The following is a 72,089-nucleotide window of genomic DNA, read 5'->3' as shown; positions in this document are numbered from 1 at the left end:
ATTTGAGAGGCAGCAACATAGGGAGTTGTTTTTTTTTAATCTTTCATCTGGAAATCCATTTGGGGCAGAATTACAAAGTTGAGTGAGGGGCAGGTTGCTCTTCACCAACCAGAATCATTTATTCTTGGCATCTGAATTATGGAGGACCCTAGGACCACATGGTTCTTGTTCCTTAGGAAGAGTTTTCCTCAAAGTCTGACACTTTTTTTTTCTTTTTTGCCATCTTTTCTCTGCTAGGGGTCTCTTAAGCTCTTCTTAAGTGGATTCTTCTCCACTCTCACATCCCTTTGTCTTTGTGAGCCAGGCACTAGAGTTAATATTTAGCAAGGCCAAAAAAAAAAAAATTGCTCTTTAGCAGTCTCACATAAATAATACCCTAGAGGGAATACCTGGATCCATGAATAGTTGTTTATAAACTATGATTCACAGGGTCTCAAGGGGTTATGTAGCAATTTGGGAGACTGGTTGGATGGGGCATGTTTTGACTCTTCCATCACCTACGGGCCTTGAGCATTTCTGGAGTCTTTTCATGCTACTAGACCACATGTAACACATAAACACTCAAATTATGTCTACAAGACATCAAAACAGCTATCTAATTTGAACAAATCGATTATTTTTAAAACATATCCATCTGGGATGGAAGAACCAGTTGTTTTGTCTCATGTAAAAGGTAAAAACAAGCATATATTTAAATACATACTTTAAATTTTCCACCTGATTGTATTCGAGTTAAACAGACACTGTCATTATATGATTCAAATCATTACTTCTCTGAACCTGTGAGATTACTATGTCAGAAGAGAGGGAATGGGTATTTTTCAAGAATCTTCCAAAGGCTTTATAATTGCATTTAATCCTCAGCTCCACTATGAGGTAGGTATTGCACCGCCCCATTTTACAGATGATGAAATCGTGGTTCAGAGAGGTTAGGTAACTTTTCCGAGCTCACATGAATAGCATATGATTGAGCTGGAGTTTGACCTCAGGTCTGTGTGTCTACAAAGCCAGTGCTCTGTCCTTTACACCACACCTTTGCCAGAGGCCCACAGAATTATAAAGAACCCAGGAGATGAGCCAGGGCAATGTACTGGGGCCTTAATCCATGACTGCATATAAGCCAAGCCATACCAGGCTGGTGAGTGTGGCCTGTTAGTGCCACACAGCTCCAGGAAAGGAAATGCCTCATCTGTTTAGAAACTCCTATAGAACAGCCCTTACCAGAACACAGCATTAAGCAAAATCTTGACTTCACAAATACAACAAGCAGTTATCTTGAAAAGACAAATTTCTCCATGTTTGGATATTATTTAGGTCACCTCTTAAATACATTTTTAGGTAGTTAAATAATTTGCACACAGTTTAAAGAACGCATATTAGGGATGGCTGGGTGGCTCAGTCAGTTGAGCATCCAGCTCTTTGATTTTGGCTCAGGTCATGATCTCGTGGCCCTGGGTCTTGAGATCTAGCTCTACCTCAGGCTCCTTGCTCAGTGGGGACTCTGCTTGAGGACTCTCTCCCACTCCCTCCCCCTTTTGCCCCTTCCCCGGCTCGTGTTTTCCTTCTCTCTCTCAAATAGATAAAATAAATCTTAAAAAAAAAAGAATGCAATTAAATGGTCTATTGTGAAAAATAGCACTCCTTCATACCTCCCCTAGCACCTTTCTCCCCACTCCAAAAGCAACCATTTCCAACATTTGTAGCTATGTGCTTTGTTTGATTAATTGGTTGATTGATGTTTTTGGTGCTAACTCCCACAATTCTAAGTATACTATATTAGTTTTTATTGTTAATTGGATTGACAGGACTCCTCGCTGTGGATGATAAGGACACAGCATCCTTTCGGCTCCTGCTCCCTCCCCATCAGGCCCAGATCCCCTTCTCACCTCTTCATGTGCTCAATATCATTAGATCACAATTTTGGTTCAATTAATACTTAGTGTTCATATTATAGTAAGTATATAAATGTTATTTATAGCTAAGCTCTGCCATATAAACTATATTTCTCCTATTCTTTTTGGCTCAGACTTTTGTCTCCCTGAGGTTACTTTCTGTTTGGTCAAGTATTCTATGTATTATCACTAATCTAACTCCAAACTCTCCAACAATTATTTAACCTTTTTCTTAAAATGTTCAAACACATCAAGATTCTTTTTAATTTCATCTTCTTAAAGAAGTCTCTCCTTGAGCCTTGTAATGTGCACTGACCAGATGGATGGCCCTGGACACCAGGGACACACTTGCCACCCAGGCTTCCGCTTCCCTGTCTCCTGGGGCCTCATTGGCCTGTATCCTGTCTCCATTGCCTTCCTCTGTCTTGTTTCATTCCCTCATTTTGGTGCAGCACGTCCTAAAGTAGTTTCTGAGCATGGGTGTATGAGAGGTAAAAATTTTTGAGGCCTTACATGACTGAAATTCGACTTATTTTCTATGTTTTCCCGTTCCCAAATCCCCAACCTTCAACTATTTTCTATATCCTCTGAATCTCATACGATTTGTTACAAATCTCTTAAACAGGTAGACCCACAACTGGCCAGAGTATTCTAGTAACAGACTAAAGAATGCAATACAGGAATTACTTTGTGATTACCGAACTTGGAACTCTAAATTCCTTTCTGCCACAGTCGCATATTACAGTTACTGTACATTTGTCTTTCCTGCCTACATGTGTTCCTATTTAGGATTAACAACCCTCAGTTTTGCCAAGGTCATTTTGAATTCCATTCTTATATTCTAAAGTGCTAATAGCCCTGTATCTTAGTATCCACCATAAGCTGAGCTTCATAAATATCAGCCAAATTACTAATACAGCACACAAGTTCTTCTAGACTCTCAAACTTGCTGCCATCTCTTTTAATGGCTAATTCAAAATTATTTCAAGCCATTAAACAATTGGAAATCTTGATCCATATGACATAATTGTTTCTTTATGAAGGAAAGAGTACTTTGATGGTTGAGTTTCAAAGTCCGAGTTCTGGGGGATTTATCGTGGTGCTTTGCAAGGGTGTTTAGCTTCTGCTTTTCAAAGGCAATCTCTTTCCTCATTTATAAAATTAGGTAGTACATAATTCTTTTTCCAGACCTCAAGCATCCATTCTGTTAATACTAACCAGATATAATTAAAGAGTCAGCAAGGCAGAGTGAAGGAATGCTTGCTTGCAGAGGGAGAAGACTAATGCTACTAATGCCATTCTGTGATCTCATATTTGCTGGATGTACTAATAATCTAATATTTACTAATGTATTGAGCACCTATTAGGTTCCAGGTACTGTGCTGGGCACTGGGGCGACAGAGTGAAAAGGATAGACACGGTCCCAGGCCTTGTGAAAGAGGACAACAGATAATGAGCAAGTAATAACAAGTTGACCATTACAGTAACTTAACCTTTATGAGACTCAGTTTCCCTGTGAGTAAAATAAAGAAAATAATAATAGCCCCTCATGAGTTCCAACGGGGTAATATAGTAGAAAAACTTTATAAGCTCTTTTTTTCTGTGCAAACTACAAGCACCTTTCCTAGCCTTGATTTTCCAGGGGCAGGGAGCATATCTTACTCATCTGTGTAACCTCAACAAGTAGTCAGTGCTTGTCTAGTAAGCAGGAAGTCAACATATGTGTGCCGAGCAAGCAACAACTCCGAAAGAAGATGAGTCTATATTTTCACATATGTAAAAGTCTTTTCATTTTCTCGCCAAGATCATCTACCCATTCATGAACAAATGAACCTCATGCAGTAGAAAAGCACAAAGTCATATTATAGTAAGATGGCTCCACTTAGCATGCACTCATTGCTAAGGTGTGGATGTTGGAATAACTGAAATATTATAACATTTAGGTTTTCATCTATCCATCCCATTTCATATAATAAGCAATTGTCCTTAAAACAATTTCTGAGGACAGAGTATAATTTTTGGAGTGTTTGACAAAATTATTTGAGATTTAGAAAGCACCTAAATAGGGCACCCAAAACAAGTCAATTACTTTGAATTTCAAAATGAGATGTCAAAAAAAAAAAAAATGGAATTAACTCCCAGCAAAGTTTCAGCCTACAGAAAAATCCTCTAACAATGCTAAAATACATTCATATGTGTATGAAAATATCAACTGACCTGCTTCCTGGCAAATCTCTAGGATAAATGGACTTTAAATCTTTGGATGCTAAAATTTATATAGCAGACAGAAGGTTTTACCATGTTTTGGTTTTATTCCCTCCAAGAGGGCCTAAGGAATAGCTGTGATTTCTGTTCTCATGAAACCACAGAGCAGAAGGGCTGGAAGGGGGTCTAGGAATTGTCCACTTCAGCTTCCTTATTTTTCAGGGGAGGGAAAACAGAGGCCCAGAGAGGTGAGATGATTTGCCAGTTCCAGAGCTGGGATGAGAACCAACGTCTCCTCTTCTCTGGGACAGGAAGCAGCAGCAGTCTGCTGAAAACATTGCCTGGTATCCCGGGAATTTGCTCGTCTGCTGTGTGGAGATAGTCTGACCTTGGAGAGTCTAATTCCAAGACAGTTACACATACATTCCAGCTAAAGATGCATCTTCATTTCAATAGAATGGCAGACCAACACCTCCAGTTGTTTTGTTTTGTTTTTTTTAAGAATAGAAAAATAAAATTCTTTATCTCATATTATAAAGACTCTACTCCTTAATATAAGTAAATAGAAAGTCCCCCAGAGAGCCTTCCCCAACCATAGCAGTGTTCCCAACCCACCAGTCTAATTAACTGCACTGGTCCATCGCTTCTCTCACATCACAAGCAACCACCTCCCGCCCACTTCCTTCCCACTCAAGAACCTCACTGGCAGCTCTTCTCCTCAAATTCATCCACAACAGGTTCAACCTTTCTCTTGGCCTCTCCTTCCACCATCATGAGATCACAAAACAAGACAAAAACCCAGAAAGTAGTTTGTCCTCACAAGTTTGGAAACATCTAATCTGCTGGCTCATAAATTGAGAGAACATGGACCTGAAGAGCATGCAGACCCAGTTCATATACAGTTCTGATTCTAAACTCTTGAGGAAGTCCTCAATCTCTCTGAGGCTTACTTTCTTCATCTCTTAAATGGAGATGCTAATGTTTATCCCATAGAGTTGCTATAGAGATTAAATGAAGACACATTTAAATAGCTACCACACTGCTTGGCACACACTAAGAACTAATTCTTTTCCATTCTCTCTCTGCTGCTCACTTTTTTCTCCATTTTCTAGGAACCCTGTTGGATATGCATGTATTGTCATTTGTTATATAGTTCTACTTTTCTATATATTTGGAATTTTCCATTATAAAAATTTCAAAATAAAATAATTAAAAATGATCCTTTCCTAATGTTAGCAATGTTTAATGAATACAAATAATCTTTTAAGCATGCAGATTTGGGTGATAATATATTTTTAACAAACAATACTTTAGAAGCTAGAGAATATCATTTTATGCATATTGAGACATCTCATAGAATAGCCAATGTTCCTAAGGAGGTTTTATTCTAATATGTAAGCTATATGACAAAGCTATAGCAGCTGACCACCTTAACTATTGCTTATGAAATACTATTTTGATTATATATATATATATATATATATACACATGTATGTATTTGGAAAACATTTTTACCAAAAATATTACCTATTTCTCCTTTCAGTTCATATAATTCATAATAACTATGGGATTAATAACTGCCAAATTGGGTATCTTTTCAAAAAATTGTGTTTTATCATCAGCTAGCTTATGTAGCCTGAATGCTGATCAACAACTGATGAAATTATATTCAGCTTAAAGCATTTAAGTAAAATTAGTGAGTTCATGGTTCAGAATGAATATTTCTTTGTACTTTTTAGAAAGTACTATTCTCTACTTGAGACAATATTTTGCTCTCTGTGATAAAATCTCATGCCATTTTTATTCTAAGCTATAAACATTTTAATCCATGTGTTTCTTGGGACTAATATGGTTAAATACTTAGGACCAACTCACTTGGTCTCTCTAAATTTCAGTTTCCCAAGTTAGATGGATATAACATATTTATAATAATACCTTTCTTTTAAAGGGTTCATAATGTGTTGAACTATTTTGTTATTAATTCTGAAGCATTCCTTAGGCTTAGTAGAAGGCATCTGTTAAACTCAGCTGACCTAATGGGAACCACAGCCATGGCTGAATGACTTGCCCAAGGTCACACAGACATAGGGTTATAACGATCAAATGATATGACACATGGTAAAAGTTTGACAACCATAAAGTACGATGCAAATTCAAGGTATGATCAGAAATATGAATAGATCTGTGGTGAGTTCTTACATTTATTGACTACTATTATCAATGCTCTTTTTTCTTGACTTTCTGGCCAAAACTAAAATAAAACCTGCCACCAAAAAAATCTCATAGAGCGTAGTGAAGAGTAAGAAGAAGCTGGGAAGTATACAGAACTCCTTGAAAATATGATGCCATGTTATTTTATGGATATTAATAGTAACCCTGCTATTGAAATAGCCTCCAAGATTCATTTATTTATTTTGTAAAGAGTAAAACAATTAAGTTTGGAATTCTGACCAAACTCTAACTTGGATTGACTTTCAATACTTCAAATCTCTCTTGCTGCATCTACTCAATTTCCTACTTGGCTGGAGAATTATTGAGAAATCTCGTAATGCATTCTAAGTACTTGCTACACGATGCCCTCTACACAGCTACAGAATACCAGCAAAACTTGTGTATTAGTTTTCCTTATTCTCAGAACTGTTTCAGAGTATAATGAGCTGCTTCAAAGGGGTCTGAAGGCTTCTAATGAAAGGTGTTTGGGACGTGCCAAATACCATGGTTGCTATGAAAATTATCAACCAACTAGAAACATTAGCTTTTTTATGCCCCCAAAACAGTATTTTAACAATGATTCATTTTTGGTCATTAGCTGATTATTCTAAGTTCTCATTATCTTGAAACTATATTGGTACCAAGAAAAAAATATGTTTTCAAATTTGGCTTCTTTTATGTGATGGTTCCATCTCTCATGTACCAACCATAAATTCTTTGCCTCTGGGACTGCAAATAATTCAGGATGTAATGGAAAGTTAGTATCACATGGCAAGACATTTGTTCCCATTGCAGAGTGAGGCCAGCTCTGAAATTCAAACCCTAATGAGAACAAGTATGTAAATGAGAGCAGCCAAACTAAACAGATGAAGAAAACAAAGCCTAAGGAGTCTATAAAAGACATTTTTTTTAGCCTAGGTATTCATTAACACATAGCATTTAGATGCTCTAAATTAAAAATAGAGCCTTCTTTCCAATAGTTTGTTACTATCGTGACCTATCTATAGACCTACATTTAAAAAACTATGAGGGATGCCTGGGTGGCTCAGTCAGTTAAGTGGCTGCCTTTGGCTCAGGTCATGATCCCAGGGTCCTGGGATTGAGTCCTGCATGAGGCTCCTTGCTCAGGAGGAGCCTGCTTCTCCCTCTTCCTGCAGCTCCCCCTGCTTGTGTGCTCGCTCTCTCTCTCACAAATAAATAAATAAAATCTTTTAAAAAAATAAAAATAAAATAACTATATGGGAAGAACTTTTTACCCATAGAGTAGATCTATTTATTAAATCTTCCTAGAAAAAGGAAATGTTATTTAGACTATTATACCAAATATTGAAAACATTTCAATGTGCCTTAAATTAATATGATTAAGAATGGCTAGTGTCAAAGGAATGTGTATGCGTGATCAAAATTTCAATCTGTGCTTTCTATGAAATCCTAAAGATGCTGTATTCTCAAGGACTTCTGCATATGATCTGATGTATAGTTTGCATATTTTCTCAACTTTCTGCAAATAACAAAATTGATTCAATAAAGATTAAAAAATTTGTCTAATAATTAAAATGAGTTCTTTTTTATTTCCTCTTAAAGATAGATGATTATAGAAGTACCTATTTTTTGCAGGGAATTTCCCACTGTGCCAATCTTCCATGATTTTCAACATATTTATTGCTTTACTTTCATAATGTTGAATGAAAATGTAGGATGTTGTAAAAATGGAAAATTCATTTATACAATATTTATTAAGAATCGAATATGTGCCAGGCTCTATTACAGATCTTAAGAACGCAAGAACGAACAAGAGAGGTGCTTGGTTGGCTCAGTCGGTTAGGCACCTGACTCTTGGTTTCCACTGGGGTCATGATCTCAGGGTCCTGGGATTGAGCCCCACCTCAGGCTCCACTTTAGGTGGGAAGTCTGCTTAAGATTCTCTCCCTCTGCCCCTTCCCCTACCAAAATAAATAAATCTTAAAAAAAAAAAAAGAATGAACAAGACAGATGAAAGCCCTTGCCCTCCTAGGAGCAAGCCATTTTAGTGTGGGAAGATAGACAACAAACAAAATAAGGAAATGACAATGTATTAAAAGGTAATAAGTGCTACAGTGAAAAATAAAAGAGGAAAGAGGATGGGAATGGGAGAGGCTTACAGTTTTAAATAGTGTAGTCAGGGTAGGCCTCACTGAGAAGGTAACATCTGAGCAAAGACTTGAAGGAGGTGAGGGAAATAAACATGCAAATCTCTCAGGGAATAAGCAGAAGGTACAGGAAATGCAAAGGTCCTGAGGTAGACAGTGACCTTGGGGAATCAGGCAATAATTAGCATATTTGAGTGTTACCAACACTGAAGCAAAAACATTTTGTTGGCTGTTGCATGCAACACCAAGACTCCAAACTTGTCCTTGGGGAGTCTAGATTCATGAAATATTAGAACCAAAAATAGTCATCCTTTCAGTCAACCTCCTTATTTTACAGATAAAGAATATGAGACCCGGAGAGGTCAAGACCTGTTCTAATGGTTCCTAATATTATCTTTTGATGGGATTCAAATATATACTATTCCTGAGGGGCAGTTTATTTTTAGATAGCAATTGTGAAGTGCTATTTATCACGTGACTAAAATTGTTGTCTCGTCTGTCACTACACTTTTATAAAGTTACATTTAGTTTAGGTGGTGCATGGGGGTATATTTTTTTAGCATAAAAGTAATACATTCAGATAAAGATTGTATGTGATTGTTGTAGAAAATTTGGAAAATCTTTTTAAAAATCAAGCAAAAAAGGCCAATAACCTCATCAGCCAGAGATAGCCACTATTTAAATTTTGATGTACTTTCCCCCAAATTCTTTTCCTATGCATACATGTAATTTTCTTTCAAAGATGAGATACAATTTTGTTTAATGTTTTTTAACTCAATATTTTACCATATTTATCATTTTTTAAAAAGTCATCAAATGATAACAAATGTCCCTCTTTAAAATGGTTTGATCTTTTGAAAATGGAAGTCAACTACCAGTAAAGTTCATTAATTGGGTGGGCTCTAAAGTTTGTATAAAGTAACATTTTCCTACCCATAACAAGGTACTATCATAAAGTAATATGATCAATAGTTGTAAGCTTCATGACTATAACATAATTTAAGAGTTTTGGAATGATATTTAACAAAAATGCAACACGGGAACACGTGTACCCCTTTTAAAGAATTTGAACAACCTTGGCATCCTACCCTTTTCTCTTTTTAGTCTTGATGCTTTATAATTATACAAACATCAAATTCCATCAAATAATAAACAATATATTTCAAAAGTATTAGATAAGCAAGCTTTCTTTTCCTTTTTGTTTGGAATTTATACCAGCCCATTCATATTTACACTGGGGCCGGTAGCACAAAACATCTAGGTGTTTCTTCTCCCACGTTTCACCAGGAAAATAACTTTGTGTGCTTCAGAGAAAATAATGGCCTATCCATCTATCTCTGCTGAAGCTCTCAGACATGTTGGCCTGCTTTGGAATTCACCATGGTGAGAATAAATTTAACATTCATACACATACTGGAATTGAGAGAAGATAAAGGAAGGAGTAAGGAAAGTGGCCAGGCCAGTTGTCATCACTAATGCACCAGAGTGTAACCTCATTAAAAAATGCTACTCTAGCATTCTCTTACTAATAAAGAAATAGCCCATGAAACAGTAAGAATCATCCACTGTTCAATTGTACCTGAAAAGAAAGAAAAGGCAATCCACCAATACGGAAATGCATGGCCTTGCCGCCTACAATTTCCATAAAGATCCCTTCTTTGTAGCTCTTGTATGACTAACTGAATGTTTCACATCATTCCTAGATTTATCTATGTATATTTTTATCTCATTGAAAAAATGAGGCTCAGCCCTGAGCCTCCCTAAAATTAGCTCTACTTGTTAGAAGTTCTCCTTGTCAGGTGGTTCTATCACACTTATCTAATAACTACCTTTAAACAAAATGTTTTCTTTTTTGCTGTTGTTCAGAGTTGGGTTTTCTTTCTTTCTTTTTTTTTTTTTAAGTGGGGCATTTCAAGTTCTTGAGTAATCAAAATCACTGACTTTTAGTTAAGGTTTTACTGAGAAAAAGACTTCCTCTTATAGGTATTTAATGAGTTGTGCTACAAAGTTGTTAAATCTCTCTATAAAACATGTCATAGAGATTGTTAAATATTTCTACCATTTTGGTATGACACAAATAATTATGGCCATATAAAAAGAAACTTTGACTATTTTTAATAGATCTTTCTGAACATAATATACAACATATTCTAAACTATGTGAGGTTAAGAAAACAGGTTTCTTTTTAAATGCAAATCAGATCATGTTAATCATCTGCTTGTAACCCTCCTGTGGCTTCCCATTACATTTAAAATAAACTACAAGTTCCTTCACTTGGTCAACAAGGTCCCTAAGATCTGGTGCCTGCCTACTTCTCAGATGCCCGCAGTGCCCTCCCCACAACACACTGGTTTCCACCACAGGGCCAGTGTCCTGTACCTGCCTCTCTTAAATGCTGGCTATTGAAAACGAGCCCACCTGCCAGACACCTAAGGTGCCCTTGCCCTCACCTTCCATTGTGGTTTTGTTACTTCTTAATACATGAATCTTTGAAGTTACCACATTTTTCATTTATTTCTTTAGCATCTGTTCCTGTACTAAAATATAAGACCCAGTTGAACAAACACTTTACTTTTCTTGTCTAGTTCATAACTGTTCCCCAAGTCTAGCAAAGAGGCCAGCAAATAGCAGTCTTCTAAATATATGTTAGATGAATGAACAAGGAGATATTTGGAGCCGTTTGTTCAAAACATAAGCTTGATTTTACTAGGAGAATTTTTTTCTTTTATCAAAATGAAATACTGCAAATGAAATATTAATAAGCAAAATTATTTTAAACACCGTAGTTAAGCTTAAAGAAATTCAGTGGAGAATACGTGGAACATGTGAATGAATCATTATCACATAATTTATCTTTCTTTAAAATACGCATTTTTGTGAAAGGGTTGATCTTTTTTCCCTAAAGGGTAGAACCATTGTATTGATGGAGAACCTGTAAAGCAAGTAGGAATGAAATATTTATAAACTAAAAATCTAGATTTAAATCAGCTATTGAACAAACACATGCAATAAGCAAAAAAAAAGATTAGTATCAAAATCTGGAAGAAATGGGGTGAAGATGGAAAAATATTCTAAATATTTGAAGATGAAAATATATTTGTATCTAGTCAATTTAGTTAAAAAAGAGGTAAATGTCACAAAATGGGTATCATGGTAATACTGTTATGATTATTCATCAGATATTTGATGGCCAAAACTGCAAAGGCCATATGGTTAGCATTTCACCTTGATTTTCAATTTTCCCCCTATTTCCTTATTTCTTACTAGCCTCCTTCTTCTCCAAAGATCCCAGGTTACAGATGGGGGAGAGGAGTGAAAATTAATTTGCAGAGAAGCAGCTCATTACATGACCATTTTAAGTAACACCCAAATTCTTGAGCAAACATGGATCATGGATTGAGCTTTTAATGAGTATGAATGCTGCAAAGTAGGATTTCAAGTATTCTAAAGTTATATGCTAAAAGTGCTTTGTTTCCAATAACTAAAGTGCTAGTTATTTTAGAATTAAAATATAACTGCTAATACAAAGTAGTCAAGATTATATTTGTGCCTTTCCACCATTGGTTCCTATAAATTAAAATTAGTCCAATCAGCCAGGTCAGAATGACCATCAGATTATCAGTCAACACTTAAGACCATCCTTCATGTCTAAATCCAGTTTATACAAGTTTCTACACTCAAATACATTTTTTTTGAACTTCGTAAGCTGATAATAGTAACATACAGAACAAACTATAACCTAGAAGTCTAGAAATTGGCAATGTCTTTCAATGCTCTTTTGTCAGTGTTAAAGTTACAACTTAAAATTACAGGTATACTACCACTTGAAGCAATACATAATTACACTGTGCTTACACCAAATTCACATATACAAGAAAGGCAGAATAGATGGTGATTATTCACCTTACCAAAGGATATCCCATTAAATGTCTTTAAATAGCTCATCTATGACAGAATATGGCTTCTTCATAAGATCATGTATACCTAGTACTTTTTAAAAGATTTTAATTTAATTAATTTATTTATTTGAGAGAGCAAGAGAGACAGAGAGAAAAAGGGTGCCTGCGAGTTGGGGGAGGGGCAGAGGAAGAGAATCCTCAAGCAGATCCCCGCTGAGGGCAGAGCAGAACTCCAGGAGCTCCATCTCACGACCCATGAGATCATGAACTGAGCCAAAACCAAGAGTCACTTAACCAAGTGAGTCACCAGGCACCCCTATTTTATTTTATTTTTTTAAAGTAATCTCTACATCCATCGTGGGGCTCAAACTTACAACCTTGAGATCAAGAGTAGCATGTTCTACCCACTAAGCCAGCCAGGCGCCCCAAGTATCTTTCTTTTTAATTAACAAATGACATTGAAAATAGTACTACCAATAGTATCACATTAGTTGCCATCTTTTCTTCCAAAGACACCAAAACACTGCCATATGTGTTATCTTTTTCTTTCTACTCTCTCAGTGGGATTGGTAGGTTAACATCTTGTCACCACAATGTTGCTTCTTTTCAGTGATGGGAAATTGAGGGATTAATAGACTTGTCAACAGTCACAAAACAAGTTTACAACAAAACTGAAGCTTACTCTTTTTTTTTTTTTTAAGATTTTTATTTATTTATCAGAGAGAGAGAGGCAGAGGCAGGCAGAGGGAGAAACAGGCTCCCTGCTCAGCAAGGAGCCCGATGCGGGACCCGATCCAAGGACCCTGGGATCATGACCCGAGCCGAAGGCAGATGCTTAACCCACTGAGCCACCCAGGCATCCCTGAAGCTTACTCTTGATCTCAAGTTTTCTCCAATTAGGCAATGTAGATTTATTTAACTTTATCCCAACTGGTCACAAATAATGTGTATGTGTATATATACATACACACATATATATGTAATATAATTACTAATTATATATATACATACATACATATGTATATGTATATATATGTGTCATATATATGTGACTATGAAACAATTTACCATCTGGTATGATATATAATTACTAATTATATATATATGTAATATAATTACTAATAGATTTTCTATTGAAGTTGCCCTACATTGCAGTATTAAGCTAGATTTCAGAACCACATAATGTTTTAGATTCTAAATTAAGTGCCATAATAGAAGAAAACAGGCTTTAATAGGACATTATATTTATTACTAGTTCAAAATGCACCATTTTCTTCCATCAGATTGCTATATTTTGCCTGAACTTCAAAGATCTTTAGGACTCAAAGGAATCTTCACTATTAAAAAAGACACTGTTGTTTCATAGTGTATCAAACTTTAGAAGACTATCTAATAGAACTTTTCTTAAATGTGAAAATTTTACACACTTCATTCACTCTCAAGTGATGAAAAGATTATGCATCTCAATCAGATGTTTTCTTTCAAAAAAGTATTTATGGAATTTCACTAGGCTTAGTCTTCTTTCATTATAGTTTTTTGTTGTTGTTTTGTTTTGTTTTTGTTTTTTACTTTTCAGATAATATTACACAATGGCCTCAACTGCAAGAGGTTATTAGTAAGATATGGTTCCAGAAATGGAATCCCAGGAAAATCATAGTAATAAATCAAGTGCTACTTGTTTAGACAGCTGATATTTATTTCTAGCAAATGCTTTTTGGAATCTGAAAACTAGTCCTCCATTTTGTATTTTTCTAACAATTCGCTGATAAAAATATAGAAAGTAAACATAAGCTATTTCTAAATCCCAGAAAAAGTTGTTGGCTAGGATACAGGCTGTTCAATTCTTAATGCACACAGGGAGGGCTCAATAAATGTCACTAACTGATAGTATTAATGCTAAAGGACGACTTCTCTTAGGTAGGTAGTTGCTTAAGTTCTCCTGAAAATATGGTTTTCTTTTCTCTACCCCAGAGTATTTAGATAATGTACTATTACTATCTTAAATGTATTATGTACTTGCTGAGAAAATAAAAAAGGTTTTCTTGAGTATCTACAGTTCACATTCCAGGATCTTGTGACTATGAAACAATTTACCATCTGGTACTGATATGGTTAGATAATAACCTAGTAGAATTTGGAGTATGATACTCTGAAAAGATGAAATCTTGCTATAGTAGTTGTGGGTTTGGTTTGGTTTGGTTTTGGTTTTCTTGGTCATCAGTGGAAACCGTCCTTAGTTTCTAAGTTGCTGCAATTGTTTTTTCTTTCCTCCTGCATTGTTCTTCCTAAATATACCTCCCATACACGGCTTTAAAGTAAGTCTTTGAGGGAAGTACCAGATGTAGGACAATCAAGTTGGGTGCTCTGGCGCAGTAATCAAGGATTCCCACAGTTTCCACATGCGGTTTTTGGGTGTAAGCATGGAGCCAGGATACTTGCATTAAGACCCTTGGTCTTGAGGTTTGGGACTGCAGAGATCTCTCCAGTTCCAGTGAGTTAGGCTACCATGTTACTTATTGTCAACTTTCCACACACACCCAGAGCATATATACTGACTGGTACATCTTGTTTCCTATCATTTTAATTAGTTATATGGCGTCTTTTAATCCTTTGTGGGCCAACCATGAATTACACAGTTATGTAGTCTGATGACAGTTCTGATTTTTTTCCTCTGTAAAATGGTTCCAAACCTATTTGTAACAACCAGAATTTTTATCATTTCTTCATAGCAATTTTATGCAATAAATTCTTTACATTTCTAAGGAGCAAATGTATAAGAGAAGCTAGGGCCTTTAAGACTTTTGGAAAACTTACCTTCAAGAGAACTATTTTATTCACACAGAAATCCTTAAAAATATAAATAAAACATTTTAACTTTATACATCTTATTTTAGGCTAAGATGTCTTTTAACATCTTTAACCCCATTCTTACCAAAAATATAGCCCACTTACTGATCTCTTCTAAATTATCTTTATCATTACTTTCATTTCATAATTAATCCTTAATGTGTTCTTTAAGGAGAAATCATCTTACAGATTACTTTAGATTTTTTCTTTGTGATTTAAGATCATCATAACAAGTAATCAAGAAGTTTATGTAATAAGATAATGTAATGAGGCAAGCAGGCATCTTATACTTATTTTTCCAAAATTGATCACCATTTTTAACAATATGGTAAATCAAAGTTAAATTAAGCTTTCGTAAGTTTATATTGGATTTAACCAGTTGATCTAACTTATTAAGGGAAAGTATCTCTGACAATTACCAAAATTACAGATTTAGAAATGAAACATCCCTTTAGCTATCTCTGCCACAATAGCAGCATAACGTTACACTTTGTTCCTCTACTCTCTCCCATCTTCTTAAGAAACAGGGATGTTATTATGTGGTCTTATTTCACATCCTGACCTCGTTTACTTGGGTTTGGAGGACATGGTTTCTACTAAGGTTAAAAGACATGTGTCTGTATGTTATTTACAACTAAGGGCCTAAGAATTTTCTGTAAACTGTCATTATCAAAACATCCTTTGTCATAAAAAGTATTTCTACGCTTCAAAGATTAGAGAATTGAGTATAATGATTAACTGATTTATGTAAGTCATAATGATATGACTGCTAAAGCTGTGATATGAAATCTTGATTTCCCCTCAAGATTTCTTGAATTTTACTTACATGATGTATTAGTGTGTCAAAGTTCAAGAGCCACCTTCCCCATTTTTTTTTTAACTGTTTAAGAGAATGGCCTTACCACTTTCTTTTGCCAGAAAGTAGCGAAAAGATGATAAAATCTCCAGTACTTTATAGCTGCTTTCTGTACTGGGAGAGGAAAGGGTGCTTTCTGACTTGTTCTGGTTGTTCATGGCCCAATTCAAACCACGTAACACTCTGGCTCCAACTAGGAGTTTTAGAATAAACAAAAGAAAGAACTATAACTATTTAACGCAGTAGGGTCTACATTTATGGAGCCCATAAGCTGATTTCGTGCTGAAAGTAAAAACAGTCTCAAGAGGTTAAATGAACTCTTCGATGCTGAAATCACAGCAAATTCAGGAAAATTGGGGATATGTTGGTAACCTCTAATCTTTTTTTAAACTGACCTCACCCTGGGCAAGTAACCATCTCCTGATGCCATTGTTGGAGACAGAATTTCTGGCTGAAAGATCAGTTTTCTGACTCAATCTGGCTTGCTATTCTTGGTTAATCATCCCCATTTCTCTCAATATTTCACTCCTCTGACTACAGTGGTCAACATTTATTTTCAGAAGACTTTTTAAGTGATTCGTTTCCTCCACTGGTCTCCCTCTTTATCCTAAGTCTCCCTAACCCCCATTTCTATCGCCCTTGTTTCTCTAAGATTTTGCTAAACATTAGACACAGCACATGACCTCCATCCAGTCTTCCAGCGTCTCGGAACAAAACCGGTTGGCGCGGTTGTAAGCTCCTCTAGGCTTGGAATTTAAGAGTCTTCAGCTCTTCAACTCTTAAAGACCTACAGCGTAAATTTTAATTTAAAAAATTTTAAATAAAAAAAACCGCCCCCCTCTTTTAACCTTTAGTCCCGCCCACCGCCTCCCCCAGTCAAGCCTCCACGCGAAACTGCAGGAAACCGGAGGGGGCGGGGCGGTGACGTCATGACGCCGGTGCGTCACGGAACGGCGGCGGCTGCGGCGCTGGCGGTGGCTGCGGCAGCGGCGGCATTTTAGTCGACAGCGGCGGCGGCAGCGGGGCCGCTGCTCCTCCCAGCATCCCTGGCGCGGCCATTTCAGCCCCATCTTGGCCGAGGGGAGGGAGCTGCAGCCGCCGCTTCAGCAGTTTGAATTTCAGTTTCTCCAGGGTCTGCGAACCGGGCGCACCGAGGAGGAGCCGAAAAAGCTACCACCGCTACCTCACACAGCTGGAGCGCCTCCGCTCGCCGGCCAGCCAGGCGGCTGCCGCCACCACCACCGCCGCCGCCGCCGCCCCTCACTCTTCTCAGGAGCCGCGAGGGGAGGCCGAGACCGCCGCCGCCGCCCGCGGGGTGGCTCCCCCTGTAAGGGGAGGACCGAGCCGGCTTTCCCCTCCCCCGGAGCGGGTTTCCGCCAGAGACAGTCGACATGTCCCTGGGGCTGAGCTCCGGCTAAAGCCGGGGAGGGGGCCGCCCGCCCGCGCCGAAGCTCCGCCGTCCGCCCGCGGGACCTTCAGCCAGCCCCAGCCCGCGGCTCCTGGCTCAATCAGGAATCCCCGGCGCCAGACTCGCCACTCCTTCCCCTTCTTCCCTCAGCGTCCGAGAGACCAGAGCTGACGCCGGCACTGGCCTGAGAAGCCCGAGCGGGGCAGCACCGCCCCTCACGCCGCCACCGCCGCCGCCTCCTCCTCCCCTTCGCCCTCCCACTCCCACCCCCAGCCAAGGCCTGCTGACCGCGCCGAGCGCCGAGCTGGACTGACCACGGCGGCCCCGGAGACGGGAGGAGGAAGCAGGCGGCCCGCCCCTGGGATCGCGCTCGCGCCCGCGCCGCCGCTGAGGGGATTGAATTGAGGCGCGGCGGCTGCGGGAGGCGAAAAGGAAGGAGGAGCCGCCGCGCGAGTGCGACGGGGGCAGAGCCGTAGAGATCGACTCAGAAGGAAACGGGGAGGAGGATGTCTCACAGAGCGGCCAGCGTCCGGATCAGCCAGTGACTCTTAACAGCGGCGGGCCTCAGACCCCAGCGCGGACTCGGACTTTGTCTTTGGGAGCCCCTGCTCTGCCTTTCCTGGTTTCCGGCAAGATCGCAGAGGAGCCGGCGTGCCTCTCTGCCCTCCAGCCTTCCTCACCATGTCCAAGATGCCGGCCAAGAAGAAGAGCTGCTTCCAGATCACTAGTGTCACCACGGCCCAGGTGGCCACTAGCATCACCGAGGACACTGAGAGCCTGGACGACCCGGACGAGTCACGTACAGAGGACGTCTCCTCCGAGATATTCGACGTTTCTCGGGCCACGGATTATGGCCCTGAGGAGGTCTGCGAGCGCAGCTCCTCCGAAGAGACGCTCAACAATGTTGGGGATGCAGAGACTCCGGGGACCGTCTCCCCAAACCTCCTCCTGGACGGGCAGCTGGCGGCCGCGGCGGCTGCTCCCGCCAACGGAGGAGGAGCCCTTTCGGCCCGGAGCGTGGCTGGGGCGCTGGCCAGTACCCCGGCGGCGGCCACCACCTCGGCCCCCTCTTCGGGGGCACCCGGCGCCCCCCCGGTCACGGGCTCGTCTGCCGGGCCAGGGACCGCAGCCCCACCACAGCCCCCCACGACTTGTAGTTCCCGTTTTCGTGTGATCAAGCTGGACCACGGGAGCGGGGAGCCCTACCGCCGCGGCCGATGGACGTGTATGGAATACTATGAGCGGGATTCAGATAGCAGCGTCCTGACCAGGTCCGGGGATTGCATTAGGCACAGCAATACTTTTGACCAGACTGCGGAGCGGGACAGTGGCCTGGGCGCCACCGGAGGGTCGGTGGTGGTGGTGGTGGCCTCCATGCAGGGGGCGCACGGGCCCGACTCGGGAACTGACAGTTCCTTGACTGCTGTGTCACAGCTACCCCCGTCGGAGAAAATGAGCCAGCCCGCCCCGGCCCAGCCGCAGAGTTTTGGCGTTGGGCAGCCACAGCCACCGCCGCCCGTAGGTGGGGCTGTGGTTCAAAGCGCGGCTCCAGTGCCGCCGTTCCCGGGAGCCGCGGCCGGGCCTCAGCAAATGATGGCAGCCCCGCAGCCAAGCCAGCCCCAGGGAACCGGCCCCGGCGTCCTCCCGCAGGGGCCCAATGGACAGGGGCTGCCACTGACGAATGTAACCCTGACGCAGCCCGGCGTGCCCCTGCCGCAGCAGCCGGGCCCCGCCGTCGGCGCTCCTACGACGCAGCCGCCCCAGCAGTTCGCGTACCCTCAGCTACCGCCTGGGCATTTGCTGCCAGTCCAGCCCGCGGGTCAGGGTGAGTACCTACAGCAGCACGTGGCCAGCCTGCAGCCGCCAAGCCCCGCGCAGCCCTCGTCCGCCGGAGCGAGCCTCGCCACCGCTGCCAGCCTTCCAGTGGGCACCGGCCCGAATGCCTCGGTGGGTGCGCAGATAATGGGCGTGTCTTCCTTGCCCAGTGAAGCTGTGGCCCCGGGGCCGGGACCCGCGCCAGGCGGGCAGGCCGCGCCTGGTCAGCCGGCCGGAGTGCCCTTGGCTGCTGTGGGATGCGCCGTGCCGCCGGGCCTGGTCCCCCCTGGGACCGGGCAGCTCCAGTCCGTGCCTCCACCGCAGATGGGTGGCAGTGGTGTGTCGTCAGCCGTGCCTGGCGGCCCCCACGCAGTACTGCCCGGAGTTCCAAACGTGCCTGCAGCCGTGCCCGCTCCAAGCGTGCCTAGTGTGTCTACCACCTCTGTTACTATGCCAAATGTACCCGCGCCTCTGGTCCAGTCGCAGCAGCTGAGCAGCCATACGCCAGTCAGCAGGAGCAGCAGCATAATCCAGCATGTTGGGCTGCCCTTAGCGCAAGGCACACCCAGTGCACCAACAAGTCTACCACAGTCTGACCTAAGCCAGTTTCAGACTCAGACCCAACCTTTAGTCGGGCATGTTGACGATACTAGAAGAAAATCAGAACCCCTACCTCAACCACCACTTTCTCTCATTGCTGAAAATAAGCCTGTTGTGAAGCCTCCTGTTGCAGATGCCCTGGCAAACCCCCTTCAGTTAACACCTATGAACAGTCTCGCCACCTCTGTATTCAGCATAGCTATTCCTGTTGATGGTGATGAAGACAGGTATGGAAATCTTACTTAAAATATTTGATAGGAGTGCTTAGAATGCAACTTAAGAGTTCTTTTTTCACTTTGAGGCCCTTATCGTTTTTAAACTTAGTTTGTGTTTAGTAAGTTTAGTTTGTGTTTAGTAAGATTGATTTGTCAGCTCTTGAAAATGCATTAGTTTAGATTGCTAATATAAAGGTGTAATGAGAGAATTGGTCTTGTCACAATCATTTAAAAGCACTGAATTGGATAAGGACACAACGTTTGTTCATTTAAAAACGGTGGATTTAAGCTTAATTCTCATGATTTACAGGTGGTAACTAGTAGATTATACCCCACAGGATTGTCCTTTTCTTAGGTAACAATCACACTTGAACCCTTACGGCAGAGAGTTTTGTCAGTGTGAGTTTGGAGACTAAGACATAAAATTTAGAAGTTTCCCATTCTGGAAAACCAGAGGTCCTCTAGTAGGGAAAGATCCATGTAAGGAATCTCCTCCAGTGTATCTGCAAAGGCTGGAGAGAGAATGGTGAAATGTCAAGTCTGGCTTTGAAGATCATATCGTCCTCCAGCCTTTTAAATAAAAACATGGAAGGTCAGGAGGCTTCCCAGTGACTTCGTAAAGATCTTTTTTTTTTTTTTTTTTTTAAGTAAAAAGTGTATTGGAAAGATGTTATCTTCTATCAGTAGTTTTTTAACTATGGAAAGGGAGGTATGAAGTAAGACTCTGACAGTAGTAAAAGCTACAGTTCTTGAAATTAGAGTAATTTTATAGTAAAAGTGTTAACAGTTGTCGACAATTGCCTCCCTCTATTTAAGGGATGCTTTTTTAATGGTTTTAAGTGAAAATTGGTATAGTGCCATTACCAATTCTACAACAGTTGATGTCTGGTTATGGTTCAGTGAGGATTTTTAAGTGGTTTTCAAGAAATGTCACAAAAATTTGACATACTGCAAATTTTTAAAAACCAACTTGTTACAAAGCTTTAAAATTACATTTAAAAATTACAGAGAAAGTTTCAGGTACTTTACAGTTAGGCATTTATTTGGTGGGCTTTTTGTTTTGAGCAAGGTTAATTTTAGATGTGTTAAAAGATAATTTTATGGATTTCTAGAATAATCGGTATGTAGAACCATGAGATCTGTTGAAGCTTTTTTTCTGTTTCTTCTGAGTTCCTTCACATTCTTTTCTTAACTTTTCATTTGTAATTAGCCTTGTATTTTTGTTATATACTTCTGTTGGTTTGAAAAATGCTCACTGAGATCATCTCCTCTGCTTTTTGTAATTCAAAGTTCATCTTTTTTTGTAGGTGACTTGCTTGTTGGGAGTCTTTCTTCCATTTGAGAACTCTTAGAGAATACCACGTGTCCCTAAGTGAGCTCAGCTAGCTAGTCATTGAGAAATTTTATATGGATGGGACTACCAAGTAAAGAAACTGATTCCACAAGCCATTCAGAAAAATACCTCTTTACATCTCCCATATTTCACTTTTCACACATAGGGGCACACCTGAAATGCAGATTGATTGTTTATTCATCTTTTGTAAGAGGCAACAGGTATCTTCCCTTTTCTAGCTGCCAGAAGCCAGTTTTTTCTGATGGGTTGCTAAATAACCATTTGCTTGCCTCTCTGTTCCTGTTGTATATTGCCTCCACATTTCAAGAAATGATGAGTGGTTTCCCAAACCACACACGCCTCCTTGTAAAACACATGCACATCTATGAATGAAGAATGTATTTTTCTCTCCTCCTCACAACTCTCTCAGTTTACAAAACAGGCAGTTACATTCCGCAGAACTTAAATACAATGATGTGGCATGGAGCAGAGAGATCTGTTGACAAATGGAAACTCTCGGATGTATTCTTTAGGGTATGACCTCAAAGATAAAATTATTTATCCTCTTTATTGAAAACTTAATAATTTTAAGAATTTATTTCGGAACATGAATGAGCTACAGATACTACTGCATCTGTTCTTATCGATTGGCAATAGTTAATCCAGTGCAGGGCTTTTGATGTGTGTGCAGTCCTACATTAAATATGGTCCTTCCTTCCCCTACCCAGTCTTCCAAAATCTGCATTGCTTACCAATGTGCATTTCTAATTTTTGTTTTAGTCTTTCATTGGTTTTTAATTTAACATGCTAGTTTTCAAGATGTAATCTTACACATTTGACTATTTTGTCACTGGACCAACACACCTGGTGAAGGAATAAATCCATTAAGTAGAAATAGTTTTTTGTTTTGTTTTTGTTTTTAATGGAAAGCCTTTGTGAAAGAGGGCATTTTAAATTGTATGCTTGAAATTAAATAACACAGTTTTTCTAGGCATATGTTTAAATTACTAAGATGACTATTTTTGAGGAAACTGTATCAACAAAAAATCATACCTTTTATATGGTGATTTGGGGTTGCCTTCTTAAATTAAAATCTGCATACAATTTTAGTTGCAGTCATTCAAATGCAAAGTAAAACATTGGAGTGAGAGGTTTTGAGTAATTATGACTTTAATTTTATGAATAGGTTGAAAATTTCAGATCCTAAAAATTTGTAAACAGTTTGCTTTTTTTAAAGTTAGTATGTTAGTAAACATAGTCTAGTTCTTTGAGAAAAGGAAGGAAAATGGAAGATTAACAAAAATGAGGTTCTTTAGTTTGATATATTAAAAACTCTATCTTGTGGTTTTGGCTCCATTACCTTTTACAAAGCTTCGTTTTGAGATTTACTTATTTTAAAAGAAGACATATTAATACATTTTAATAATATACCTTTAAAAGGGCTGATGGTTATATATAGAAAGCAAGAAAATGTTTTAAAGTTCAGTTAACACTGTTGACTCTATTATTAATTGCCATAAAGTTTATATATTCTAGCCTTTCTCATTGGAAAGGCTTATAGTCGTTGATTCTTCAAACCGATTTTGTGTAAACTGGAGATATAATAATGGTTGAAAATATAGTTCATAAAAAGCCACTTTTACACTGAAAGTTACAAAATTTGTTTAAATTATGACACACTTAACAGACTCCTTTTCGGTAAATGGGGAGAGGTGCAAAATATTACTGGCCCTTTTGGAAAGGGAACACAGTACAGATCGTTTTCCACAGATAGCTGACCAATGTGAACTCTGTAGGCCACATTCCAGGAACTCTTATGAATGGCTGCAATTGTGAACTGTCAGCTACAACCAAAAGATTGTTGAAAACCTGATTGTAAGGATCCCTTAGTGGCAAATATCTTTGTATCTTGTTAATGGTTTTATTTGTGTAGTTTGCTAACGACTACTGGTTAAGTATTATAAATTATGAATGTTAAGTGGTGTATCCTGGTATGTGCTATAAATACACAAATTTTGTTTGTACAAATATATATATATCTCAAATATACACACACATACTTGTGCAGGTTTTTTTAACCTGATGGTTTAGTGAGAAGATTATGTAAATGTATATTAAGAGATAGAACTGTCACTCTTACCTTTATTATAAAATCTATAGATACTTATTAGAGCTCTAAAAGTCTCACTGCATTTAGTCTTTACAGATGAAAGCGCCTTAGTTGAATCTGTATTTCTTGGGAGCTTATGTTTCTTTATGCATACTGAATTGTGGAGGTAATTTTGCCCTTCCAGCTTTACAGTTGACGTTTAGATCACACACTCCGTATTATCCTACGTACTCTTACCAAGGATTTTATAATCAAAGTGTGAAATCCTGTGTATGAATGACATTATTATTTAGTATAAAAACTGATAATTGATGGATTCATCAGAGTGCCAGGCTGATGACTAAAATATACTTTAGTCATAAACATGGCTCTAAGTAAAGGAAATTATCGTAGGTTTCCAAAAGATGGATGGTCCAAAAGTGTATCAGTAGGGAGTATGGCGCTTTTTTTTTTTTTTTTAACAGTGCCATATATATTGTTCAAAATTTTGTATGAACTAAATTCTATAGGCTGAACATTGGTAACCTTTAGTAAACATAAGGATTTATATGTGTGTGGGTAAGACACATTCTATGTTAATAACACTATCTTTTCCTTGTAGGGGAAGTAGGGTATCTTGAACTAAATTGCTTTTATGAGAAGTCATTTTTTTATAGTACTGATACTGTGGTGTATATGTTTTCTACTTCCTGAGAGTAAGTAATGTTAATCTCTTCTTTGAGAATTCTGATAGCACTAATTTGGAAATAGTAAAATGTGATTGTGGATTTATGGATCTGGTACTTGCTAATTTGGAATAGAGTTTAGTCTTTCTGTGCACCAGAAGAGATTGGAAGTAGTCATGCGCTTTAGTATTCTAGTAACAGAGCACCCTCAACAATCAGATGGTAAAGAAACCAAAATTAGTGTCTTTATTGAGGAATGGTTGTTAGGGGAGTATAAAAAGATGTTGGCTTTCTTACCTAAAATAGCAGAAGTTGGGGCGGGGGGAGGTAGAGGGTGATGGCAGATAACCAAGACAGAAAAACATACAGTGAAATGATATGAAATATGGTTTCAGAAGGAATAGGAATACTTGTTACTAGTGAAGAAAAGACAGCTAATTCCTTTTTTAAATAATTGTTTTAGACCAATATGTATTTCCTTTTTGAACAGATACTGTTTATTTCTTAATTGCATTGCTCTTTAAATATTCTTTAAGTATGAGGAAGAGAGGGTTTATAAAAACAGATTTGTCTGGTTAAATGTAGCCTGAATGATGATGTTCCCTAAGTAATTTCTTATTAATGGGAAGAACAGATTTCTAATTTAAAAAACCTTAATAGTTAACAGTATTTAAGGGGTATGTGTAGCAAAATTCCTGAATTGGAATAAATCTCTTAACTTAGTTCTTTATACTAAACCAAGTGGACTTGTGATTTGAGGCTGCTCTTTTATATGATATAATAAAATTACTGTATCCACAAAGAATGTACATACCTGAATCATTGGTATAATTTGGGTCTTTCCACAGCAATTCTTGAACATACCAAATTACTCAGTGTTTGTGCCATTCTTAATCTGGCATGGCTTAGGGCAAAAACCCCTTCATAAAGATTTAAGAACAGTAACCAATTCCTATTATTCCTGTACATCATTACATGACTTTCATAATATATTTTAATGTATACATTTCTAATTTGGCTGGTGATATTAAGGATATATTAATCTGCTTTTATCACTAAAAAGTGTATTCATAATTTCTGCTTTTAAATCAGGTGAATTAAATTTCATCCATCCTTCTCTGGATTGCTTACCTCTCACATTTAAAGCCCAAAATTAGATCTTAGTATTTAGTTTTATTTGTTTGTACTGAACTAACATTTGTAAAAAAGAATGAACTCTCATTAAGTTATACATTTATATGTGATGGTTACGTGAAAATTCTGCAAATCACTGAGTAATAATTTTAATAGTGTTTACCTAGAATATGGACTATTAGTAAGTGCCTTGCTAATTGGAATAAGCAAGACAAATAAGTGAAGTCTGAATGTTAAATTACTTAAAGCCTCCTTTCCTCATAAGCTTTCACTAAAATTTGATGAATATTAATGTATAGAAGAGAAACTGTAATTAATGTGTCAATTATTGTAAATAATGCTGGTGTATTTTAAATGTTATTTTTAACGTGTTAGGCAATCCCTCTTCATTATTAAACAAGAAAATTGTTTAATCTGTGAATGAAAAATACCCAAAGCAAAGTTTAAAACCAACTAGTTTCTAAAGGAGAATTAGAATTAAGTTTTACTAAATAGTTCTGTAAGTTAATCTGAAACCCATCCTTGCTTTGTATTTGGTCTACCTAGCCTTTGAAAACAAAACAAAAACAAAAAAGGAGAGGGAGGCTCTTGGTCAAATAAAATCAGTAGTGTGCTTAATTATGTATTAGCATATCATATGAATGACCATTACAGACAGCGGAGTTGGATATGCCTGGGCTGAAATCCCAACTGTGTTGCATACTTGAGGCATTTGACCTTCAGGTGGTTATTTAGTCTTATAAGCCCCTTGTTTCCCCATATGAAAAATGGGGATAATACCTGTGTTGGAAAGTTTGAGAGGATTAAATGAGGTATGCAAATAATTTGTAAACAGTCCATGTATAATATACTATGTATGGCAAGCGTACATTACAGAAATGTTAGTATTTCATTGTCCACAAACTGTTCTCCCAGATCACACCTTATCATGCTATAAATCATACCAAGAGTCTTCAGTTCTGATCTGAAAGTGTAATTACGTGGTGTATGGATGTAATAAGAGAAAGAGAGACATTGTTTTAGGCCAGAAAAGTCATGACGTTGTAAAACATGTAGCAGTTGGGTTCTGATCCTGGCTTTCTACCACTTAGTTTCTTTAGTTAAGTATTTTAACTTATCTCAGTTTTCTTCATTGGTAAAGTTAGAATTTGAGACTTGATCAGATTTTTAAGGTTCCCTGTGTATGACTCGATACATTTAGACATGTTTCATAAGAGAGCTGCCAACTTAAACCTTCCTGCCACCAGACTATCATGTGACAAAAAACAAAACAAAACAAAAAACGAAGCTTGCAGATACTCATCAAGTAGGTTGAATACCCAAGAAAACATTTAAAGTGACAGTATGTCAGTCATTCAACTTTCTTTGTGTTCTCTGAATAGTAAGTTCTGGAATACAGAAAAAAGACTATCCTACCCTCCCAAGATCTCAGATTATATGAAAATAATTATCAAATGTATGCTTTCATAGACATTATAGACTGTGATGGAGTAAAATATAAGGTACTAATTGGAACAGCTTAGGACATGAGGTCAGATTTGGTATGGGGAGGAAATGGACTGATTTCTTTTTAAAATTAATTTATTATCTGCATAGGTAATACATTTATACAGTTCTAAATATATAAGCCGAAAGCCTCTCTGCACCTCTATCCTCCAGCCACCCAATTTCTGTCCTCAGCATTGACCCTTTATTACTTGTGCATTCTTCTGAAGCTAATTTTTGGTCTGAATCTTAAAAGGGTAACCTAACTTAGGTTAGGTCACCGTTAAGGGAAAGGGGTGATTTTCTGAGTAGAGGAGAATGGCAGTTTGTGTAACAGTGTGGAAGAATGAGATGTCAGGTTTGGGAAATGATGTGATTAATTTGAAAGGAACCAGAGTGAAGGGTTTAAATGTCATGGTGAGAAATTGAGATTTTTTTTTTTTTATCAGAAGTTTATGGTTGCTGTTAAAGGTGTTTCTTGAAGCTTTTATTGTTAAAGTAGTATGTATCTTGGAACCATTTCAGTACCCTTTTCAGTGATTATTGTATTTTTAATTAAAATCTTGTGATAAAGTTGTGTAATAAGGAAATCCTGGGGGAGCTCTGAGTCCCAGAAGTCAGAATTCTTATCCAATGGAATGTACTAAATAGCTTGGTATACCTAGCTCTAAGTTAAATATTCTGTTTGCCTCAATATTACCTTAATGATGAAATATTTGGTATATGTTAAAATACTCTACTAAAAGTTGATTTTTATATAGCATGATTTGGCAACTGTAATCCTATATTAAACAACAAACCAAGCTTAATTTTGTCAGGCTTTATGTATGCATAATCTCATTTGAGCTTTTCGGCAACTGTAAGGAAGTGTTCCTCCCCTTTTTATGGATTTAGGAAACAGGCTTTGAGGATTTGAATCACATAGTTATTAAGTAACATAACATATATTCAGACTTGGGCCTTCTGACTCCAAAGCCAGTGCTCTTGGATATTTCCAGAGTTAGTTTTGTTTTATTAATTTGCTGACTATAAGATATGAGGAAGGAAAAGCTACTGTAGCTGCTGATCTGTTGTGTTGTAACCCTTTACCTAAAGGATATTTTTAATCATTTTAAATCCTTAGATAATAATGTTGGAGATGGCCCTTGTTCCTCTGCTCATTGTGTTTCCCTGGTTTCTATTTAGAGATCGCTAAAGTTGAGTTTTGATAAGGGAAGAAAGTATCTGCTGAGTTCAGGGCTTATGTACCTCATCCTTTAAGCTTCAACAATTTTCATTGCTTAGTTTTGAGGTGTAGTATATGTATGTTTTTCCTCTCTGTTACAGTTACCCTACAAAGATAGTATCTTAGCAAAGCAGGTCAGTGTATGTCACATTTGAGTCACTCTGTGATGTACTACTTTCATGTACTTAGAAATTAATAGGATGGGTTATTTAGTATATAGAGTCAAGAGGAAAAGGAGGATATGTTTTGTTCATTGGTTTTGAAAAATGTCCACAACATTTGCCCTCCTTAATAAAAAGAAAAATGTCCACAAATGGGAAAACAGCATTTTCATAAAATTCAGAATAAACCATACCTCAGTCTCCCTAAGCAGTGCTTTGTTGGCTTTATGTTTAGATTAGTAGTTAACATTGACATCAAATACGTTATTAGAAAACTGGTTGTTTCAAATTTTATTTCTTGGGCAGAAAAGAATTTGTGACCAAAGTTGCATAAAATTCAGTATTTCTTTCTCATAAATTTTTAATGATGTCAGTTGCGACTTGGTGCCTTCAAATTACATAGACTATATAACCTTGAAATGATCTCCATTAACAGTGTTTTCCTTCGGCTATTAATTTCCTCAGTTTTATGCCATTCCAAAACAGAAGTCTTTGATGATCAAGCCCTTCAGTATTTACAAATGGCTCTTTTGAAGTTCTTGATCAGCTAGGTTTTACAGACTTCTTTAATCTATACCTGTTAATCAATGTTTTGAGGCTAATTGTTGCTTTTTGCTAAAAATCCCTCAAGTTTATGGAAGACATCCCTGCTGAAGTATTCGAGAAACCAAAAATGTCATATTTTATAAGCCTGTCTAAATGTTTATCCTTGGAATCTAGACTATTTAAATTTTTCCAGAGTACATAGATTGTATTACTCCATATGGCTTCTTCATTTTGAGTGTATGTAGAAAGTGATTCACTGCCAGCTTTTGCAACCTAAGTGTATTTGTTCTGACATGTTCTGAAGACTTTAGGTCCATTTATAGTATTTTATTTCATAGGTTCCGTTTTTGCCCCAAGATACACAACTAACTGCAGATATGTTCTTTTTTCACTTCTACATTTGACTTATGAGAAACATTTCATTTTTAGAGTCTGTGCTGTAAAAATGCTAGAATCTCATAACTTAAGTCATATGATTTCATTTAAAACCCAATTTATTTGGCATATGAATTTGATTCAAATTAAATATGTATGTATGTATTTTTCCAAAGTCAGGGGATCTGAAGTTTTTTTTAAAGAATGTCATCCTTATAAACATATTGTAAATACTCTTTAATGAATTTTAAATTCCAGACTTGCAGAATAACCTCCAGGTTTACTCTTTGTTGTTTTCTCATATTTACTACTTTCCTCTTTGAGTCACTCTGTTTTAAATCCAAGGTCTCCAAACCTGTGTGAATAGCGAACTTGTCCCCATATGGTCCTGGGTAAGCCTGGTTTAAAAAAAAAAAACAATTGATTGTCTTCAGTTGGTTCAGTTGACTTTCATTTAAATTGATAGACTGATTTCCAAGTACAGTGAAAAAAAGGGCCTGCCAAATGTATCTTGAGAGGATACAAGCTGTTAAATAAACAGTAGTTAGCAGCCTCTTAATCCTTGATATTAGCAGGTCTAATCAATATATTTGATTACCTTGGACCTAGTCTAGAGAAAAAAAGAGAAAGGGTTAAAAGCATAGGAGTTAAAGTAGGTAGAGCAAAGAGAAGTACATATACTGAAGATGCCAATTAATCAAATAGTTGCTTTGGTGACACTCTGGCATCTAGTGTCTGCCTGCCTTTCCTAATTTTGGATCATCTAAGAGGTACCCTAGTGGTTAAAATAAAAAGTGCCTTTTAAAAAATGTATTTTTAAAAAATTTAGTAGGTATTAAGACACTGAGTCTTAATCTGAATTTTGAAATCATGGAATTCTGTTGAGTTTGTTTTGCTTTTTGATCATTGATCCTTGATTGCTATTCAGTAGAATTTAGGAATAGATTTCTTATTGTACTAGTAATATTGTAGGGACTCTCTTAAGGTGCTTGTGAGGGTCTCAGAATTGCCGTGTTGTATTTGAACTTCATTTTGGTGATAAAATAATAGCTATTATTTATTGAGCATAGACTATATATATAAAGAGCTTTATATATAGTCTCAGTTCCTTAACCACTCTGCAAGGCTAGATCATAATATCACCATTTAACTGATAAAGAGACCTAGAGAGGTTAAAATTGAACTCCACTATATGTTTAGCATAGTAGTTTAATAGCATAAACTCTAGGACCAGATTGTTACCTACTAGCTCTGTGACATCAGGCAAATTATTTCTCTCTGACACATTTCCTTATTGGTGAGATAGGAATAATAACACCTACCTCTTAGGGTTGTTGTAGAATTGCGTTAATAAATGTAAAACACTCAGAATAGTGCCTGGTATGTAATATGTACTTAGGTTCTTAGCTTGCTGTTACTCTGCTACAGCGTGGGTCAAGGATTTTAGAGGTGACATGACAAGTTTTTGTTAGCTCCCTAATGTACAGGTTGGGGCTGGGGAAACTACGGGAATATTCTGAGGTAGAGGGGGAGCTATTAGCAGAGTTGTCAAAAGTTTAAGTAGTCCCCTAAGAAACCGCTCCACAGATGTGAGGTGAATAGTGCATGCTGGGAGCTCGCCAGGATGAGCCCATCAGTTAAGATTCTATGGTTATAGCCCTATGGAATGTGCGTCCAGGGAATGGTAGAAATAGATGGTGATTAAGGTGTGGGAGCTCTTACCCCTTAAAGGGGCACTATACTAATGCAAGAAATTAGAAAGCTGCCATATAATTGCTGCGCCATGTTTTGCCCTAATCCAGAGAAACCACACATAAATAAATGGATTATGAAAGTAGAAACCATGTCAAGTCCAACCCAGAAAAGGACTCAATTGTTCATCATCAAACTCTATCAAATAGATCCTGGTAAGAATTTTTATATTATGAAGGTGTAGCTTAATTTATTTTACATGAATACTGTACCTGGGAACAGCTTTTCTAAACTGCTAAATGTTTAGAGACTTATAAAGGCATCTGATACAGAGTAGTGTTGATTAGGCTATGAACTGGTCACATATATGTCTACACTTATGCGCACACAGATAATTGGATGCTATTTTATCTGTATTATCCCTTTCTTTTAGAACTGTGATCCTGAGTTGTTGTCAAGTCTACTGGATTTCATCCAGTTTTTTAATTTCTTTCAAAATGTTTTTAAGCAAGCTTATGTAGTGTTTTTACTAAAGCCATTACACACTGTATTAGAAATCTAAAATCTTCCATCTTTTTTTGAAAAGTAGTGATTTTACTGTACTTTCTCAACCTCATTTCCATTTGATTCTTGGATCTCACAGGAATCCTTCAACTGCTTTCTACCAAGCGTTCCATTTGAACACGTTTCAGGAATCAAAGAACCTCTGGGATAGGTATGAATACTTACATATGGAATGCATACATGCAAAAGTGTATGCATGAATTGCTTTGCACTGTACTGGTTCCTCATCATTAAACCTAAACTTTTATATGTCATTTTAGGGGGGCGGAAATCACGTGGTATCTAGCATGGGACAAAGCAGCAAAATAAACCAAAAGAGCAATCTATATTTTAAATAGAATATAAACATACTTTATTTTTTACTTCACTTTTAAGTATATTTACTTTTTTGAAGGACTTACATATTCTCTTGAATTTTATTATGAAATATCCACTTATCCTTGTGTATTTTAATGTAAAAATATATTCTGTAAAATAAACAATAGTTTACTTTTGTTCTATTTTATACGATTCCTCTGTGAACGCCTTAGTAACTCAAAGCGAAGTGTTACTTAATACTAAGAAATTGGAAAAGGGACGAGACCAAGGTATCAAAGTAGTAGTCATTGTTTTCTATAGTTGAGAAATTTTAACATCAAGCTTGTTTGTTAGATTCCCTAGACCTGCCTGCATTACTGTTTTGTAAACTCCTGAAACAGTTTGTCTCATAGAAATGTTACATAAATTTGGTTTTTAACTTTTTAAAATACAGAACGAAGCCTTAAGAGTTTATTTACAGCAAAAGATAATTTGGTTTATCTTTCTGCTTAACACACATTTTAAGTAGTATATGCTCTGTTCAGTTATTTTGGTGAATATTTATTAGCGCTCCATCATTCTGTGTTTAATTACTAGAACAAGCTGAAATGCTGTTTAAAAATTCACACAAAGCTTTGTTAGATTCTTTTAACTCTGCCTGGCAACGCATTTGTGTCCTCTGGCATAGTTTGGATACTACTCATGGACTTAACTCCCATCTCTTTCATTAGAAAAGAGTATTGCTAAGTGCATGTACGTGTCATGTTAAGACATGGTTTACATTGCCTACAAATGGTAACAGTCTTTTAATTCTTAGGCTTGATTTGTTTGTGTGTCACTCTAAAGAGATTTTCTAACAAAGTATCTTTTCAGTGATATGTTCCTTAACTTAAAATGTTTTAAAATAGTTTCTTGTAGAGCAAGAAGTTCTAAAATTTACAGTACAGTGATTATAATTTCAATTTTGAAATTGTATAGCTGTATCAATGTAAATTAAGACATAAATGTAAATTGTGACATGAAACAAGCATGAATGCTCAGTCATTCATACGGCTTATCCGATGTAGCCAGGGTGAGTACTTTCAGTTGTACTTTATACTTTCCATTAGAAAAAGGAAAAATACCACTCTATTTAGAAATGTAACAAGAATAGTTTTAGTTGTATAGTAATTTATTTCAAATAGCTAAATATTGTAAACTACCATATCAATATAAATGAGAGCTGTTATTTTCATCAGAACAATGTAGAAAGGTGTGAGCTTTATTTCTTATAATTTTGACTTAATATTTATTAAGTTTTCTTTTGTTTCATTATAAAACAACCATAGAAGTTGCCTATTCATCATTTGTTATTACAGCTAAATATTTCTTATCTGTTTTCCTTTTTAGATACAGAAATATTTAAGGTATCAGAAATGAGGCAAGTTGCTGTATCTAGTTTCTCATGGGTTGAAAGTATTTGCTCTTCTCCTTGAAGCCTGTCGTCCAGAGTCAAAGAAGTTAATAGCGTGTTAATAGTATGTGAATGCCAATCTATAATCAGAATTTATATTCTAGGTCAGCCATTCTTCACTGTAAGTTGGCCCTTTGGTACCAAAGTGACAGGTCCAACCCAGTGCTAGTGGCTTCCTTTTAACTTTGCAATTAGCTTATTAAATTTTTAATTGAGGGGTGCCTGGCTAGCTCAGTTGGTGGAGCATGTGGCTCTTGATCTCAGGGTCATGAGTTTAAGCCCCATGTTGGGTGTAGAGATCAGTTAAATAAAATAAAACTTAAAAAAAAATTGTTTCAATTGATAAGAGCAGTAGGCTAGGTTTATTAGTTCTAACTGTATGACCTCAGTTGGCAAATATCTACAGACTTTTTAGTAGGTGTATTAGCAAATAAAGTATTATGGGAGTATACATTCTTTTTCATTGCAGACGGGGTTGAAGATTTATGTGTGTTAAGCTTTAAAAGATACTAAATATAACTTCTCCTGACCATGTTTATGTTAGATTTCACCAAATTGCCTTGTTCATTTTTTTATTGTTATGAATTATGGATTTTTAAAACAATTTTACTAATTTGGCAAATAAGTATTTTGCAGGGATGATTCTATTAAACAGAACTATTCAGGAGTTTAAGATGTAAATCCCTTACATTATCTACTTAGTTTGAGGTATAAAATTGCTTTTCAGTATTGACAGATACCATAGTTCAGGCTCTTGTTTATGAAATCTTGGAATTCATTTTCAGTAGAGACAGCTTTTAAGCCCTGTCCAGTTTTCATTAAACTTGCCCTAAATAGCTGAAGATCCTTGATTTTGCCTTACTTGAAAGACTGGAATCTTTTTTTTTTTTTCCCAGGGTTCTTTTAGCAGAGTATCTTTTAATCAAAATACAAGTAATTAATACACCTTTCCTACATTGACTCGGAGTTCCTAATGGCCCCTTTGTTTCCTTCTCTATTTAAGTTAGAATTAGCGAATTGAGAAGCTTTTCACCTCTTTGCCTCTGCCTGTATTTAGAAATTCTCTCTTTCCATTAATAGCCAATGCTTTATTCAGTTATTGCATTAAAGTTTAAGCTACTGTCAAACTTTCCTTTCCCTTTTCCTGTAGGTGCTATCATTGTTCTCTGTCTTCCCCATTTGTCATTTGCAGAGTACTAAGGGAATCAAGCTGAAACCATTGCCAAATATAAGGAGAATTGATACAGCTCAAAAATAATACAGCCCTTTCTTAGGAAGTGCAGAATATTTGCATTCACTGTTTATTAAAATGAATAATGTAGTGTCGGTAATTAGCTTTCTGGAGATTATCTTACTATAGTGATAGTGATACTTAGTGATATTCTAGTCTGTTGGCATTTCAGAATAGTAACTTTAAATTTTGACTTTCTACTTTTTTAAAGAACAGTTCTGAACTTAATTTTTGGCCTTGCTTTGTTACATTGACAAAATTAGTTTAGAAACTTATTTTACTGATCATTGGGGAACAGGCTCTTGTTGGGAGTCCTTTGTCTGCAAAAAAGCTGAGGGTAAGAATTTATAGCAAACAAATTTACCTTCTAGTATATATCAGGTCAGTAAGGTAAAGGAGCACTAGGGAGGAAGAAACTTTTGCTCAGGTAGACTAAAGGAAGAAATCAGGTAGCTTGTCAGGATTTAAACTTCATTGATGAACTATACATGCAGTATATTTCTGCCTTAATGAAGAAAATGCATAAATGGAGTTAACAAATGAAAGTAACAGTTGCTAGGTACACTGTCCCCATGAGTTGGCTTGTCCTTCCTTATGATAGCACCAATATTTAAAGAGAAATGAATAAGGAAAGTAGTAGTGCACATGGGTTATTAAAATGAATGTCCAAGTTGATGGTCTTTTTACTAGATACCTGATTTCACTTAAATTGTTTTGTCTTTTTTTTTTTTTTAAGGTTTTATTTATTTTTTGACACAGAGGGAACACAAGCAGGGGGAGTGGGAGAGGGAGAAGCAGGCTTCCCGCTGAGCAGGGAGCCCAATGTGGGGCTTGATCCCAGGATGCTGGGATCATGACCTGAGCCGAAGGCAGATGCTTAATGACTGAGCCACCCAGGTGCCCCTTGTTTTGTCTTTTATAGTGATTATTCACTTACATCTATTTATATTTAGTTTAAGAATTACTGGATTTTAAAAAGTTCTTGTTTAAATCAAGTATTTTGTGTTAGAAAACAGGTATTCAGTATTTCCTATCATTGTTCGTATGAGATTTCATTTTTGAAGTTAGGAAGTAAATCAGAAATAAGCTGCTTATATGAGATAATTTGTTTTATTTTATTCATCCTCCAAGAAGCTTGGGTACATCGTTAACACCCACCAGTACTTGCTAACCCAGATGGTAAAATTCAGGTTGCAGAACTTGGCTAATCTAGTTTTTGAATGCTCAGTGATAAGACATTTTTTAAAGTATAATTTGTATCAGAAAGGTACACCATTCGTAAATGTACAGCTTAAACTGAACACACCTGTGTAACCAGGACCCAGATCAAGACACAAAATATTTTAAGCTCCTTATTTTGTGTCTGTCTTCTTTCACCCAATGTTTGAGATTCATCTATATGACTCTGCACGGTTGTAGATCTGAACTACAGTTGACTCGAACAATGCGGGGATTGAGGGCACTGACCCCCCCCCCCCAGCGAAGTTGGAAAATCCAAGTACAACTTTTGACTCCCCAAAAACTTAACTGCCTATATCCTACTGTTGACTGGAAGCTTTACTGATAATCAGTTAACACATATTTTATATGTTAAATGTATTATATATTGTTTTCTTACAAATTAAGCTAGAGAAAATAAAATTATGAAAATCATAGAAAATACATTTATAGTACTGTAAAAAATCCATGTATGTTAATCACTATGTTGACTTTGTTGTACACATGAAACTAAATTAACTTGTCAACTGTACATCAATAAACTTAGATAAATAAAATCTTTATCTGTACTCATGCAGTTCAAACCCATGTTGTTAAAGGGTCAACAGTACATAATTTTGTAGAATCACCATAGTGAGTTACTTGTTGGAGACTATTACTAGTCAAATATTCTCTATCCTTATTAGGAGATGTTCTCTACTTATTAGAAGTACCTTGAGGATATGAACCTGAACTATAAGCACCCCAAATATATTCTCTAATAATTTGTACTTAGTACTTATATAATTTATTATGTGATCACATTTTGACCGACTTCAGTTACGGATACCCAGTAGAGGATAATCAAAGACATGAAATTAGAGGATAAGGTTTTAGTGACCTGTCACCTTTTAGGACTGGATCTCGGATTTAATATAAAAACCTTAAGGACATGCTTATAAAATGTTCAGACATTAAAACAGGAAGTTTTAGCTGCTATTGGATGATAGCATTTATAAATGTAACAGTCTGAAGCATGTGAAGAAATTGAGAAATTGACGGAATTTGTATGTTAATTCAGGAAAGTTGAAATTTCTCGGTTAAAAAGGTAGAGTAAAAAATACCTAGATGTATTCGTTGCCTGCGTTTTCTAATATCAATTAGCAAGTGACAGGCCTATCACAAAAACTAATGTAATTTTAGGCAATCTTTTTATAACTAGGAAAAAAAACAGGAAAAAATGGTTACAGATCTATCGTACTCCATTTCTATAGAATAGTTACTCTAAATACAAAGGTAACTAGAAACTACTTTCTTTATACTCTACCTAGATAGCCAGGGGGGTGTTTGAAGAGAGGTTTGAGCTTACTTTCTGCAAGTAGATGCATCCCTGCAAAATAGTCTTGCCATCACTACAAATTAATATTAATACAATTAATAACTCTCTTCCTGGCTATGTCAAGAATGTTGACCTTGAATGAGGTGTAAAGCCAATTGCTTTTAAAATCCCTATTCTGTAGAGTTTTATTCCCTCTGGTTCTAAATGGGAAAGAAGAGGTAAGGAAAGCACTGGAATTGAGTTCCTTCTGTTTTGTCATTGTTGGCCATGATTATCAGAAAACCTGAAAGGGGTGCTTGGGTGGCTTAGTAGGTTAAGTGTCTGACTCAGTCTCAGCTCAGTTCTTGATCTCAGGGTTGTGAGTTAACGCTGGGCATGGAGCCTACTTAAAAGAAAACTTCAAAGAGCTGCATATTTGCTTAAGGAATGGAAGACTAGCAAACTCTTAGGAAAGAATGCCATATCAGAGCAGTTAAGTGGTGGTCACAATAGGGAAACCAGTGAACTGGATCTTGATACGGAAAAAAGTAAGATCATCATCACATGACTGAAAGTGATAACTGTCATTTAAAATTCAAACATTTTATGTCTCTCAAGTACAGCTGGAGGTATTGGTCAAAGCTTCTTTAGGAAGTGACTTTTTGAGTTGGAACCTGAAAGGTGGGTAGAATTTGGTCAGAGTTAAAGACTGAGGGAAAGGGAGAATTCCAGTTTGAGGAATACAGTGAGCCACTATGAAAGTACAGAGCATCTGTGATAAGGACGGTTAAATTTGGTGCACAAATCATTTGACGACAACAGAAAAGAGATACTGGATTGGACAGAGACCAAAGATAATAGGTAATGAAGGCCTGAATGAGGCAATGGAGATGAGGAAAGAATAGTTATCAGAAGGCAGGAATTACACGATGTTTTAACTCAAGGGGTATGATAGGGAAGCAGTCAAATTTGACTCCAAAGTCTCAAACCTAATTGACTGAGGGAATGGTGGTACCATTAGGAAGTACTAGTGAAAGAATTGGTTTGGGAAAGTGAAAACAATAATGAGATTCTGGTTTTAGCTACTTTTGGATGAGCTGGTGGAAAGTCAAGGTAGAAATAGTCAAGGTACAACTGGAGCTGCAGACACGCAGCTTGTTAGAGAAGCTAAGTCTAGAAGAGATTGAAGACTATTTATTTATTTGTTTCATTATTATTATTTTAGAGTTTGAGCTTTAGGAAAGGCTGAGGTTTCCAAGAGTGAGCAGAGTAGGGTAAGAGGGTCAAGCCAGGCCCTTGGGAAACACTGCCTACTTTTAGAGAACAGGAGAAGCTCTGAAGAGGATAAGTGATCTTAGAGACTAGAAGATTCTGAGAATATTATTTACTAACCAAAAAGAAGGGAAAATGTTTGAATCTCTACTTTGAAATAATTTCAAATTTACAGAAAAATTACAAGAATAATAAAAAGCTCCAATAATCTTACTGAGATTGAACATTAACATTTTGTCATACTTGCTTTATTATCCTAACATTATTTAGGAACCATTTAAGAGTAAGTTGCAGATATCCTGTCCATTTGACCCAAAAAACTTTGAGCATATGTTGCCTAAGCAGATTCTGTTATGTAACAACAGTTTTAATTAGCAAATTCAGGTTTGATAGTTATCTACTATGTAATAGACAGTTTATATTCAGATTTTGCAGTTGTCCCAATAATGTCTTTCATGACCATTTTTTACCTGATCCAAGAGCCAATACAAGATCACAGATTACATTTAATTATCAAACACCTGTCTTTTTTCCTTCTGTGTTATATAAATAAATACTTTTCTTGTATTAGTCTTCTGTAGGACTGTTGAAAGTTTAAATTAGAGTAGACTTAAAGGCTGTATTATAAGTGGGGAGGGGAGATAGGCCAGAAGCCTAAAATTCAGCTGAAACACTACTGGGACTGGAAAAATGTTATAAGAGGATGTCTTTTATTTCTCAGAGTTTTGGGGGGGGGGTGATGGCAAGAGAGGGAGACCAGGTGGATATTAATGTGGGTGTGTCTTTTAGAACAGAAATTGAAGTGTATTCATGTACCAATTTTTGTCTGTATTGTGATTTTTATATATATATGTATTAAGTTGGGATTCTAATTATCTGGAATTGGAAAAAGTGTAATTTGAAGACCTTTTTAGTCACCTTTTGGGTTTACAAATTATGTAATTGCTATCCTTTATATTCTATTGTATCTTCCTAGTTTTATTCTGATAGTTGTTTAAGGTTGATTGTCTACTGCCAGAGTTTTAACCGTGGATCTGCATCTCATTGTTTGATGTGGTGTTTCAGTGGATTCTGAGCATTTCTTCTCCTCTCTTAGCTTTGCTATGGCTAGCTGAAATGGAACACCTGACATGCTGACATTATTTTCATCACATAACCAGACTTCAGAGCTGATCCATTATTATATGCTTCTGCTCATGTGTTTACCACTTTCTTTGGTTAGTCACTTTTCTTAACATAAGTCATCACAGCCCTACTCTGAAAAGTCGTGGTAATTATTTTCAGGGTGAAATTTGAAAGAAACAGTTGAAATAGGTGAAAATAATTGGTACGGTCTTCTTGTTGTTGTTGTTAATTTATTTTTAGTTTTCACCAGAATAGTTTCAAGTGAACCAAACCTTTGACTAGAACAGAAAGTTGTATGTGTGAATTAGTGTGTAAACTAATTTGCTAAATCCAATTTATTTTTTTCTGCAGAATCTAGAACTCTGTAGAAAAGCTTTTTAAAAAGAAAACTCTTACTGAACTTGTTCAGATGAGAAGGATATTTAAATATATAGCCTGAAGTTGTTGAACCAGAACAAACGTAACATCTCTTTTGTTTTATTTTCCTTCCAGTCTTCAACAATTAAAAAATTTAAACTCACACTTCTTTCAGTGTATTTAAACCTGCAGATAGTTTGGCAACCTTATGGGAAGAAAAATATTAAGTGGTATTATTTTATATTTTTGTTTAATTAATTTGGGTTGGTACATAGTTAGATGAGAGAAATGACTGACTATATTCTGTTTGGCATTCTCTCTATTTGTGTGTACATGTGCGCACTTGTACTAATACTCTAAATCACCAAATCAAGATATAAGATTTTTGTGATCATGATATAAAGTATTCAAATGCATTAGCTTACCCAAAATTAGCTTCTGTGTTTGGGTTTCAGTTGACTACTTCTAAAATATTTTTCCTATTTGACAGAAATAAAGTTAAACAGGTGGTAGTAATTTAGAATATATATTCATTGATACATATCTTTAAGAAATAGCGTTTTTGTGCCATTTTGTTTCCTGGTTGTTTTCAAAGTTTAAAGATCTTGGCTGTAAATACTAAAAGGTTCAGAAGGTGCTCATTGTATTATTTTTTCCAGTTTTTAATTGTGGTATTTGGCCCAGAAGTAGTGGTATATGTAACTTATGTCTTGGAAGCCAAAAATCTTACTACATATCTTACTACCTGGTGGTATGTCAAGATAAAGAAGATATTCTTTCCCTAGGTCTACACACTATTTGAAGGGTAATAAGGAGATAAAAGAGTTGTATTGTGTGACTAATCACCACTCCTGTTCACAGTGACTGTTAACTATTGATCCTCAGGAAGTTTATTTGCAGCGTCTGTTTCTATTTTAGATATTGCTAACTTAGTTCAGAAAATGTAGCTAAATGTATGCCTGGAATGGTCATACATACTTTATTTCAAGAAAGGTGATAATAGCTCTTAAAAGCATAATATGTGATGCTATCTTAAATTTTAAGAGTAGGTAATATTTCCTAATGTTAGCTGTTATTAGTAAAAGCTCAGAGTCAGATATCCAGCTTTCTATTAACAAAGCCTGTCATTCCTTAGCACATATGTAGTTGAATAATATATAACTGGCTTCCACCTACTCTGTTTTTTCCATTTTTATCTTCTGTCTCAACCCCCATTTCTATTTCTTTTAATCCTCTATATGCTGTTTCTACTCCTTTTGAAAGAATGAGGATTATAAATCATTTGTGAATGAACATGACCTATTAAAATACCAATAACCTAACTTGTTAGGGGTATTTTCCAAAGCTGTATCAATGAAATATTTTAAAAAATGCCATATATTTTGGATTTCTTCCACTAATAGTTACATTTGATATGATGCATAGCATGCTAAACACCTTTTCTTATATTTCTCATACTTAATTTTTAACATAGCTAATCATCTTAAATTGTATCTTGGCTCATCCACAGATATATGAGGTTTCCTATAATTGTGTATGTCTTTTTATATGTGAATTTCTTAAAACACACTGTCTTTGCAGTGTTCTTATTCTATTAGATATGTTTGGACTAATTTTTTTTCATAAGCTTATCTTTGATACATTCCTAGCCTCATTTCCCCAATATGTAATCTATGGAAAGACTATACCTAATTTATTGGGAGCATACAGGGTGGCCCCATTTCCCCTTTTTCTCCATTTAAAAAATAAGCATTTCTGATGTGTAGGGAAGCAAGTGTTGATTTATCATGTCTAGGATTTCTCAAAATAGTGTACTGAACTTTTTGAAGAAGGTGGTTTACACTTGAAAGTGAAATTTTGTATCAAACAAAGCTAAGTACATTTTATTCAAATAGCAAGTTCCTTTAGGAACTCTTGTAGGTTTGTTTGATTTCCCATGTCAGTTTTCAGATGACTTGGAAATTGCAGATCATCCACCTTCTTGCCCCTGTGCTCTCTTTGTTCTATCAGTATAAATTTGCCATAAAATTAGCTAAATAATGGTAAACTTAAGCCTAGTTTTTGCTAGACTATACCGTACGACTTAGTAGCTCACTCTCAGTTAAGTGGGATTTTTCCTCCTCACAAATTAAAAAAGAATGAAATGATAAATATGGGAAATGTTCAGGATTTGTTTTTGATAGCAGTCTTGCCAGAGATTGGAGATTTATGATTGATATTAAAAGTTTCTAAATATTCATTTTGAGGATAATTCTAATTTTAAATTAAATTTTTAAGAATATCTTATTAATCCTAACTGTTCATCTACAGACACTTCAGTTACCCAATTTTATTTCAAATTTTTAATAAGGATTTCCTACATGTTGGAATTTAGTCATTGAAACCCTTCAAAGGTAACCCTTGTACTTGGTAGCAACTAATTTTGGAAAATGCATGATGGAGAAAAATCTGATAATGGAAGTTTTGTATTTTTAAATGTAATACAGCTCTTTAAGTCCTTAATTTACCATGTAGTTGTATAATGCACACACCCTTTAAAATTTTTCTCTATAAACTTCATAGAAAAATAACTAAATTTGCTTTATATGACTGGTTTTAATTCTATATTCCAGAGGCTTTCCAGGCATTTGTCGTAACAGTGCTTATTGTTGACAGGCCCTTCAAGAGAGGGTCAGGTAGTCTGCCCTTCAAATGGCCAGTCCATCAAAGCCTTCACAGACAAGCCAAATTACCAGTATTTCAGATACATGTATTTCAGGAAGCATATACTTTGCTACTTTTGGCTGGGTATTGTATCTTCTCAAGGGACTTGTCCCATGAAAGAGTAAATAATCCAAGTAATTTTTTTAAATTATGGTAGTATTTTGGTTGATATGAGACAAGAATTGCATAAGAACTTGCTAAAAATGTTTTGGTAATATGTTGATGAAATGACCACAACTTTAAACTATTTATTCTCTTCAATATGGGTTTTTGCCTTCACCAGGTGATTACATTATAAGGCGGTGCTTTGACAAAAGATAGTAAAGTTGTATGATTTTATTAAAGTCAAATGTGTTGTGAGATTACATTTGGAAAGATTATATTTGTAAATTGGAAAAAATCCTGATGTTCAGATTGTGTGGGAGACTTTTAAAGACCATGTGTAATAGAAAAATTACATTAAAATTTGAAATCTGTAACAGCATAACTCCAGCCCCTATATTTGGGTCAGATATTTCCGGAGATGGCTGCAGAGTTTCCTTACAATGCTGTCTTTGAGTTTTCTGTAGCTTTGCATATATTGATCTTCCTCAGTGATGGCTTCCTTCCCCCACCCTCTTCCCTTGCCCCATTATGCCGTTTTATTTAGGGGGTTAATTTAGGCAAAAATACGCACATAAATATGTGGGTTGCCTTTTCTGTGGATAACTGACAATTAAAAATAGAAATGAGTATTCATACTGCACAGAAAATGTTAACTAATATTACCCTTCAACAGTTAAAATAGATGCCCAACTGAAAGCTTTCTTGTAAAAATTTAATAAATGTAAGATTATTCTTTAATATATTCCTACCCCTAAGTTTGTTCTTTGCCCGTACACAGATGAGCTGTAGGACCACTTCTGAACAGGATACACTGTTATGTCTGTTATATAAAATGCATAATAAAATTTTATTTTTTCCATCATGTTGTCTAATTTAAAATTGGGGGGTGGTAGAGACAGACTAGGATTTAGGCGTAAAAATTGAATGCTGTCTTGAGCATTTAAATGATCGGTATGGATTATTACTGATCCATCCACCTGTGTTAGAAGTCTAGAAATTCATACGGATGTGAACCAGATAATAGACTTAAGTGCCATTCTATAGAACTACAAAACTGTCTGTAGCAAGTTATGGTGTTAAATCATAATTTCTGGATCATGATCTTAAACCTTTAATTGGTTTCATTTCTCCTTGACTCTACTAACAAGTATTCCTGATGGCCTGGAAGTCCATGTTGAAATTTACAGTTTGAAGTATCCAGATTAAATATGAAATTATTTTACATTAAAAAAATACTTAAGTACAAAATATCAGTTGTGTAATCATGGTAAAACATAAAACTTTGCTATAAAAGATTTTTAAAGGCTATTTGATTAAAACACTTATTTACTTAAACTCTTTGCTAGAATTTTTTTTAGAATTCAGCATCGGAGGAGGAATGTGACATAATAATGATCGAAAGCCGAAAGTTTAAAAGTTGTGATGCCCTCACATGGTTGGAGGGTTATTCTAGCTTCTAAGGACTGAATGTTGTCCACAAGAGTGTCTCATCAGGTCATAAATTGGTAAGACTTAATGGATTAGATTTTATGTATTATACCTGATGTTATTGTATTGAGATGAATATTTATGAACAGAATGAGCACATTGTATAACTAAGAGTATAGTATTAAATATAAGTTCAAACTTGGAATTTTAAATACTTGGGAATATGTAATCCTTTCAAAATTTCATGAGGCTGAAGCCCGTATCTTTGCAGTGGTGTTTAATAATCAGTTTAAAAAATAAAGTGACATCCTGTATTATGTAAACATTATTTAAATATTGCTATGGCATCTGATATAGATGCTTACAGTGTAGTTAAGGGCCCCAAATACTTTCTAGTTACTATCACAGGCGATATTTGAGAACTAATACATTAATCTTTTATTTAAAAAAAAAAAAAACTTTACATCCATTTTCTTCATAAAATATAGTTTAAATTACCTTATTTGCTTTTGGGATTTTATTTTTCTTCTAGATGTCTGTAAAAATAAAGCCAGGAAAATTTTCTCAGTTCTTATCTTGAGAACCAGTATCAAATGAAAATCACATACTAGAAGTCAATAGTAACTTTTTTGGTATGCCCTGAAAATTAAAGATTTCCTTTTAGCATTGTATTCTGCGTGGAAAACAAAAATTTTAAAACTTGTTTTATATAGCTGCTTATTTTGCTTTGTTTTACACAGCTGTATTTTGTGGGGGACTCTTAGAATAATACAGTTTAGACTGGGATGAGATCTTAATCTTCAATCTGAAAATCATCATATTTTGCAGATGAAGAAAAAGGAACTTGGGTTAAGTTATATGTCCAAGGTCATACAGTTGTACAATTAATATTTTCATTAAAGTATGGTGTACCTGTCCTGTAAGTGTATCAAAAATTATTTGAAATTATCAAATAGGCACCATATCTATTTCTAACTTTATCCTTAACCCTCTGGGGTAGTCAGTCTCTCCCTTACACACATATATCCTGTCTTTTGAATGATACTCTAAAATTGTTTCTCATATGGTATTCCATGACTTTGATCATATTCTATAAACTTAAGTTTCGTAAAACAGTAATTGCAATCATTAGTAGTTTGGAAGGAAATACAACAAACTAACAAACAATTGTCTTGGATCCTGTAAACTTCTTACTTTTAATTTTTTCATTTACCACAATAATTCCACATAACTTGGGTAATGAGGAAAATAATTTCTAATTTCTTTAGTGTAGGATATCCATCTTTAGTAGTCAATGGATGGGTGGGCATCCGGGGATCATGAACCCTGTGAAATACTGGATGGAATTTAATGTATGTTCAGTTTTTGGTAAAAGGTTCAGAGCATTTGTCAGATTTTCAAAAGGAGTTGAATAACATTGCTAATGAATGTATCTAAGAGACAAGCCTTGTTATATACCCAACTACATGACGTAGGAAAGAAATTTTTAATGAGTACACTGATTATGTAACTTACTGAATTTTATCCAAGGCTAATTTATTATAAGTGATCGTTAGCCTGATGGAACAAATCAGAGCTTACCCACTTTTAGCTTAGGAATTTCATACTGTCAATCTCTGTGCTCAAATGTTGATTGGATTTCTCCACAGAGTAGTTTTATTTTTGCTACCCAGTGGCTACCTAGTGTGCCACACACTATGCTACGTATTTGGGGTATGTTGTTTAATTTTCACAACGGCTGTATTACATAGATAGTATCAGTACCCTCAGTTTACAGAGAAGGAAATTGAAAGCTTAGAGAGATTAGATAACTTGCTCAGGTCACATAGCCATTTAGTGGTGGAGCTAGGATTCAGATCTAGCTTTCTAACTGGAACCATGGCTCTCAATTGTATGCTGGTATGCCTAGAGTACCCCTGAGGAACTTAAAGGATAAGGGAGAATTTTATATTGAGTGAAGATGTGAATACATAAATTTGACTCCCTTGAACTTAAGTAGCAATGGGCCATCCTTTATTATAAAATCTTTTAAAGCATCTGTCAAAAAAATAAATTTGGTAAATTGCTTATAATTTAGAATTAAGTATTTATTGCATTAGGAAATCACCTTCTATACAAATGTAATGTTTGTGATTATAAGCAAATATGTAGGTGTTAGAAAAGTTATAGTACTTACTAGAATAGTATTGTGCCAAGTGTAACCATTAAGGAACTCACTCTTTAATATTTAGGATTTATAAATAGCAGACATTCGGGGGAAACAGTTTAAAAATCTGCTTTGAGCTGCAGATGTTTCTTGGGGTAGGGGAATGAATCACATGTAAAACCTCCTGCTAAGTGGTGTATCAGTTTCCCATTTGCCCTTAATTGTGAATAATTCTATAAAGATACCTTTTCTATGTTTACTTTTAAAACATGTATGTCACAAAATTTATATTTTAGATACATGGATTTTTTTAATTGAGTACCTACTTTGTGTAAAACCTTTTCTTATTTTTAAGTGTTTATAATAAAGTTCCTGTGTCTAAATAGGACTTAAATCCACAATAATAGTACTGCTTAAAACAAAAACAAGTAAAACTGTAAGAATTTGCTTACTCTTCAGTTTAGTTGAAATAGTCTGCCTATCAAGCATAAACTTAATTTCTTTAAGACCATGGTTTAAAGTGTACAACAACTTGATAGGTCATCAGAACATGAAAATACTATCTTAAAAATCTTTTTTTAGTTAAGACATTTGTATCCCAGCTTCTTTAATAGTAACATATTTGCCTTTTCAAAATTAAAACTTTGGAATGTTTGGGAAATAGAATAAACAAGTACACCTAATCCAAGTTTTTGACACAGTGACGATCTCAGTGTTTGTATATTCCCTTCCAGACTTTGAGTACCTATGCATGGATATTAACAATTACAATCACAGTTAAGTAGCTTTTAAATAGTTTCTAGTGTTCCAAATATTTTTCTGATTTGTACGAAGCTGATACTGACATGTCATAGGTTTTAAATTTTGGACTGATAATTTTGATATCCAAGATACCATCCTTTCCAGTTTTTCCTTCTACCTCTCATTTCTTCTCAGTCCCCTGGCAGGCCTTTCCTTTCTGTTTGTTCTTTTAAGTATTACTGGTGCCCTCAGGATGCTGTTGAGACAGCATCTTCTCACATTCTTCATCATGCTAAGAATATGTAGATGGTTCTGAGTGTCATCTGTATGCTCTAGGTGCTCAAACTTGTTACCTAGTCATCTCTCCTTAACACTCAAACTTGTGTGATATCCCATAGCAGGTTAATTGCAAAGGACTGCCATGTCTACTTCCGTGAGTTTTTTTCTTAAGCCTATCCATCTCTTTCATCCCCATTCAGGGCACAGTCCTTTCTTACGTGGAAATGCAAAAACCTTCTAACTGGTCTTCATTATTTGAGTTTTCTAACATGGCTAACTGTAGGTGCTGTTCCTTTTACTTAGAACATTTGTGTGTAGACTTCTGTCCTTTTAGATTCTCCACCCACCTGTGGCACTTCCTTTACTAAACATTCTTTCCTGACCCTTGATCTTGATTATATTTCCCCAAAACACCCTCTAAAATCTTTCCTTGTCTTAGCATTTATCACACCTCTAACTTGTCTATCTCCTATACTCAACTGTATATTCATAAATTCTAGTGTATGGTTTATTCGATGATGTGTCCACATAATCAGCATCTGATAAATGTTTAAATACATTAAAATCCCCCTAGAATGTGGCATCATAAGATTTAGTAACTGGAAAGAATGTTAGAAATTAACATATACAATTAGAGGCAAGAATCAAATGTAGAAACCACATCACGTTGCTCCTAAGTTAATGTTCCCTGTGTTTTTCATGATATTTAGATTTTGACCACTATACCTTCCTAATACAGATTATATAGTTAATAAATGTTTAATATGTGCCAGACACTAATGCATTATCTCACTGAATACTCTTGTCTGGTCCTATTATTCTTTGGAGAGGATAAATAACTTGTGTGAAGTTATATTATAAAAGTGATAGAGTTGGGATTCAAACCTGGGTATGACTCCAGAGCCAAAGCCTTTTTTATTTGATACCACCTGTGAGTTTATCTCTGAGTCTAGAATTATACATCTGAGTTGGAAGGGAATTTAGTGGTCCTTTATTCCAACCATTTGTCTCATTTTGTCTCACATCTATAACATACCTTCTCAGTTGCTGTCTAGCCTTTGAACACCTCCAGTGATGTTTATCTTAGCATCCTCGTCTTCTTTCTTTTTACATTTCATGTTGAACCTTGTATAAATTCTTGATGTACACAGAATCTAAAATATGGAGCAGAAAATCAGATGATTACCATCACTGAAAGCATTTAGTAAAGAGATTAGGTTCATGTAAAAATAAAAGCTGCATTGCATATTCTGTCACCATTCAACTATAAGAACATTCTCTAGTTCAGTGTTTCATAGCTGCCATAATCAAGAATATGGGTTCCAGTTTGTGGCCAAAAGTCATTGGTGTTAATATAAATGTAATTCTAAAGTTCTTTTTCAAAAATGGTAAGGAGATATTGCTTAGTATCTTAGAGATCACAAGGATGTTTTTCCACTTCATAATTATTGATTCTAGTGATGATGCAAGGATTTCACAGGACTCCTGTATACTGCTCTGATCCAGCAATGTGTAAAAAGAGTAAAGTACTATGCATCTGAATTTCTTCAGATTCCTAGATCTAGCTCACTTAGAACTTCACTTGTCTATGAGACATGCTTAAAGGCATGGCCATATGAATTGTCTTCTTTATCTTACCTGACTAAATTACGAAGCCTTTGGCCTCTTCTTTCCACCTTCAGGATAGCTTTTGGTTTTTTTCACTTCTCTTTAGATTCGATTCTAATTGTCTACAGAGAATGATATCGGACAATTGAGAGAACCCACAGATAGATATTTATGATGTATGATTATACAATTAAGCCTTTCACTAGGTTTACAAAATTATTTTCCCTAAATCCAAGATTCTAATGTAAAAAGATCTTTGTCAAGGTTTCTATCCAAAAGATAAAGAGTTTTTAAAGTCCATTTCATTTTCTACAGGGTCTTCTATGAGTTCCGTCATTCCCATGATCTGTATATGAAACTGCTAAGTTTCACTGGCATAATTTTGTCAGAAGTAGCCTGAAAGTCCATGGAACTCTAGCTATTCTATTCCTCAAACTTAAACCGTTTTTCTACTTAATTACTTCAGTTGCCAGTTATATAGAAACTACTACACTTTCTTCTTCAGTGAGTAAAAACCAGATGCAAGGAGTATCACAAGAAAAGATTTATTGGCTTTTTGTTTAAGCTATCTTTGTCAAGGAGAAAAAAAATTTCTCAGGAGGCCTGCCCATTTTTACTATGTTCCAGGGATACTCTTTTCATTAGTTTCTAATATTTAAATAGCTGGTTAATTTCTTATTTTTTTCTCCTGGCATGATTAGCCCGACATAACATAACATAAGCTTATGCTAACTTACAAAAATTAATTAGATAACATATTAAATAATATTTTATTGTATCTTTTTTTCAATTAAATGCTTAATATCAATTCTATGCAAAGTGTTATAATTAGTAGACCTTCTGGATGGACACAGTTCCTCCCTTTGTGGTTTAACTCAAGGGTGAAGAACATTAAATAGACACAACAAAAACAATTATTTATGGAAGAATCAAGAAAGGGAGAGAGCAAAGAGTGTAGTTCACGTGAAGCATTCCATTTCAGATGACAGTCTTAGCTCCAGAATCTAAGGTGATTAACAAATTTCAGATCATGTTGTAAGTCTGGAATTCATCATAGATAATTTGATACAAATTGAGCTCTACAAATGGTTGTAAAGTTCTGTTATTTACCATATCTATGTTTCAGTATTGTTATTACCTAGAAGAATTCAAGGACTTGGATCTACAATGAAATGAGAAAAAGCTGTTAGCTGTTAAAAACTTTACAAGTGAAAATATACCTATTTGAGTATAGTTCTGCTTGAGTGAAAAAATCTTTTATAACCCTTTAGATTTTATAGTAGTGCTACTTTATACTTTTCTTCATTATCTATACCAGAATCTCTTTTTGAATTAAGTAATTCTAAAGCAGTGATTCTCAACTAGAATAATATGTAGTGTAGAAGCAAAGCAGTACTTGTCCCACTCTTGTTTTTAGTAATATTTAATTGTTGAAATTTCATATAACACTAAAGGAAGGCATGGGAGATGTTAAACACTTTTTGAAATTTTTATGTTGAAATAAATTCAGTAACATATGTGGCCTTTGGAAATATTTCCCTCAGTAAATTAAGACTTTTTATTCTAAACAGTCATTAATGTTCAATCCACAGGAATACTGTGCTTAATAAATATTGATGTAAGTTTAAATCTCAAGTCAAACAATTTTTATGAGCATATATTTTGTGACTGCCTTAACATTTGACTAATTGAGTACAAAGGAATCAAGTAAATTTAAGGCATAACTAGGATTATTTCATTCTTTGAGTAAGGTGTAAATACAAAGACTGTTTCTTAATACTAATCATAATTGATTTTTATTTGTACCTCACTGCTTCATTTGCAATCTAAGATGCACTGGGATAGCAAGCCTTACACAGTGTCAGTCCAAATTGATCCAAACAATAAAAGGAACTAAGTATTATTTTTAGTGTTTACAATTGTAAAAAATCTCATAATCGTCACAGCAGTCCTTTAGGGTAGATACAACTGTGGTCCCATTTTACAGACAAGGAAACCTGTTTTAGTATGTTAGCTTGCTATGATCATCCCACTAGTAAGTAGTGGAGTTGGGATTTAAAACAAGCTTGTTTAATTCTGAAGCCTGTGCTCTTTTTATGTATTTATTTATTTATTTTCCAGATAGCTCGAGCTAGAGGGAAGAGGAGGAGGGAGAGAGAGAAAAGCAGGTTCCACGCTCAGCATGGGCTCCAGGCTCAATCTCAGGACCCTGAGATCATGACCTGAGCCAAAATCAAGAGTCAGACACTTAACCGACTAAGTCACCCAGGCGCCCCTGAAGCCTGGGAAACCACTTTATTATTCTTTGAGAATTTAGTCTTTTGCTTAAGCAACTGCTAAGAGGTAAGATGTCTTGCCCCAGAATGAAGTAGAGAGCAAAAGAGATTTAAGCAAGTGGTAGTAAACTTGATAACCTAGACAACTTTTAACTCTTCTGGGCATATATTTTATATGCCAAAATATAACAATACTTTATATTTGTTGAAGATGAGCAATTTTTTGCTCAAACCCAGGCCAATCCAAATTTTTTAAGAACCCCAATTGCAAAACATGTACTGACTTACTAAAAGTAAAATAGAACAGAGTTTTTCCCTGATAATGATATTCTCTTCATTTTGACTGTTCCTTTAGTCTAAGCCAGAATGAAGCAACTGTCTCTCCAAAAACCTTGTGATACTTTTATTCTTTTGGGTTTATCCCTCTTTTGAAACAGTTCCTTGTACCTTCCTTTATATTTACTTCCTTACTACCCCTGGATTTTGGGGACAGATTGGAGGAGACATAAGGTAACAAAGACTGGTTAATCACCTAGAAACAGAAGCTGGGTCTTGGTCAGATAATCCTAAGGGCTAGCCTGATACAGTTTTACTTTGTCCATACAACTACATATGCTTTTTTTAATAAAGCTATTATGAATAACATCTCTGTACCTTTAGGAATTGGGCGTAAGTGAAAAGATAAGCTTTAGATGAATAAAATTGTCTCTGTGCTCTGCACTGGTATTTGGCATTTGGTATTCAAGGGGATTGTGTCATTCTCTCTCATTTGGTTAGGCCTCATTGTGGAAATGGGATTGAAAGGATTTTTTCAAGAAAACTTAAGTTGAGAAAAATAGTACACATAATGCTGGAGATAGAAGAGGCAAATGTGAGGCCATTCCATGAAAGAAATAATTAGATTTCCCAAGAAGGGTAGTTTCTTCTGAGCCCCCATCTTTTGTTAACTCTTCAGTAGTTAGTGTTCTCCATTTGTCTTCTTCCTACTTAAGCAAGCTCATCTCTCAGTTTTGCTTTACCTACCACATTCCAGCCGCTCTCAAATCTAGACTTCTAGGCCAGAGTTTACTCTAGAGTTCTAAATACCTATTTCCAGCAACCTTCTTTCTATATTTCTCCACTAGAATCTGTATCCCAGATGTCTCAGAATTCAGCAGTCCCAAGTGAAACTTAAATTTCTCATTTTCTCACCTTTATTCTTAGGTTCCTCTTCCACTCATTCCCTACCCCCTAAAATCTAGCGGCTTTCCTGTGACACATAAACCATCTCCCCACTCCTAATTACTCCAAGCTAAAAAAAACTCCAGCCATCTTTGGTATTTTCTTTGTTATAGGTGAGTCCCTTTTCCTTTATCACCCCCCCCCCGATCTTTCATAGATTCTCTGCTTCAGTTGTAAAAACAATTTCATTTTTCCTTGCTTTAATGCCTGTGACCAAGCATTTTGCAGTGTCCTGATAATCTCCCCACTCCTTGCTTGCTTAGGTAATTCTTTTTGCTTTTTTTAAGACCCGTATTGAATGTTATCTTTCCGTCTCACCAATCCCCATCCCCACCACACATACATGCCCAAAAAAAGCCCGCATTCAAAGGTTATACTAAGTTCCATAAAAGCCTTTGAAACTAAATGATGAAGGGAAAAAGCGCAGTGAGAGTAACTTGCCTCAGGACACAGCAAATCTGAGGCCAAGCTGCAACATGTATTTGCTGTTTCCATATCTAGTGATCTTCCCACTGGTGGACATCATCTAATTTCATATTCTTCCAGCCAGTGTTCATTGAGCGTTGGGCATTGTGCAGAGGAGACAGATGAGAAACTATCATTTTTTTATTAGTGCCATAGAAAGATAAATGTTACTGAGATTTGGCTATGTAGGAAATCGGGGGCAAATTTGTATTACCTAGATGTATGAATTAGATATTAAGGCAACAAGAAGATATGGCAAGTTTAGTTTGAAAATGAGGAATGAGATTAAGAGCTATTTCTCCAGTTAATTTGTTTTAAGTTTAGTTAAAATGCTAGCATTGCCCATGTCCATAAGATACCAAGGACTGCTTTGGGAAAAGTCAATTAGGCGTGGGAAATGGCTTTGGAGGTGATCTAGTATGGCTAGCTTATGTTATAGCTGGAGAAAGAGGCCCCAGAGGCAAATGTATTAAGTGATATATTTAGGACTCAAATTCCAACTATACAATTTGTGAATCCAGGCTTCTACAGCATCCTTTAGTAGGTGGCTGCTGGCCTCTTGATAGATTTTGTATAGCACATAGAGTTTTGTCTGGTAGGAGATAGATGCAGCTCTTAAAACACAGCCTATGATAGATACGTGGTTAGAGCTATAAGGGTAGTGTGGGGTATGACTTACTATACTACTTCTGGAAGGGTTGGAAAACTAGACTTTACAGAAAATATTTGAGCTGAAACCTATGAAAGAGTGGTAGAATTTCCACAGAAATATTTAGAGAATGAGAAACAGTATGAGCAAAGAGAAAATAAGCTACACAGTCTCAAGGAGTTTAGGATATCCAGTTTAAAAGTTGAGCAGGCGTTTGGAATGGGAGGGAATAATATAAATGTTGGCATTAGAAATAAATTAGCTAGTTCTGATTTTTTTTTCCTTTGACCCATTTTTATGTCATTGCTAAAGAATTCTGAATTACTTTTAGAAATGTTAGGTGGATTAAAAAAGAGAGATGTTAGGTGTATTTAGCTATATAAAAAGGTTGTTTTTATAATAGGCCCACTGCTGGGTGAAGTTAATTCAACGCTTGTTGTGGGTCTCTGAAATGAAATGCTTATCTTAAGAGTGTTAAGTTTTTGTTTTGATTTCCCTTGACATTCTTTTCTATCATGTTCTTTCTCCAGTTTTGTTCATTTTCATACACTTACACCATGAAAATTTCCTTAGGTGATGAAAGTGCTATTATTTCTTCACAGTCAAAAGGAAGGAATGCTGTTATTAACCTTTTAAAGGAGAATTGATCTTTACTACAAAATGACTTAAACATAGTCCATTCCTTGGAAGGCCTTTGTTAATCTTTATGCTTTTCTTAACACAGCTGAGATAATTTAACTCTTCTGTGTTTTTAATGTCTTCATTCATATTAAGAATTCTTATTGAGTTTTTCTCTTTTTCTTTTTAAATTTTCCATCTTTCTATGAAAGATGGTCGAAAAACATAAACCTTTTGCTAGATTAAGGTATACTTAATTTGTTAATTCTAATGTTTTCAGAAGTTGGTTAACCATCAGCTTCTATTCCAGCAGACTAAAAGTTTTTAGTCTGGTTTTAGAATATCTAGAATGAATATATAGGATTACATCCACTTTATTCCCTTTCAGTAGAGTTAACATTATTTTTGTAAGGTATTCTGAGCTAGACATCGGTTGGCAACATTTGACATTCTTTCTGATCTGTTTCCCCTTTTTTACTCTTAGGTGCTAATGTATATCTCAGTCTAGATAATTGTCAATCATATACTGTTTTCCCAGTCTCCAGGAAGTAAATTAAAGTAATAAGGACTGTAGTGTCAAATTTTCAATTTGGGCTTAAGCCCCTTGAGATACATCCTTCATTTCAATGAGTAATGAATTATCCTATCATCAAATTACCTATTGCTGCTGGGTAAGTAGTACAATGCAGTCTCTTTCAAGAGAGCCTGCTCTAAATGTAAGCACTCCAACATTCAGGAAAATGCCACTCTCCTCCTACCCCTTTCTCACACCCTTTCTTATTTCAGTCCTGTCTCAAAGGAAGAAAATAACTTTCATCCTGTCAAACCTTGCCTAATGTTAGTCTAATAAAAAATAACTAGCTAGTGCATAAGCTCATCTGCCTTTAAGTAGATATGATTTTTTTTACATTTAAGTATTTAACTTGAAATAAGAATATTAAACTTTTTTAGTTTATTTGAAATATTTGGATTGTAATGGTAAAATTGCTGTGCATATTTCACTTTTGTATTATTCTCCAGTTTTTCAAGACTGAATTTTTACATCTTCCATCTTGAGTGTTTTGATAGAAAGAATTTTAGTTTGGCTACTTTTTAAATTGTTTCCTTAGAGTGACTCTATGAGGAAAAAACGATCAGAATTTTACTGCCTAATACTAAAATAACTCCCTCAAGATACCCTCACTTGGAAATGTAAAGAGATCTAAATGTAAAGAGATCTAGAAAAAGAAGTTAAAGTTAATATTAGTATATCAAAGATGTTTATCACAGACTTTTATTTTTTTCTTACCAGAATCATTTTGAAACAAATAGCTATATTAAGAGTTATAAACATTACTTATATAATACTTTTTAAGTGATTATTATTCACCCTAAGCCAAAGAAATAAATTTTACAAATCACAAATATCATATTGTTGTTTTGAATGTTAAACAAAGTACTGATCTTCTAGAATGAAGTAGTTCCTAAGGAAGATGGAGTTGTTGGCTCCTCTTCCCTCCTTTTTTTCTTTTCTGTTTCCTGTCTGCCATTTGTTCATGTCTTAAGTTCACACTGTACAGGGTTAATAACTCTTTCGTGAGTCATTTTCATTTTGGAATGTGGTTGGTTTTTTTGTTTTTTGTTTTGTTTTGTTTTTCAGTATTCTCCGAAGTGCAATGAAAGTATTCTATCTCTGTCCCCCATCTGCCTGCCTTCCCAGACAGATAACCACTTTCTTAGTTTGTGTGTATTCTTCCAGTTTCTTTATGCACATGCAAGCAAATACTGTATATCACCCTCACACAGTGGTCATGTACATACATCTGCACCTTTACTTTTAAAAGATCTCCAGGGTACATTGTTCCCATCTCAGTACACAGAAAAGCATTTTTGTAGGGTCGTCTTTTATAGATGGGTAGTATTCAATTGAATAAATGGCTATACCATGATTTATTTAATCAGTTCCATGTTGATTATTAGAAATCTTGCTGTTTTAAACAGTGCTATAATGAGTAGCATTGTAAATATATTCTATCCCATGTATGTAGAAATATAGGATAAATTCCCACATGTAGGATTGCTGACTCAAATAGTAAATAAATAAGAGTGAGTGAGAATGTATGTATGTGTACAACTGTGATATAACCAAATTGCTCTGTGTAACGGTTATACCAGTGTACAACTTAAATCCTCACTATATGAGAAGGCCCATTTCCCACAGCCTCACTAACAGTGTATTAAATTTTAGTATGTTTGACAGTTTAGGGAAATGGTATTACATTATAGTTTTAATCCGTATTTTTATTATGAATGAGAGCCTGGGTTTTTTTCATGGCTTGTGGATTATCCATGTGAAATCTACCCATTTTTCGAATTGGAGTTCTAGTCTTAATAGATTTCTAGAAGTACTTTGTATTTTAGTGAAATTATTGAAGGAGTTTTTTATTTTTCTATATTTTGAGGCATCTAGTTAAGCTTCTCCAAAGTATTACAGACATTCTTCCTAAGTGGACTTTTTAAAAGGCCATTAATACAGATGATATGGTTGACTCTGGACAAAAGGGGTCTGAGGAGAAGGACTTTGTATTATTATATACCCTTTTATGTATACTCTTTGAATTTATTTTTTACCACATGTATGTATCTTCTTTAACTTTTATTTTGAAATAATTATTGATTCATAAGAAGTTGTAAAGAAAAAAGTGTAGGGAGGCCTCATGTACCCCTTCACCCAGTGTGTGTGTCCTGCCCCCTGCCCCCTGCCCCCTTCCTGCAGTGGTAACATCTTACATGGCTTTAGGAAAGGTCAAAAGCCAGGAAGTTGACATTGGTATAATCCACAGCATGTATCCTTTTTTACTCTTTAAATATTCATTTCTGGCCAGAATTTTTACCTTAAATTAATTAGATGAGTATAAAATATGCTAATGATATAATTGGTTTCTGTAGATGCTAAAAACAACTATCAATCTTTATGTAAATATTTAACTGGGTTTTTAATTGTTCCTTGGTTAAAAGCTTTTTTTTTTTTTGCACCATTGTAAGACTGGTTACTTGAGAAAATAATAACATTTAGTTTTGTGAGTAGCTATTTTACCTGCTTGTTTATCATGAATAATAGCTTTTATTCACAAAAATCACTTATTTTGTGTTATTAATAAAAATCTTCATGGGGCTTTTTATGAATTTAATCATGAAATTAAACAGATTTTTTGTTTTTACATAGAGAACTTATGGTCAGTAATTAGAATACATAAAATTTTTAGTTCTTAGCTTAATTTACTGTTAACTTTGATAGTTTTATTGCTAAATACAGAAATTTGCATTTGGCCATAGAATAAGTTTACCTGAATTGTATCTATTTTGGCTCTTTTTTAGAAGGAGAGCTGTTATTTGCTCTTGAATGTTAAGCTGTAACTATTTTTTAAATTCCTCTTACAGAAGAGTGATGCATTTTTTTCTGTTTACCTTTTTTTTATAGGCTTGCTGAGCTGTACATTCATTAGATTTATTTTTTTGCTATTAGCAACTTAATAGTTTCTTTCTAAAAAACAAAATACGTGTTTCTTAGAAAAAAGGCCAAATGTAGGGGCGCCTGGGTGGCTCAGTTGGTTGAGCATCCAGCTCTTGATTTCGGCTCAGGTCATGATTTCAGGGTTGTGGGATCAAGCCCCATGTCAGGCTCTGCACTGGGCATGGAGTCCGCTTGAGATTCTCTCTTCCCCTATCTCTGCCCGCCCCCCCCCCCCGCCACTGTCTTTAAAGTGAGTAAGTAAATAAAAAAGGCCAAATGTTACCTAGGTTAGAATTAATCCACTTTAGTAATAATTATGTTATTTTCGAGTTTATTGGCAGGGGAGGGGGGAATGAAGGTTGGTTGTACATTATTTACTAGAAACAGTATGTGATTCCTAAAGACTGGCTTCTAAGAAAGATTGTAGCTTCTTTTTTTGGAAAGATTGTAGCTTCCACTTGTGAGTTTATGAAGAATCATTTTTACCTTGTTTGGGTAAGGCGGCTTGAACATAAGTATATCAGATTTGCCAGCTCAAAGTTCTTATTATAAAAGATTTGATTTTATAATTTGGGGAATTCCTGTAGTGGATTTTTAATTGTGATTGTGACTCAACACAGAAAGTTAGAAGGGTCTTTTAGCAAAAGAAGGTAATTTTTAAAATATTCTGCATATAGGTACATGTAATTTTAAAATATCTTCAGCTTTCTAACAGACCAAAAGAACATTTTAGTTCTTAGCAAATAGGTAAACTATACTGGCTGTCTAAAGAGCACAGAGCCTTTTCTAAGAAGTTACCTCCCTTGTTCTCAGAGCTCAACCTCTTCTAGTAATGTGCTGGATAAGATAAATGACATATTATGCACATAATTTAATTTTGGATCCATGCTTATGGTTTCACAAATGACACTTGGTACATAGTTAAAGCACTCTTCATAGTATACATAAGTCTGCATTTCTCTTAGGTTGTTAGAGATAGTTGCTTATTGCTTTCACACAGTCTTACTGTTAAGGTAGAAAAAGCATGTGTTTTGACATTAAATCTAGGTTTCAGTTCTGTCTCTAGCATTGATTGTGCTTTGAGTCAGTTACTTGGCTTCAGTTTCCTCAACTGTAAGATGAGATTGTTTCTCAAGCTTGCAGTAAGGACTCGCTAAAGTAATGTGTACCTGCAAAAGTGGGCAATCATTTAAGTGTTCTTTTCCTCTATCTTGTTGCTTTGTTAATTAGCATTTGTGTTGAGGGGAGAACAGAAGACACAGTAGTCAAAATGTAAGAGAAGAAATTTGCTCTATTTTTATTTTAAACAAGTAGCCATGATATCTCTGTCCACATTAATGAAGATAAAAACGTTGATTTCTCATAGTTTTTTTTTTTTTTTTTTTTTTTAAGTGAGATCAAGTTAGCCTAACCGCACCTTCATGGATTTTAATTTTTAGAGAGGTGAGACTGGAGATGTTTTGTACAAAGTCCTTGAGCTGAGAGCATGAATGAAACAGCCTAAGAAAGATGAAAATGTAGGGAATTTGTGAAGCCAGAGGTTCATATCTGGCCTCTTCTCAGGTTGCCAAGTGATCTATTGAGATAAGAGGAAGAAGGTCTGGGAAGAAAAACTATGGTATGGGGAGCCACCTGGGATGAATTTTAAAATGAACAGCATTGAAAGCCAAGCTATCTTGCTGTACCTTGATAAATTGAGTTTTATTTTTCCTGTGAATGTGATTGTAAAAGGCAAAAGAGTTATGCAATCTGACTTTATTTAGACACTAAATTCAGGGATGCCTGGCTGGCTCAGTCAGTGGGTGTGTGACTCTTGATTTCAGGGTTGTGAGTTCGAGCCCTATAATGGGTGTAGAGATTACTTAAAAAAATAATAATAAAATAATAAAAAACACTAGGGGCGCCTGGGTGGCTCAGATGGTTAAGCGTCTGACTTTGGCTCAGGTCATGATCTCAGGATCCTGGGATCGAGCCCCGCATTGGGCTCCCTGCTCTGCGCAGAGCCTGCTTCTTCCTCTCCTGCTCCTCCTCCTGCTTGTGCTCTCTTGCTCTCTCTGTCAAATAAATAAATAAAATCTTTAAAATTAAAGAAACCCCACTAAATTCAAGCTCATTTCGTTCTTTGGGAGGCTGTAATTCTAATAAAAAAAAATTCATATAAAAGGTAATACTATAGGTATATGCTTGTTGTCTTTTTTCCCCTACAGTTCTATATTTCTGTCCATTTCCTCCATAACCACAATTTTTAATTCTAGTAAATACTTATCATGGTATGTTTTTATTCTAAAAGAGTGACTTATATCAAACAGAATGTTTCTTTTTACAAATTATCCCTTGCCTTTATATAGAAGTTATAGTTTACCAGAATAGTTACAAAGTCTTAGGAACTTAAGTTAACCATCAAGTTATAGGGTGGTGAATGCAATAATAAAAAAGAAAGCAAGGCATAAAACTTTAACATTAGGTCAAGGAAGCAAATAAAGGAAAATTTTTCATTCTGCTTCAGTTGATCGTTCTCATTTTTAAGAGTGTGAAGCCCAAACCACTATGTTGACTTTGAACACAATAGAAAACAACTTCTTACCCTCTTTGAAATAATATTCTTAAACCATGTTCAAGGATCCTGAAATAGAATACCCTCTTATTTGCTTATTTAAGACTACCATATTGATATCCTTATTATAAATCGGTTTCTCAATCTTCAGTTTCTATCAGTCACCTGGAAGAGTTACTAAAATAGATTTCCAGGGTCCCACCTCAAGAGTATGTAATTCAATAGGTCTGGGGTGGACCCAAATATTTCCATTTCTAACAAGTTCCCAGGTGATGCTGCTACTGCTGGTCCAGTGACCATACTTTGAGAACTATGAATTTATTCAAACTCAAAATATTTTAATGGCTTTCTAATATAAACCAGTAATTGTTTCAAATCTAATTGCTGTCATATTGAGTCTTTCAGACTCTTTCAATTTGCTTTTGAGCTCTTATGTGCCAAGCACTGTGTTCACTTCTTCAGAGTGGGTGGAGATGAGGAACCTCTCTCAAGGAACTCAGTCTGATAAGAGTTACAGATGTAGTAGTATTTAAACTCCTTTAATCCTCACAGGAGTTTTATGAATTGAGGTATATAACCCGTATTTTAGATGAGAAGCCTGAGGTCTAGAAAGGCTAAATAGTTTTCCAGAATTCACACAGTGAGTATATGGAGGAGCTGGAATTTGCTATTCTGCTTTCCTGGTTATGCAGTATAAAAAGTTTGTGAACCACAGGAGAGATGGAATAACTGGTTCTACCTTAGGAAATCAGAAGGCATTACAGAAGACGTGGCATTGGAGCATCTTAAGGAACAAGTAAAAGATAGCCAGATGAATTGGAACCATGAGCATTTGCAGCTGAGGGAGCAGTTCTGCAAAGCCATGGAAACCTGAGAGAATCTAGGTTTCACAGACTGTAAATAGTCAATGTAAGACACACAATAATGTAATAACACAATAGGCCGGATGGAGTGTGAGAAGAAAGAAGACCATAGAAGCTAGGGGTCAAAGTCATGAAAGGTAAAAAGTTTTGTATTCTGGGTTAAGAAGTTTTTAAAATAGGATTAAGTTTTTTTTATTCTTTCTCTTACAACTTTGGTTCTCAAAGTATGGTCTGTCAGGTGGCAGAAGCAGCATCACCAGGAAACGTGTTAGAAATGCAAATTCCTGGGCCCCACCCCAGACCTTCTAAATCAGAAACTGAGGCGAAACCCAGCCATCTGTTTTTAGACCTCTAGATGACTGGTGCATGCTAAAGTTTGAGAACCACTGCCGTAGGTTTATACAGAGTTGTTTAAAAACAGCCTTCAAAATAGCCAGAAATCGCTGTAGTGATAGTAATTGTATCTGATTTAATTGTTTAAGTAAAATGCTTAACAAAATTGGGTTATTAATACTTTTTAAGGGACACAAATCTTCAGTATGATCCATTTATACTTTGCAAACCTATTCCTTCGTTGCTGTAAAAGAGGTCTGAGTCAGGATTAGAGTTTATTATATCAACAAAGAATAGGATGCTAATTATTGTTCCTTAGCCTAAGGGGAATGGTTTGGAAACTTACCAGTATTATTTTAATCATAAAAAAAAGTAATAAACCCTTGTTAAGGGCCAGGGGTTTATTTTTTGTTTTGGTTGCTTGTTAATATATAAAACTGGTGTTAAAGTTAGCATTTAAGGTGTTCTGTTTAAAACGTGTTAAAAGAATTGAATGTATTTACATCAAGAAATGACAAACTAATTCACTTTTTCCTTATTGGTATAGAAATAAAAAATATTGAGAGTATAATCTAGGATGGTCAGACAAACTAATCTAAATGCCTGGCACTGTCTTTTTTTGCAAATTGCAGCCGGTATTTGGTGAACATACCCACGTGGTGTCCGAACTGAACTTTACACCAAAGCCTTACGGTTTATATAGTTGTTCTATAGTTTATAGTTACATATAGCCATACTTTGTTTTACACAGCTCTACAAGCATTTAAAGCCTAACATATATAAGTATTTATTAATGATCTATATATCCTTTCTAGTTATTAGGTATATAAAATCTGTTTTCATCTTAGAAATAGCAGCAAGAAGTAAAGGTGTATGCTGTATTTAATGTGACTAATGCTCAGATGAACAAGTTTGTGTCTTCTGTGTATTGATGCAAGGATTTAGAAGTAGGAAGTCCACTGAGGCATTGACCCAACCCCTTCATTTTACACAGGAGGAAACCGGTCTAGGAAAATTAAATACTTGATGTGCTGATGGTCACACAGGTAGTGAGTAGCAGAACCAGGATTATAACCAGATCTACTTAGATTACAGTGTAAAAGGCACCACCACCTAAGACAGGATATTCCTGTGCCTCAATATATACCAGTCTGAGGGCCCACATCATCTAAAATAGAATAGCCTTCAAATAATATTAGCATCTAAATTTTCTTAGAATATACTTTATGAAGAGTATTTTGCAAAGTTTGATATCAGTTAAAGACCTCTTTGTATTGATAAAGTAGATTAAAATTATCAGGTTTGTCTTTACAAGAAAATCTAATAACTGTTCTTCAAAATTTACAAAAATGCTAAGAAAAGGATATAGATATTCACTATTCTTACTATTTAAGAGGACAATTATTGAACCTTCTGTTATTATCATACAAATGCTAAAGTGATAGTTGAACTTGGGATATCCTTACTAGCTAGACTACTTCCAAATATTCCCAGGAAAAACGGGTCTAAACAACATACCTTTGTAGGTGATTTTTGCCAGCTAGTAACCGACAATGAAAGTATGAAGATTTGCCAGAATGTTGAGATGGGTATTAACCAACCTTGCAAGTATCATTTGCCCAAAGGCCCTTTAGAAGCTGGTTCTAGAAATTTTTAAACCAGAAGTAAAACCTATAGAGGAAAGTCATCATCTGAATTTTAATGCAATAAGTGACCACTGGAATTTCCACATGAACGTCAATTAGAGTATGTAATTGGTAAATGAAGAAGTTTAAAAGATGGAGAGAGTGTACTGCTCATTCAAAAGGTATCTTTTTAAAAGTTCACGGAGTTAAGAGCTCCTGAATAGAATTGGGAGTTGCTTTTAAAGTAGCATATGTATGTCATAGGGAAATTAGAAATGTGGGAACTACAAAGGATTTTTGGAAGTCTTCTATTTACTGAGATCCCTGATTTTCAAAATAAGAGCTTTGAGTATACTGAAATTATGAGAATAGACTTAATAAGCTATTTTAAGTTACTGTTTTTGGTTTTGGTAAAACAAATGTTTTTATTTTAAAAGTTAGAAGGTTACATTTTTAGAATAATTTAATGAAATATTCTAATTTTTTCCAGTGCATCTGGGGGAGGTGGTGTAGCCATTGACAACAAAATAGAACAAGCAATGGTAAGTAAAAGTTTATAGTTCTCTCATTTCATAGGTTGTTGGTTGTAGGAAGCATTTGGTTTTTATCAATTCTAAAAAAAACAAACACCTAATTTCTTTAAAACAAGATAACCAACGTATGTTTTTTGATAATCAGATTTAGTTGAAGATGCTAGAACATAAGAGAATTTTTAGTCTGGAAATACCAGCGGAGTTAATATTTCCCCCCATTTGGACATCTCACATTTCATGCATTGCCATTGATAAATCAGGGCCATTTGGAGGGGCATACATAATCAGAATGCATTATGTGCCTTCAAGTATTTCAGCATCAAAAATAGTTTATAGGCAAAGAGTATTAAAATGAAAACTTTAGCTGGAAGTCTTCGTTTTTATAAATGCCATTTTAGTCAGCTCTAATAAATAGAACTTGTTGAATCTTTTTCTGATTTCTGCTGTTACTATCAATTTTTTGTTCCCTTAAAGGTACTCTGTTCATATTATATAAAATATTTTGATTAAGGCTTATTAAAACTATAGACTGTAAGTAAGGACCATTAGTCACAAACTATTTTTCTTTAAGGTTTTAGAGTTGGAAATTGTAGGTCACTTTATCTCTTCAAGAAATGCTATAACTAGTTTAATACCATTTTAATATCCTTTGTTCTCTTGGTCTAACCTCTAAGCATGTGAGTTTAAATTTTTTTTTTTAATTCTGAGCTTGAAATTGACAATATAAGGAACCTAGTATTTTTGGAAATCACTCCAAACTTTGAAAAGAAATCCTGGGTGGGCCCCTGGGTGGGCCCCTGGGTGGGCCCCTGGGTGGCTTAGTCGGTTAAGCGTCTGCTTTCGGCTCGGGTCATGATCCCAGGGTCCTGGGATCGAGTCCCTTGTCTGGCTCCCTGCTCAGCGGGGAGCCTGCTGCTCCCCCTGCTTGTTCTCTCTCTGTGTCAAATAAATAAAATCAAAAAAAAAAAAAAAAAAAAAAAAGATCCTTGGGCTTGCTGCCTAGTTGGAAACTGGGTTTTTTCCCACCCTTACCTCCCTTAGGGCCAGTCAAGATACAGTAGAAACAGTAAAAGCAAGAGCAGGAAAACTAAGATAAAAATGCCTCGTATTTAATAAGGCACCAGGTAGGCCAGAACCAAATAGCAACACCTTTCTCTTCACTCTTTTTGACATTGCTCATTTTGTTTTTCACAGGATCTGGTGAAAAGCCATTTGATGTATGCAGTAAGAGAAGAAGTGGAAGTTCTAAAGGAACAAATAAAAGAATTAGTTGAAAGAAACTCTTTACTTGAACGAGAAAATGCACTGTTAAAATCTCTTTCAAACAATGATCAGTTATCCCAACTCCCAGCCCAACAGGCCAATCCTGGTAGCACTTCTCAACAGCAAGCAGTGATAGCACAGCCTCCGCAGCCAACGCAACCTCCACAGCAGCCGAATGTCTCCTCAGCATAAAGCTTTCTTGCCTCATTAAGAAAAAAAACTGAAAGCAATCTATCCTTGTGTGCCACTGGTATTCTTTCCACTTTATACGAAAGCAAGTAGCCATGCTTCGGTTGTGTGTTTGGCCTTTTCAGTATTAGACAATCATTCTGCAGGAGCTTTTCCTCCCTTTGAGATGTCATGCAGCATTGTTGATGTCCAGTTTCATGTCATCAGTACACAAGGAGAATAATAGATGGGGTTTATTAAAGCAAGCAAAGTCTGCGTTTTACCTGGTGCGCATGAGTGGGGTCTTTTAAGAGCTTTGGTGGCTCTCCCGTTTTTCCTATTATCCATGGATTTACCCTGAGCCTTCCTATCACATTATAAATAACAGTTCATCTAAAGAGCCACTTTTCTTTCAATATCAGTAACATTTGCCTACGTAAGTTTTCATTTATTTGTGTTTTATTTATTACAGGGCTGCTATTTTCATAATGTACATGAACAATGTCACAGAACTTTTTTAATTTTTTTGAATTATTATAAGTATCAGTAAAGGATTTGAAAGACAGGATTGCATTTAATAGATAAAACGTTTAGGCAATAATTGAACAAAAGAATCCTGGCATATTTCTAACACTAATGGCAATTTACCTTCGGTATTTATTTTCAGTAGTACAGACCCAGCTTGAATGTAAATTTTGTATAGTGTAAGTATGAAGAACATAGTGCAACTGTACAGGTAGTCACCAGTTATTGTGATATAATAAATAATTGGGCTATTTTGATGAAGAAAACTTTGTTCATTTGTTTCTACTTTCTAATAGAGAAATTGCCACGATTCCTCTGCTTTTTGACATTTCGTATGACTTTTCTTTTTTCGGGTGGGAATAAAAAGCTGTGAAATTGTTCAACCTACTTTGTAACCAAAGAAGCAAAGCTGTGTAATGGAGTTTTTTTTATAATGCACATTCTTTATGTATTTTTATTTAGTGTTTTCTCGGTCACAATTTTCTTTGCTGTCTAGCATGATCTGCATGACCTATAATCTTTGAACCACTTTCGTACCTCATGTTTTTATCCAGCACTCTTATTGTAATATGTACTAGTCTGTGAACAATGTCAAATAAAAAAGAACGAACAGGTAGTATGGTGGAGCTGAGCTAGTGTACTGTATACACTAGTTGTAAAAAAAAAAAAAATGAAGTGAGCCATCTTTTGTTCATTTAAAATGGTGTTTTGAATTTCGTATGCAGAAAACGTTTTGTTACATTGCAGATTTTAATGTATTTAATAAATGCAACATGCAGATTAAGTGCAGTGTATACTGAGTATTTAAATTAAAATGTACATTTCATAAATACAGTTTCAAGAGAAAGCATCATTTTGTGTATACTAACACATTAAGTGTATGTCAGAAATTGATGTATAAATATATATTTTAACACATTTTCTGAAATTAAACTGCAGTTTTGTTGAAATATTTGGCTCTATATGTGTTCAAAATTTAATTTGATTAGATTTGTATTTTCACAGTTCAGGATATTCCTTAAATGAAAACCTGTGTTATTAATGACTTAATGATAGTTCTTAAATTTTCAAAGTAAAATAATTTAAAGAATGCAAGAATGGTGAGCAATATTTGTACTCAAGATTCATATTATGTCCGTGACATTTAAGTAAAACCCTTGTCTACCAAAACTTTACTTGAATTCAGAAAGGTGCCTGTAGAAAATTAACATGCTTTGTGTCTGTAGCCAGCTAGCTGATCAGGAGTTAATGAGAACCAATAGTTTGCTCTCCATGTTGTTAAAAGAGGATAAATAAGTGTTCTTTATCTATTTAAAATTAAAACTTCATTAGATTTAGCTACAAACTAAATGCATAAAATTGGAGTGTATGTGGCATCACCAAATATTTTATATTCCAGTTGTGCTGGTATATTGAATATAAACAATTTTAATGTTAACGAATAACATTAGAAGTAACTAAGGAACTAATGACATATCCTTGAAGAAGCAGTCCTATAGATGTGGAGTGAGATTTTAGTAGAGTCACCCACAGATGAGTTAGAAAATGAAACTTCCATGTTGGAATGTTAACCAGAAGGCTCACCGGGTATGCCCCTCAAATGCAAACAGTGTGATATTTAATACAGGCAAAGAAAAACTAATATTAGGAAAGGTTGAGATTTTTTTGTGAAAATACAAATTTTGGTTCTTGGGATAGAAAAACACTTTATAAATACAAAGTAATCACAAAGGAAATGATTGATACATTAATTTTAAATGGCAATTAAAAGCAATTATTACTACTACATTTTAAAAAAACCACCAGGACAGAAAATAAGGGTAGTTCACAGAAGAAATGGCAGTTTCTCAAGTTTCAGCCTCTAGTAACCTAAGAAATGCAAATTAATATTTAACAAATTGTCATTTGTCTTTTAAATAGGACCTAATGTAGAAAAGGCAAGCTTTCTTATGTACTTCTAGAAAGTAGTTTGGCAATATGTATCAAGAGCCTTAAATATTAATAAACTTTTCAGTTTAATACAAGAAGGTAACTCATGGTGCAGTGTTCAAAAAATACAAAATTACAATAGTGCTTGTCCTTTGCTCTCCCATATCCGCCCCCCCTTCCCTGTGGATTCCCCTCCCCAATATCTACTCCTGTAAACAGCTGTGAAAGGAAGCCTTTACATCCAAACCTACTCTCATGAGGCATGCCCCCACCCCAAAGTGAGGGACAGACTTAAAGGTGAGAAAGCTTATTTTTCAGAATCAGATTCACTGTTTTGGGAACAATATCAGACATTCCCCCAAGTGATTAGTTTAGGAACGTAAGTAAATTTAAGTTTGACCTCAGGAGATTTAAGGTCTCTTTCTCCACATAATTGGAATATTTATTGAGATGCCAATTTGGGGGCACAGTCTTACAGGAATGCCATCGGAATGCCATCTATAATTTTCTCAGTGTAATGTCCACAGACCAAGGTGCCACATAAGTTTTCTGTGGGTTTATTTTAGCCAACCAGAAAATCACAAGTGAAAATTTCACAAGTGAAAAATTTGTTTCTGATAATGGCAATGTGTCTGCAATACAAACCTAACTTTCCCCAAAGAAAATTTATTTTTGGTAGTGAATGATGTGATTTTACAGCTTGCTATGCCCCTCCCAAAAAAGGATTATGAGATATTAAGTATAGTTACTTCAGCTGTATGTTGAAAATAACTGGAGATTTCCAATTCTGTTACATTCTGAGTTAAGTAGAACTATTAAGACAGAATGCTTTACCATCAAGTCCCCAGAGATGGGTAATCATAACTGCTTTTATTCACAAAGAATTGTCACAGGTCAGAGATAGTGATGTTTCTCCAAGTTCCAAACTCTAGTCACTCCTAGACCTTTTTAAAAAGAGCGAGGGGAAGTCCTTAGAATTAGAGTAACAAAAATACCTGTTCTTCATGGGAATTTATCTCTGTAGAACCAGAAATAAAGTATCAGTTGATTTGGAGTGAATACATTTTTAAGTCACGAGTTTTTTGTTTTTTTTAAAGAGGCTCAGTGGCAGGCACTTTGTGACATGACTCAGTTCTCTTTGATAATTTTGTTACGAGGACAAAGCCCAGCTCTAAAGATTTCACAGTTGAGGTCATACACAAACCAACATGTACAATGCAATAATAAAAACAGTCAAGGATGGTTTTGTCAAGGAAGGTTCCCTAAAGAGGTGACACCTGATAAGAAAAAAGTGCTCAAAAGCTTAGAGGAGGGCATAAGCAAAGCTCTTTTGGATAGTCACAGAGTTGTTTCCCAGGAGACAGACATGCAGGCTGACTCATCCACCTTAGTAGGTTGGCCTCGAGAGCAAAAATAATTTATCGAATGATTTTAGGCAGTGGGATTGTGATCAGATAAGCATTTTAGAAAAATTAATCATTCTAGTTATCAATGATGGGCAGTAGATTGGTGAGCTGAAACTGGAAGTGGAGAAGTAATTTAGGAGAGACAATAATGCAGAAATAAGCAAAATTACAAAATGATAAATAGGCAGATTTGTGATGCTCATTAGGAAGTTTGTCTTGGATCTTTCTATATTCCCAACGTCAGGTGCCTATTTTTTCTGCTTCCAAAGAAAGATCTGAGAACCCCAAGTCTTAACAATGTTTTAGTCAAAACTTTTCCTTCCAATAGCCATATACCTCTTTGAAATGGAAGTCTGTGTAGAGGAATTTCACGGATTTAGCAAAAGGGTAAGGGGAATGGAGGAGCCCTGGCTATCACATTTATGCCTCTATAAATTCGGCCCTATAGGTAAACCAAATTTAGTCCTTTTATGGTGACTAGGATTAGAGTGGCCCAGAAGCGTGAGTCCAAAGCCTGTCTTTCAGGGCTATCCCTCCCCAAAAAGAACAATACGGGTTCTGGCCCCATTGCAGATACTGAAACCCAAGTCAAAATAGGTTTTGCTCGCTTCAACTTTTCTTCATTCTTTTGACACAGTTCAATTCAGGAAGGCTTCTTTCTTCCCCGTAAGTCCGCTGCCTAAGCAAAACAACCTTTTCTCCCACCTCCTCCTGCCTCAAACCTAGTACTACTCATGTTTCTATTTTCTAGCAATACTAATGATTTATTGTTTAGTGACGGATATTTGCTCCCTATTTTCCCCTTTTCAGCATTCTAGGATGCGTCCCTGTTACATGTATTTCTATGCCAAGTCGCAGAATTTCTATAGCAAGATCTGTCCTTTGAATGTATGTATTCCTTTGTCAGTGGAGAATATTACTGTCCAAGTGCTATTTAATGATTTCCTTAGTGGGCTACAATTGGTATAACATGCTATGTTCACAGGTGAAAATTGCTAAGTGAGGCACTATACAAAGCAAGTTAAGGTCATAGACCTCTTTTTTAAAAATAATCATCATAAAAGTGAGACAGTCTCAGGATTGGTAATAGGAAAGTATGAAGTTGGTATTTTGCACTGACACAGTCTACTTGGTCATAAAATTTGTTAAACATACTTAATGAGTTAGCTTTATTTTTTCTTCTTCTAACCAGGGAAACTGAAAGATTAGGCAATTTTGAGAATTTTCCCATGATCTGATGTCATGGACTGAGCTATAAAACAGAGCATCTAAATTTATGGACTAACACTGGCCACAGAAGCCAAAGTTATCCCTTTAAAAGAGGGAAGGAAAAGGTGTGCTAACTTAGATCATAAAAATAACTGAATTTTAAAACAAGGCAAATGCCACGCTTCTATTTCCCCCCCAAAAAAAGTTTTTACCCTTTCATCTTTCTCTATAATAACCGTAAAGTATTCTTGCCCACTGCAATCCAACTGTTTTCCAGATCACAGTTCTTATCATCATTTCACAGGCAAGCAGCACATCTATAGGTAGATCATACCTGAGGACGTCATGGACAGCAAGTGAATATTTTTCCCACACTTGGCATGACATAATATCAGGTCAGTGTCTTATTCTAGTGTTTCTACTAAAATATATAATATATAATTTAATCAGGTGCCTGATGGACAGAAAAAATAAATATGTGTAACTTTGTAAATCCCCTCAAGGTTTTGTTTTTGAGAAGTTTGGGTTTTATTTTTTATTTTATAGAAACGCTGTTGAAATGCACTTCAATTCTATTTCAATTCAGGTGCTGCACCCTGTACTAGATGTTTGGGGATAGAAAGATAAGTGGAACACGATTTGTGCGCTCCAGGAGCTATCATCCAATGTAAAAGAAAACTAAAGTGCCATTGTTTATTCAAAGTATATGTCATAGTTTGTGGACCTCATATAATCTGTTGAATGGAAGGTTCATGTAAATCGACAGTAATATTGCCAGGCCACATGAAACCCTTTGACATTGCCAGGAAACAACTTTAAATCACCAAAAAGCTTTTACATCAAACAATACTTTTAGAAAGAGGGGACTTGGTGAAAAGCTTCCTATCTCTACATTGAGCCTGTGAGGTGTCCCCTAAAAGAGAGAAGTTTACACATTTTTTTAATACTTTAAGTTTGTAGATAATGGAACTGATTTAAATCAAACTTAACTAGAATAGAATTTGTGTGTCATGAGTTATATTATCTATTGTCTCATAAGCAACACACTCATTATCTTGGCTGACAAAATCAGCTACCATTCAATGAACCAAGTTAAGAATAACTCAGGTGCCTGATGCCAAAAATAAATCTGATAGAGCTGAGAATCCAGAAACAATTATTATTCAGTAAAGGATAAAAGTAACATTTCAAATCAGTAAGGGAAGAATGGACTAATAATAAATAGTATTGGGATGACATAACCATTTGGGAAAAAGAATTTAGATCTCTAGCTCACAGAAATTAATTCCAGCTAGACAAGCAGTAAGTCTTATGCTTTTTGGTTACATATCCCTTAGAAACCTCCCTCTAAAAATGCAGATAAGCAAGAAGTTTTACAAGTTTATGAAGTGATGCCCAACCTCAGCAAAATAAAGGAAATGCACATTAAAAAATAAACTATCTCAAATCCAATTGGCAAATACTTAAAATATATGTAAATCACAAGCCTGCAAGGGTGTGGAAAAACAGGAATCCTACGTTGCTAGTAAATGTATAAATTGGCACAGCTACCTTTAAAGGCAGTCGAATGATATCCGTTAAAATTTAAAATTCACATGCCCTGTCACCCAACATTTCCAGTTTTTAATGAAACACACTTTTCATACTTGTGTTCACAGGATGGCCTTGTACAATTGTACCTTTGTAATAAAGTAAAATTGGAAAAAACAAAATACCCATCAAGAGGATGGAACAATATACAACACTGGGCATCAATGAAAAAGAATAAGATTCATACACATACTGACATGGAAAGATCTCGAAGATACAATAAGTTTTTTGAAAGTTTGGAGGAAAATAAAGGCTAATACATGCAATACATATGATACCATTGATTTTAAGACGCATATATACATATACACACACACAAATAAATACTGTATAGTGTACTTCTTAAGTACCTATTTGTATATTATAAAAATGTACAGAGAAGGTCTGGAAGAATACTAACCAAACTGTTAACAGTAGTTTGGTGGAGTGCATTAGCTTTAACTGTAATATTCGATGTTTTTGAGTATGCATTCATGTATTGTTTGTGTAATGACAAATTAATAAATTAGAAATAAAATAAAATAGAAGGTGTTTTCTTCTTGTCTTCTGCTAACGTCCCCCCTGGTGCTCTGGGTCTCATTGTTTTCAGCCTCCTCCCCTCCCCTTTCCCTCTCTTTCACTTCTCCTTCCCCCTCTCCTGGGATTTCATCGCATCACTGTTTATACAGGCTTAATATGTAAATATGTGATAAATAAGTCACCCTCTCCGCCTAACTGGGAGTGTGCTCCCTCCACTTGCTTT

At 35.8% G+C, this 72,089-nt stretch overlaps 1 protein-coding gene across 3 annotated transcripts; it reads left to right on the top strand.

The window, feature by feature from the left end:
• The first annotated feature begins 17,010 nt into the window (after window positions 1-17,010).
• TSC22D2 (TSC22 domain family member 2) lies at window positions 17,011-65,997 on the top strand. 3 transcript variants are annotated; one of them, XM_028103142.1, is made up of 4 exons: window positions 17,011-20,089; window positions 31,447-31,518; window positions 63,215-63,266; window positions 64,452-65,997. In XM_028103142.1, exons 1-4 carry the CDS (start codon window positions 18,129-18,131, stop codon window positions 64,710-64,712), a joined length of 2,346 nt encoding a protein of 781 aa, XP_027958943.1. In that variant the 5' UTR covers window positions 17,011-18,128; the 3' UTR covers window positions 64,713-65,997. The 3 variants fall into 3 exon arrangements, with proteins under 3 accessions (XP_027958943.1, XP_027958942.1, XP_087881919.1); XM_028103141.1 differs by lacking the exon at window positions 31,447-31,518; XM_088025793.1 differs by lacking the exons at window positions 31,447-31,518; window positions 63,215-63,266; window positions 64,452-65,997 and adding an exon at window positions 43,772-43,904.
• Window positions 65,998-72,089: the final 6,092 nt, after the last annotated feature.

This window comes from Eumetopias jubatus, unplaced genomic scaffold, assembly GCF_037043125.1.
Source record: "Eumetopias jubatus isolate StellerSeaLion01/CBP00866 unplaced genomic scaffold, mEumJub1_p1.0 scaffold_1, whole genome shotgun sequence".
NCBI classification, from domain to species: Eukaryota; Metazoa; Chordata; class Mammalia; order Carnivora; family Otariidae; genus Eumetopias; species Eumetopias jubatus.
This window is presented reverse-complemented; position numbering and strand designations above follow the sequence as displayed.

What these genes read in the sequence shown, in the direction of transcription:
- TSC22D2 (XM_028103142.1), top strand. Translation starts at nt 18,129, where the DNA reads ATGTCCAAGATGCCGGCCAAGAAGAAGAGCTGCTTCCAGATCACTAGT. An exon ending in TCAAAGAACCTCTGGGATAG is followed by an intron (nt 31,519 to 63,214) that starts GTATGAATACTT and finishes AATTTTTTCCAG; the next exon opens with TGCATCTGGGGGAGGTGGTG. An exon ending in ACAAAATAGAACAAGCAATG is followed by an intron (nt 63,267 to 64,451) that starts GTAAGTAAAAGT and finishes TGTTTTTCACAG; the next exon opens with GATCTGGTGAAAAGCCATTT.